General features: G+C 38.8%; 2 protein-coding genes across 2 annotated transcripts in view; one reads left to right on the top strand and one right to left on the bottom strand.

Moving 5' to 3' along the window:
• LOC311591721 (vomeronasal type-2 receptor 116-like) overlaps nt 1-14,905 on the top strand; it is a 39,578-nt gene extending 24,673 nt beyond the window's left edge. Inside the window, exons 5-6 of the mRNA XM_084771639.1 lie at nt 4,565-4,688; nt 13,154-14,905. Of these exons, the coding sequence (XP_084627765.1) occupies nt 4,565-4,688; nt 13,154-14,085 (1,056 nt within the window). The 3' untranslated portion in view covers nt 14,086-14,905. The remainder of the gene's footprint in view (nt 1-4,564; nt 4,689-13,153) is intronic.
• A 10,758-nt stretch (nt 14,906-25,663) lies between these two features.
• Nucleotides 25,664-59,779, bottom strand: LOC311590868 (uncharacterized protein; the record flags this gene model as incomplete). The annotated part of the gene is given in 14 exon segments (XM_084770161.1): nt 25,664-28,898; nt 31,922-32,045; nt 33,842-34,069; nt 34,626-35,429; nt 35,798-36,089; nt 39,381-39,590; nt 44,972-45,080; nt 46,287-47,213; nt 52,238-52,297; nt 52,300-52,360; nt 54,195-54,422; nt 54,990-55,796; nt 56,168-56,459; nt 59,571-59,779. Coding segments are annotated over 14 exon segments (5,283 nt in total). The 3' UTR covers nt 25,664-27,966.
• Between the last annotated feature and the right edge of the window lie 12,310 nt (nt 59,780-72,089).

Here is a 72,089-nt window from a genome sequence, read left to right as displayed (position 1 = left end):
TCTTCTAACAGATTTAGTGTGTTTGGTTTTATGTTGAGGTCTTTAATCCATTTGGACTTTGGTTTTGTGCAGGGTGATAAATATGGCTCTAGTTGCATTTCCCTACATGTAGATGTCTAGTTAGACCAGCATCATTTGTTGAAGATGCTATCTTTTTTCCATCTTAAAGATTTGACTTCTATGAAAAAAATCAAGTGTCCATAGCTATGTTGGTTTAGTTGTAGGACTTCAGTTTGATTCCACTGATCAACCAGACTATTTTTATGCCAGTACCATGCTGTTTTTATTACTGTTGCTGTATAGTACGGGTTCAGATCTAGGATGTAGATTCATCTGGTAGATCTTTCATTGTACAGGATTGTTTCAGTTATTCTGGGTTTTTGGTTTTTTTATATAAAGTTGAGAATTGATCTTTCAAGGTCTAGAAAGAACCATGTAAGGATTTTGATGAGAACTGCATTCAATCTGTAAATTACTTTCGGTAAAATGGCCATTTTTACTATGTTGATTCTTCAGATCCATGAGCAATCTTTCCATCTTGTGATAACTTCTTCAATTTCTTTCTTCAGAGAATTGATGGTTTTTTTTCATACAACTCTTTCACTTGCTTGATCAGAGTTACACCAAGATACTTTATATTATTTGTGGCTATTGTGAAAGGTGTAGTCCCTAATTTCTTTCTCAACCCCTTTGTCATTTGTATACAGCAGGGCTACTGATATTTTTAGTTGATTTTGTATCCAATCACTTTGATGAAGGTGTTTATCAGCTGATGGATATACTTGTTAGAATTTTTTGGGTCATTGATATATACTATCATATCATTGGCAACGAGTGACTGTTTGACTTCTTCCTTTCCACTTTGCAACCCTTTGATCTCCTTTAGTTTTCTTATTGCTCTATTTAGGACTTAACATACTATATGGAAGAGCTATGGAAAGAGTGGACAGTTGTGTCCTGTCCTTGATTTCAGTAGAATTGATTTAAGTTTCTCTCCATTTAGTTTGATGTTGGCAATTGGCTTGCTGTATTTTGCCTTTATTATATTTAGGTATGTGCCTGTATCCATGATTTATTCAAGACTTAAAACATGAATGATTGTTGGATTTTGTCAAATGTTGTTTCAGAGTCCAAAGAGATGATCATGTGTTTTTTCTTTCAATTTGTTTATATGATGGATTACGTCTATGGATTTCCATATGTTGAACCACCCCTGTATACCTGGTATGAAGCCTACTTGGTCATGGTGAATGATATATTTGGTATTTTCTTGGATTCACTTTGTAAATATTTTATTGAGTATTTTTTCATCTATATTCATTTGAGAAATTGGTCTGAAATTCTCTTTCTTTATTGAGTCTTTGTGTGACTTAGGTATCAAGATGACTATGGCTTCATAGAATGAGTTTGGTAATGTTCCTTTTGATTCTATTTTGTGGAATAGTTTGGAAATAACTGGCATTAGGTCTTCTTTGATGGTCTGGTAGAATTTCACTCTCAATTCATCTAGCCTTGGGCTCTTTTTGGATAGGAGACTTTTGATGACGCCTTCTATTTTCTTAGGAGATGTAGCACTACTTAATTTGCTTACCTGATCTTGATTCAATTTTGGTAGTTGGTATCTATCAAAAATTCTCCATTTCATTTAGATTTTCCAATTTTATGGCATATAGGCCTTTGAAGTAAGACCTAATGATTCTTTTGATTTCCTCAGTGTCTGTCATTAGATCTCCCTTTTCATTTCTGATTTTGTTGATTTAAATATTCTCCCTATGCCTTTTAGTTAACTTGGCTAATGATTTGTCTAACTTGTTAAAACCAAGAACCGGCCCTTGGTTTCATTAATTCTTTGAAATGAACTTTTTGTTACTAATGTATTGTTTTCAGCCCTGAGTTTGATTATCTCCAGCCATCTACTCCTCTTTGATGTATCTGCTTCTTTTTGTTCTAGAGATTTCAGGTGTTCTGTTAAGTTGCTAGTATGGGAACTCTCCAATTTTTTTTATAAAGGAACTTAGTGCTATGAACTTTCCTCATAGCACTGCTTTCATTGTGTCCCATTGGTTTGGGTATGTTTTGCCTTCATTACCATTGGATTCTAGGATGTTTTTAATTTCTTTTTTTTAAATTTTGGCCCTTGCCCAGAGGTCGCTGAGTAGGGAGTTGTTCAGTTTCTATGAGCTTGTAGACTTCCTGTTATTTCTGTTGTTGTTGAGTCCCAGCTTTAATCCATGGTGGTCTGATAAGATGCAAGGGATTATTTCAATCTTCTTGTATCTTTTGAGTTTTCCTTTCTCACCAAATATATGATGATCAATTTTGCAGAAAGTTCCATGAGGTTCTGAGAAGGTATATTGTTTTTTGTTTGGGTGAAATGTTCTGTAGATGTCAGTTAATTCTATTTGATTCATGATGTCTATTAGTTTCATTATTTCTCCATTTAGTTTCTGTCTTGAAGATCTGTATATTAAGGAGAGTGGGGAATTTGAGTCTCCCGCTATTAATATGTGGGGTTTGATATTTGACTTAAGCTTTAGTAATATCTCTTTTATGAATGTGGGTGCTCCTGTATTTGGAGTATAGATGTTGAAAATTGAGATGTCTTCTTGGTGTATTTATCCTCTGATGAGCATGATTTCCCCATTTGTTTTGATTAGTTTTGGTTGAAAGTCTGTTTTACTACACACTAAAACAACTACTCCAGCTTGCTTCTTGGCTGTGTTTGCTTGGAATACCATTTTCCAGCCTTTTATTCTATAGTAATGTTTATCTTTATTGCTGAAGTTTGTTTCTTGTATGCAGCAGAATGGTGGCTCCTGTTTTTGCATCCACTCTCTTAGCCTGTTTCTATTTATTGGGGAGTTGAGGCCAGTGATTTGGAGAGATATTAATGACCAGTGGTTGTTGGTTCCTATTTTTTTAATGTTTGTAATAGTAATGTGCGTGTATGCTTCCTTTATTTTGGTTTTGTGGATATGAGGTTATTTATTTCCTTTGTTTTCCTGGGTAAAGTTACTCTCCTTTGGTTGACGTTTTCCTTCTAGTATCTTCTGTAAGGCTGGATTTGTGGCTAGGTACTGTTTAAACTTGGTTTTGTCATGGAATATCTTGTTTCCTCCATCTATGGGGATTGAAAATTTTTCTGTGTATAGTAGTCTAGGTTGGCCTCTGTAGTCTCTTAGTGTCTGTATGACATCTGTCCAGGCTCCTCTGGATTTCATGGTCTCTGTTGAGAAGTCAGGTTATCTTTCTGCCTGCTCACCAGCAGCCAGACCCTCCTAGGGCAGAAACAGTGAACAAGCTGAAAAGAAGTCTAGAGGTTGGGACTTGGGTGAGAGAACAAAGTCCCATTGTCCTCCACCCCAGAGAAGCCTGCTGGGCACATATCTCTGCCCAAATAGCTTTCTTCCTGCTCCTCAGCACCCAGACCCTCCTAAGTAAGAAACATCAAGCAGAGACTGGACACAGAGGAGGTGGCCTGGGTGCATTGTCTATAACTACCCCTAAAATCACAGATCATCAGAGACCACCAAACCTGTTAACACCAGAGACATCACAATGCACAGAATTCAGTCAAAGAACTGTGGCCTGGTGGCCGCTTTGGGATAGAGGCAATGAGATTTTGGTCCTTCACCTTAGTCCCCTTCTCTGTGTTTGCTCTCTGCTTGCTAGCTGTTTGACACACTTCTTATATGGTGCTTGTTAAATTTCTGACACTGCCTCAAAACAGTGATACGAGTTCTATTTTGTATCATAGCCTAAGAAATTTCAATGAGAAGTAAGAGGATATTTTTGCTTTGTCAGTCTCTGAAAGTGTGGAATAGCATGACAGAGGTGTGTGTGTGTGTTTGTGTGTGTGTGTGTGTGTGTGTGTGTGTGTGTGTGTGTATTATACTTGCTTAGATATTTCAGATAAACAGTCAACACAAGCAAGTGATGTGAAGACAGTTTTGTTTGGAATGATGACACTGTGAGCATGCAGTACACTATAGTTGGACAAGAATGATTTAAGAACTAGAGGAGGTGATGGCATCATGTTCATATAACAACAGCAGGAATCAAGAATCTGAATTCTCACCTTCTGTCTCCTTTTCCTTCTGTCTGTAACAGTACCCAATAAAATACTCACCCCCAATTTGCATTGACTCTTTCCGTGTCAGGTAAATTTCTCCATAAAACTCCTCATAGAAATGTCTGAAGATTTGTTTCCATGATGTAGCCAAATGTATAGTTGTCAATCAACATTCAAAAACACATTTGATATAAAAGCTCCCCCTAGTGGCCAGTGAGTATAGAGATGGATGGAATCTGATAGCACACCATGGCCTTCTAGAACATTACTTTAATGACCTAATATTAACAACACCTTGCTGGTATTAGACAAAAATTTAAACGTGTGAACCGTGTAGCTCAAAAGGTGGCAAAATTAGTAATACTAAAATCCCTAATCTACAACTGTATGAGTAAGCATTTGCAAATTAAGTGTCCAATTATACTCAGAAATATTATACTTGAATTTTTCACAAAAGTCTGATATATTGCTAATAACTTTCCCTTCTTTCAGATTCCTCGGTCTGTGTGCAGTGAGAACTGTAGGCCTGGATTCAGGAAAGCTGCCCAGGAAGGCAAGGCTGTCTGCTGCTTTGATTGTATTCCTTGTGCAGACAATGAGATTTCCAATGAGACAGGTAAATACAGGCTTACAGAGAACTTTCTGACCTGTTATAGGAGTCAGCAATACTTAAGAAAATGGGAAATGACTGAAGAGAAATAAGAGATAAATTCTGTATCTGGTTTAGAGATTTAAGCATTGCTGTTAATTTTATCACCCCTTTAAAGGACACACTCTAGATAATGAAATCATCCTAGACATTTATGGTTGCTCCATTGCAGAAATTAATTTCTGAAGAGAGCCTCCTTTCCCACAAGTTAACAGTCTTTTTCATTTCACCATAGATGCAGTGTTTTGAGCAACATTTCTTTATTCTCTCAAAGCATACTCAGTCACACATAGGATTTACTTAAAGCTTGGGTTTTTCACAGCCTTTTCATGATTGTTCCCAGTACAAGTTGATTTTTTTTCAGAGCAAGTGATTGGTGTGTTGGGTTTGAGTTTTACAGTACATATAGTTTATCTATATCATAACTACATTTCTTTTATTTTACCTAAAAGAGATTGTTTAATATAATTTGTTTTTGTGCTCTTTGTCTCCCTTTTATTAAGCATGAGTCTTTTCTCACACAGTATAATCTGAATATATTTCCTGTTCCCTCCACCTCTCCCAGTTCCTCTCCAACTCTTATCTCATGCTGTTCTACTTCTTATTTGGCTCTTATTAGAAAAGAACAGGCTTCTAAGAGATAACAGCAACACATAACAATATAAAACAAACACCGTTGTATTGAAGCTATAGAAGACAAGGCAGCAGAAAAAATAATAGCGCCAGGAGAGTGCACAATAATTAGAAACTTACTTGTTTACACATTCAAGAATCCCATAAAAGTACTATACTGGAAGCTGTAGTATATAAGCAGATCATCCAGTGCCAACCTGTGTAGGCCCTGTGAGTCCTTCTCTGTACGTTCATATAAATATTGCTTAGTTGGTACAGAAAGCCTTGTTCTTCTGGCGTCTTCTGTCCCATCTGTCTCTACTGCTTCTGACTTATCTTCTATGAGGTTCTGTAAGCTCAGAGACATGGGAATAGTTAAAGGCATCTCAGAGATGTGTGTGTCAAGGTCTCTATCTGTCTCTGTGTCTGTGTCTGTCTGTCTTTCGGTCAGTCTGTCTGTCGGTCCCTCTCTCTCTCTCTCTCTCTCTCTCTCTCTCTCTCTCTCTCTCTCATTCTCTCTGTATAATGTCTGGGTATAGGTCTCTCTCTTTGTTCCTTTTGTGCAAGAGGAAATTAGAAAAACTCTCTGCTGGTGTGTGAAGAAGGCATTGATCTATGATTATTGACAAAATGCAATTAGGAGTCATACTTTGAGACCAGTGGTATTGGTTTTACCCAAGGTCTCTTGGTTATCTATTTTCTGGATGTTGGTTGCTCAGGTAGCCGTCAGGAATAGGTTCCACCTCACTGAATGGGTCTTGAGCAAATAAGACATCGGATGGTTACTCTAGCAAGGTTTGTGCCACAATTATTCTAGCATCTTTGGTGGGCAGGATTAAATGTAGATTTTTTTAAAACTTGGTGGTTGGATTCATCTTTTCACTTGTCTTTTGTCAGTATAAAGAGTGACTTTCCATGTCATAGACAGTGTAATATGGAGTTGATGGTTACATTTAGCACCTTTTTGACTTCTCCGTGTTCAATGAGTTGCTGTGTTCTGTTGTCTTCAGAAGTGGGACTTTACTGTCAGTTTTTGCAGAGCAACCTATTGTTTTGGCAACAGTTTGGATTATTTGGGGATTTACCCTTTTATCCAACAACTCAAGTTCATTTAACCCAGACCTACAGGACTAGAAACTTTGTTATCAAGAGACAACCAATCGGGTTTCCATCTTCCTCTTTATTTGGAGACTTCATTAGTATCACCTTCATATTACAGAAAGTTTCCACAGTGCTAGGTTTTCATACTGCCATCTAAATGCCCTTTATTTCTAACTGTGCTTCTCCTTATTCCTTCATTCAATTCTTTCTCATTTCTCTTTTCATAGGCGTTTTTCCTATATCCACCCCACCAGCTAACGTCCACCCATAAAATCTCTTCTATTTCCACATTTCATCAAGATCTATGCAAACCTCCCCCCCCCCAGTTCTTTTCTCTAACTACTCTGTCTCTATAGAGCATAGATTTGTTTTCAATTGTGTAACACCTAACATACACATATAAGTGTATACATGTCATATTTATCTTTCGGGATCTGACATACCTCACTCAGGGTGAACTTTTCATTTCCACCCATTTGTTCACACAATTTATGATGTAATTTTTAAATATCTGAGTAAGTTCCAGGGGCCTCCCACGTCTGTTTGATGGCAGAGTTCCATCCCCAGAGAAGGGAAGAAAGAGTAGGGCATTGTTGTCAGGGGAATACTGAATCTCAGACTGAGTAGCAATCAGGTAACTTTTTATTTATTCATGGTTCACAGAACAAAGTCGGAGTAATGATTATCCAAGAATTACAGATTATGTTTGATTTTTCATTATATGTTCAGAATATAAACTTCAGTCACAATAAGAGAGTCCAAATAGAACAGACTTTACTTTTATTAACATCCTTATAACAGCATTTCTTCCTTCCTTCCTTCCTTCCTTTCTTTCTTTCTTTCTTTTTGTTTGTTTCTCTGTGTAATTGTCATTGTTGTAGACCAGGCTGGCCTAGAACTCATAGCAATTCACTTGTCTCTTCCTCCCTGAGTGCTGAAATTAAAGATGTGCCACAACACACTCAGTTTATAACTCCAATTTAAAGAATCTAAAGAATGTCTTCTCAAAAGCAAACATTTATTATATAACAGCCTGCTTTTATTTTCACAGTGTTTGCAGTTTTAAAGCTCTCCAGATAAACAGAAAGTATCTGAAAATGTCTTTTGGTGAACATCAAATAATTATTTCTAACTCATTTTATTATATTGTTTTATCATTTACACTATAAAGTGGTAAAAGGTAATTTTACTTAACCTATTTTATTTACTGAGTTCTATCCCTCCAGAGGATGTGTGTTGAATTATCCCCTGTCTTTAAACTACATTTTCAGGGGGCTCTAAGAATATTGTAAAAGGAAGTCTTGAATCAGTAACCAGTTCTCTTAGCCAATCAGAGATTGTAAATTTTCTCTGTTTACCCTGTACCAAGTATACTGTTTGTGTTTGCTTAGAAATGGCTGTCATCAATTGTTTTTTCATGCTATCCCCAATGCCTCTGGATTTGGGATGTTTATATGTCTAGAAGCTGATTTCTGGATATTTTTCTTTGCAGTGTGGGTGTTTTTCCTTTGATTTCTTTTTTTCTTTATTTGATTTTTTGGAGCGTGATGGCTGTGTGTATTCTCTTTTACTTGCTGCTCTGCTGGTGTGTTCACAAGGAATATCTGCTGCTGTTGTAGGTTCATACACTGGAATGAATTTCAAGAAGAAAAATTGAAGACAAAGGTCTTTGTGATATGTTGTGGATGGGGTCATAGAGGAAACAGAAACAAAACCTTTTATCCTATAGAGCTCGAATTGAAACTGAGGAGATGGGATCTTAGGAGCAGTAGGATTGCTATGGGTTCTACTTTAGTTTGCTTGGTGCCCTGAGAAGAGCATCACTTGAGTCAGCAGTTGGTTCCTGCTGGAGTTTGGATCTGAGACAAAGCAACAGGTGGGGGCAGGAGGGTTAGAGGGAGACGATCTGTGAAATCCACAAGAGCAAGGAAGGCTGCCAAGCCCGTTCTGCTGCTGAGCTGGGAAAGAAATGGAAGGATTCAGTCTAGAGAAACAGTGAGAGGGAGAGAAAGTCTTTGGGCAGCCTACCTGGTTTTCTGGCAGGCATGGTCTGTGGTTTACCAGGGTTTGCCTTCTGGAGTAGGAATCTGGGCTACGGTGAAGAGTAGAGGTCAGTAAAGTAGGAGAGAATGATCTTTGTGATCCACAGAAGATGTTGGCAGAGTGGAAGGGAGGCTGCAGCTGGTGTTCTGTTGCAGTACTAAGGACCAGACTGGGGGATTGGGTCTGAGAGAAATACACACACACACACACACACACACACACAGAGAGAGAGAGAGAGAGAGAGAGAGAGAGAGAGAGAGAGAGAGAAGGTCTGCAGTCAACCTGCATGGTTTTCTGGCAGGCATGTCCTCCACTTGGTTCATTTTTTGTCAAGTTCGCTCTTCTAAAATTCCCCATATGCATTCAATAGATCCCATGTGTGCTGACCCTACCAACACTTGCCAACTCATCTCATCCTTAAACATCTCTTTAGCAGCTACATGTATTTAAAAGTTTTTGCATGTGATCTATTTGATTTAATCATGGTCATCTTCATGTCTTTAGCAATATTACATTTTTAGCTATATTGCATAGAGAAAGAGAACTTCAATAGTCAATACAAAATCCTACTCTGTTTTCTGTTAGCGACTATATTTTGAAACCATGTGATCAAATTTGGGTAAACATATACTTGATAAAATTAAAAATTAACAATATCGCTAATTCAATATTGTGGAATAAGCACACCTATTTTAAAGAGAGGAGTTATGCCTAAGTAAATTAGGTAATGAAGCATATATCATATATTTTACTTAAGTCAGACATGGAATTCTGTACTTGAATCCCACATTGTACAATAGAAAATCCACAACAAAACACTAATATTATAAGCAAAGGAGTAACTTATAAGTGTTGAGAAATAAGTTCAGAAACTATCTTGTGGAAAAATTAATTAGAGTGCCATGATCACTAATGGAAAAAAAACCAGGATATCAAAAAAAAAAGAGATTTGATTCTTTTGAAAATAAACATGATAAATGTTTAGCTCAAAATACAGAACAGAGAAAATATATTAGTGAGGGAATAGTTTTCAAAGTAAACAAAGGTTTAATGTAATAGAAACTTGGCACTATAAACTGGGGTGTATATGTTTTTAAATCAAGATAAAACGTTCCAAAATTTAGGAGCAGAATATTCAAATCTTCCCATTTTGAATATCTAGAAATATTTCAAAAGCTCTCCCCCTTATGTTAAAAATTAATGCTATAGCTAAATGTAACAACATATTACTAGCGGGGGATGAAAGCTCCATTTCTTTCCAGTCACTCCCTCTCATCTCCACTCCCACCCATCCTTCAGTCTGCCCTTTCTCTCCAGAAAAAAGGAGGCCTTCCATAGATATCAACTTGACTTGCCTTATCTAGCTGTAGGATGAGGCATATCTTCTATTGTGGATAGACAACATAGCCCAGTTTGAGAAAAGGGATCCAAAAGCAGGCAATGTAGTCAGAGTCATCCCCTGATCCCCCTCTAGGAGTCCTATATGAAGACCATGCTGCACACCTCTTACATATGTGCAGAGGCCTAGGTCCATCCCATACATTCTTTCCGTTTGGCATTTCATTCTTTGTGGGTCCCTATGTGCCAGGTTAGTTGATTCTATAGGGTTCCTTTGTAGTCTGCTTTACCTTTCTGGCTCCTAATATCTTTCCTACCCTCTTCTCACAGGATTATCCAAGCTCCACCTAAGGTTGATCTTAGTGCCTGAACTGTTGCTGTGCTGTTCAGGAAGTTGTCTGCTGTGCCTATGCACTCAAGGCTATTTCGCACTTTTTCTTCTATAAGATTTGTTTTATCCAGTTTTATGTTCAGGTCCTTGATCCACTTCAACTTGAGTTTCAAGTAGTATGTCAGATATGGCTCTATTAGCATTTGCCTACATGCAAACACCCAGCTAGACAACCAGCATTTTTTGAAGATGCTTATTTTTCATTGTATAGTTTTGGCATTTTTTGTAAAAAAAAAAAATTCAATTTTCCGTAGGTGTGGTATTAATCCTGGGTCTTTGATTTGAGTCCATTGATCAACCTGTCTACTTTTATGCCAATACCATCTGGGTTTTACTACTATTTCTCTGTAGTACAGCTTGAAATGAGAGAGCAATTCTTTTATTATACAGAATTTTTTGGCTATTCTGGGTTCTTGTTTTTCCATATAGAGTTGAATATTGTTCTTTCAAGGTCTGTAAAGAATTGTGTTGAATGTTTGATGGGAATTAGGCTGAATTAGTAGATTTCTTTTGGTTAGATGACCATTTTTTACTATGTTTTCCTACTAACCCATGAGCATGGGAAGTATTCCTATCTTCTGATTATCTTCATCAATTTAATTCTTCAAAGACTTGAAATTCTTGTCATAGAGGCCTTTCAATTCCTTGGTTGTAGCTATCCCAAGATAGCTGACATTATTTGAAGCTATTAGGAAGGGTCTTGTTTCCCTAATTTCTTTTTCAGTCTGTGTATCATTTGTATATAAAAGGGCCATTACTTTTTTAAGTTAATTTTGTATTGAGCCACTTAGCTTAAAGTGTTTATCAAATGTTGGAGTTTCACAGTAGAATTTTGGGGTCACTTATTTATACTCTCAAATCATCTGAAAATATCAATACTTTGGTTTCTTTCTTTCCAACTTGTATCCTCTTGATCTACTTTAGTATTTTTCCTATAGATCTAATTTAGATCTTATTAGATCTAATTTAGTATTTATTGCTCATCTAAGTACTATATTGAATGGAAATAGAGGCTTTCTGTCATTTTTTGTTGCTGAAGTCCAGCTTTAATTCGTGGTTGACTGATAAGATAAAAGGAGTTATGTGACTGTTCTTTTATCTGTAGAGACTTGCTTTGTGACCAAGTATGTGGTCAATCTTGGAGATGGTTCCATGGCATGCTGAGAAGGTTTATTCTTTGGTTGTTGGGTAAAATGTTCTGTAGATATATGTTAAATCCATTTGATTAATAATATCTATGAGTTTCATTATTTCTCTGTTTAGATTCTGTCTGGATGACCTGCCCATTGGTAACACCGGGGATGTTGAACTTTCCCACTATTAATGTGTGGGTTTCAATATGTGATTTAAATTTTAGTATTTTTTTTACACATTTGGGTGCATTTGCATTTGGGATATATATATATATATATATATATATATATATATATATATATATATTCAGAATTTTGATATTATCTTGGTGGATTTTTCCTTTGATGTGTACAGAGTGTCCTTCCCCATCAATTTGATTAATTTTTGTTAGAAGTCTATTTTATTAGATATTAGAATGGATATTCCAGCTTGCTATTTGGATCCGTTTGTTTAGAAAATCTTTTTGTAACTTTTTCCCTGAGAAAACATATGTCTTTGGTGCTGAAATGTATTTCATGTATGCAGCAGAATGATGGATCCTGTTTTCCCAACATTCCTGTTAGCCTGTGTTTTTTTATTAAGGGATTGAGTCCTTTCATGTTGAGATAATTTAATGACCAATGATTTTTAATTCCTGTTATTTTGTTGCTTTTGTTTGGGGTGTGTGTGTGTATTCTTTCCTTTGGTTTTGTTGGAATGAAGTTTTTTATTTCCCTTGTTTTCTAGGGTGTAGTTAACCTTTAGTTGAAGTTTTTCCCCTAGCATGTTCTGTAGGGATGGATTTGTGGACACATATTGCTTTTTTTCTTGGAAAATTTTGTTTTCTCTGTCTATGTTTCTTGACATTTTTGATAGGTTCTATGTTCTCTTAGAGAAAACAAGGAATCCCTCCAGGCACTTCTGGATTTTAGAATCTCGGTTGAAAAATCCAGTATAATTCTGATAGATCTGACATTATATTTTACTTGGTCATTTTCCATGCAGCTTTTAATATTTTTTCTTTATTCTGTACATTTAGATTTTAGATTATTTTGTGGTATGCATATTTCCTTTCTGGTCCAATATATTTGGAGATTTGTAAGCTTATTTTATGTTTATAATCATCTCTTTGTCTAGGTTAGGGAAATTTTCTTTTATGATTTTGTTAAAAATATTTCTGGATCTTTGGACCTCTGGGGTTCCTAATATCAGTGTATACTTGGTTCTGTGAGACCTCCAAGAAACAGATGGAACATAGATTTCAGGGAGTGGTTTAAGGCTATTAGGTCTCTTTTAAGTGGATATGGCAGGCAAATGCTTGGGGTTCGGTTTTAACAGTTGTCAGTAGTTTTAACAAGACAGCAGTAGAGTTGTGGGGCAGAAATTGGAGGACAAAGTTTGGGGAACAATTTACCACTCTTTGGTGTGATTTCAGTCAAGTTTGTGGTCAGGGGATTGGAAAGGGAAAGACTTATCTCACATCCTTGTTTCCCCAAAAGGAAGAAAGGTTGAGGAGTGAGATATGGTGCACAGGGTATGTTGTGTAGTTTGTCCTAATTCTGAAGTCTTATGACTTATAAATTAGATGTAATAAGGTCACAAATTCAGAGAAATAATGCAAAAACTGAGGAAAGCACTGGGAATCTTGGATCTTGGCATCACAGGCAAAGAATACTGTGTAGATGTGAGTGATTCATGGAGTACTTAAGTATTTGTTTCTGAAACAATAAAGGAAGGTGATTTAGAAAGCATTTCAATGGGCTGAGGCTGACTAACAGCTTGGAGGGGGAGGGAAAACATGGGAATTGATTTACAGTCACTCATTTCTCAACAGATATGGATCAGTGTATGAGATGTCCAGAAAGTCACTATGCAAACTTGGAGAAAAACCACTGCCTCCAGAAATCTGTGAGCTTTTTGGACTTTGATGACCCCTTAGGTATGGCTCTCATCACCACAACACTGTGTTTCTCTGTTCTCACAGCTGTGGTCCTTGCACTCTTTGTAAAGCACAGAGACACACCCATTGTCAAGGCCAATAATCGGGCTCTCAGCTACACCCTGCTATTGACACTCATCATCTGTTTCCTCAGTTCCTTCCTCTTCATTGGAAAGCCCAACACAGTGACTTGCATCTTTCAGCAGTCAGCAATTGGAATTTTGTTCACTGTGGCTCTCTCCACAGTGTTGGCCAAAGCTATTACAGTATTTATTGCATTCAAGGTCACTGTTCCAACTAGATTGGTGAGGTGGCTAATGGTATCAAGGGCCCCTAATTTCATCATCCCCATCTGCACACTAATCCAACTGGTTTTCTGTGCAATCTGGCTATTTACAAATCCACCCTTCATTGATCAAGATGCTCATGCTGAACATGGTCACATCATCATTGTGTGCAACAAAGGTTCAGCAGTCGCCTTCCACTCTGTCCTTGGGTACCTGTGCTTCTTGGCACTTGGGAGCTACACCATGGCCTTCCTGTCCAGAAATCTACCTGATACATTCAATGAAGCCAAGTTTCTGTCATTCAGTATGCAGGTGTTCTTCTGTGTCTGGGTCACTTTCCTCCCTGTCTACCATAGCACGAAGGGAAGGGTCATGGTGGCTATGGAAGTTTTCTCTATCTTGGCTTCTAGTTCAGCACTTCTTGGCTTGATCTTTGCCCCTAAATGCTACATCATTTTGATAAGGCCAGATAAAAACTCTTGTCTTGATATCAGGCAAAAAACCCATTCAAGAAGGAAAACTCATTTAAATTTTACTTAATTAAAAAAAATACCACAACAAAACTCCAGATACACTAAATCTATTAGAAGAGAAAGTGTGGTAAAGTCTCAAAATCATTGGCACAGGAGACAACTTCCTGAACAGAACACCAACAGCTCAGGCTCTAAGATCAACAATTAACAAATTGGACCTCTTAAAATTGAAATGCTTCTATAAGGCAAAGGACACTGTTAAATGAAAAAGATGACAGTCCAATGATTGGGAAAGATCATTAACAATCCTATATCTGACAAATGGCTGACACCCAAAATATATAAAGAATGCAATAAATTAAGCACCAACAAATAAAATAACCTGATTAAAAAATGGGGCACAGAATTCTAAACAGGAATATCATATGACTGAGAAGCACTTAAAGAAATGCTGAGCATCTTTAGTCATCAGAGAAATGCAAATCAAAACATCTCTGAGGTTCCATTTTCCTCCTGCCATAATGCCTAAGATAAAATTCTCGAGTGACAGCACATGCTGGTGAGGTTGTGGAGAAAGGGGAACACTCCTCCATTGCTCCTGGGAGCACAGACTTGCACAACCACTTTGGAAATCAATCCTTTACTTTCTCAAAACTGGGAACAGCTCTACTTCAAGATCTAGTCATACCACTCCTGGGTATATTCCCAAAAGATGATCCCACATGCAACAAAGACACTTGCTCAACTCTGTTCATAGCCATCTTATGCATAATACTCAGAACCTGGCAATAATCTGAATGGCCATCAACTGAAGAATGGATAAAAGAAATGGGCACATTTACACAATGAACTATTATTCAGTTATTAAAAACAAAGAAATAAGGAAAATGTCAGGCAAATGGAATAGAACTAGAAAAGATCATCCTGAGTGAGGTATCCCAAACCCAGAAAGACACACATGGTATGTACTCACTTATAAGTGGACTTTGGCCATATAGTGTAGGATAAAGATACTTCAATGCAGAGACCCAAAGAACATAAGGAACAAAGAAGACCGAAGGCAGGAAGCTGTAACCTCTCCCAAAAAGGGAAACAGAATAGACAGAAGTCATGGTTGAAGAGAGGGAGCAAAGCGCTAGGGGGAATGCAGAGAGATATGAGGGTAGAGATCAGACTTGGGGAAAGTGGATGAGGGAAGGCAGATGACCTATGGAAGAAAGAGAAACTATGGGCTGGAGTATCTCTGTGACAAGAGGCAGACTTATGTCAGGGTAGGTTCCTGAAAGGATATGAGTCTCCTAGAAGAGGGAGGATAACATCAACTTACCAACAAAAACTTTGACCCAAAACAATATGTTCAGCCACATGGACAGAACAGACATAGCAGAGACTGAGGGAATGTCCAACCAATGTCTGGCACAATGCAAGGCACACCTCCATGGAAGAGAGCCAACCCCCTGGCACTACTCATAGTACCCTGCTATGCTTGCAGACAGAAGCCTAGCAAAGTTGTCCTCTGAGGGGCTCCACACCAAAGGGCTTCGAAACAGATGCTGAGACTCACACGCAAACATTTTGTGATGTGTGGGGAGTGTAAGGACATAGAGAAGACAGTAGATACAAAAGAAGACAAACAGAGCCAAATAACCAGGCCCCAGAGGGGCTTCCCAAAACTGGAGCATCACCCAAGGATCATGCATGGACGCTACCTAGGCCCCCTACAAAGATGTATCCAACGGGCTGCTCAGGCTTCATGGAGGTCCTCTAGGAAGGGTAGAAGGGTCTTTCTCTGACATGTTCTCTGTTGTCAGCTTTCTGATCACTTCCCCCTGGGTGGGACTGCCTTGCCAGGCCACAGGGGAAGAGAACAGTTTCAGTCGTGATGCAACTTGGGTGGATTGTAAGTGAGGCTCCACTTCTCTGAGGAACAGGGAGTGTGATATGGGAGGGAGAGTGGAATTGGAAGGCAAGGAGGGATGGTGCTATGAGCAGGATGTAAAGTGAACAAATAAATTAATTAATAAAAAAAATAGTTAAAAATTAAAAATAATCTATGTTAGTAAATTAAGTACAATGTTTGAAACCAGTTCCACACCACACTAAACCTCTTATACAGGTGTTATATTGAAAGACGCCCAAGGGGGTCACTCAAGCTTCAGGATGGCGTGCACCCAAAGACACACAAATGACCATCTTGCTGTAAACACATGAGGCAGTTTATTGGTGAAGCTCTGGGTCAACACGTATCTCACACAGGAGACAGAGGGGTCGACCCAGAAGCCCAGGGGCTTGGGGTTTATATGGGCAAAGGTCAGGGGGAGCGGGAAGTTTCGGAGCGGCCACACACGATTGGTTGTTTCGAACATCAGCAAATTGTGTAAGCAGATTTGGAGTAAGGTCAGACTTAATCTCACGGGAACAGTCCTTGGTTCCTGTTTCTCTCGGAACCCGAGGGTAGATATTTATCTGAGCTAACAAAACGTCTGGCTAAACTCAAACCAGGAACATTGTGTGCAGGCCTCAAAGGGGAATTAGGCAAACACCATAAGATCGGATGAGGGGTCTTGGCTCATTACTCACTCGATCATGTCTCATACCTGTTTCTCTCAGGAATTTGTCCTTGTGTATCCTCTCTATCTTTTATGGCCAGCCGGTCCCTGGAACACTCAATAGGCCTTTGTCTCCTAGCTCTGCATTCTTTGTGACTTATCACCTGGGGCCTTGGGCTAGCAAACCTGCTGACCTGCACTCTTAATGAGTCAGAGAGCTGAGAGCTCTGCTGTTCTGGCTGCTTTAATGCCAATTAAAATTTTTCTCTTTTAGACTTGATACCCTATGATCATATAGAGGGGGAGGTAATCCCCCTCAGGAACAGTCATAGGGGAGGGGAATAAGGGGAAATTGGGAGGGAGGGAAGAATGGGAGGATACAAGGGGTGGGATAACCATTGAGATGTAACAAGAATAAATTAATAAAGGAGGAAAAAATAAAATAAAATTTTTCTCTTTTATTCCCCTCTTCTTCTACTGGATAATTCTAATCTTAGAATATCTCTTCTAATTTTTAAGTATTATTTTATTCTATACTAAAAGATTCATACTTTGCCCTGTCGAGGTTTCTTATTGATCGGTATTGTTGTCTTAGTACCATCAGCTGAACAGCACTAATTTTATCTCTAATAAGAGTAAGTAATCTATTAGCCACACACGGGCCAAAAATTAAAATCAAACAAATCACCAACATTGGCCCAGCTAAAGCAGAAAATAGGGTAGTCATCCAGGGGGACTGGGTGAGCCAGGACTCAAACCAACCTTGTTGAACTTTTCTGTCCCTCTGTCTTTTATCTAACCTTTCTTTGGTCCCCTCTTCATTGATCACCTCCTAAGTTTGTTGCATCAGGGCATGAGGGTTATTGTCCTGACTCAGAGCGCATCTGCGATGCAGGCTCAGTTTAAGAAGATTATTAGTCTTTTCCAGGACCCATTCATCTTGACTAGTCTCAGGAGGAGCCATTTTCACATGAGAAGCATGGACCCAGGTGGGGATTCCCTCTACCTTAACGGCAGTTGGAGCCGTTAACACTACCAGGTAGGGTCCTTTTTACCATGGTTCGAGATTCCCAGCTTGGTGTCTCCGTACCAAGACGGCGTCTCCAATCTTGAACTGATGAGGAACTGTAGGGTCTCTAGCGGTGTATGTGTCTTTCAGCTGTTCCCAAATCTCTCACCTGATCATTTCGAGAGCCTTTAGACAGGCTAAAAGATGGGTGGAAGGCACAAAACTGTCATCAGGGCATGCCACACTCTCTAGGGTTTTAAACAGAGGTTATGGTGCACCAAACAGTATCTCAAAGGGTATCAGTTCCAACGGTCCAGGCTTGTTCCATACCCGGAACAAGGCAAGGGAGAGAAGGGCTGTCCAATCACCCCCGCTGGTCTCTAAGGTCAATTTTGTTAAGGTCTCTTTTATAGTTCTATTCGTTCTTTCTACCTGTCCTGAGCTCTGGGGTCTATAAGGACAATGTAATTTCCAATTTATCCCCAATTGTCTGGCCAGTCCCTGACTTACCTGGACGATGAAGGCAGGTTCGTTGTCCGACCCAATTACCTTGAGTATCCCAAACCGGGGAAGGATTTCTTCAAGTATCGTCTTGGCCACTACACTCACCGTTTCTTTTTTTGTGGGGAATGCCTCGACCCACCCCGAGAACTTGTCTATGAAAACTAGAAGGTATTTATTACCATATCGGGCTGGTTCGACTTCAGTGAAATCGACCTCCCAATAAGTTCCAGGTCGATCTCCCCATAAGCGGTTTCCTGCACAGTGGATGCTGGACCCAGCATTAGGGAGGGCGCAAGCCTTGTAGTTTTTTTTTTACCACATCCTCTGCTGTCTTTTGTAGTCTGGGGATGTGATAGGGAGACTTATTGACCAGTTCCGTCATCTTCTTGGGCCCAAGGTGGGTAAGGCGGTGTATACTAGCCAGGTATTCTAGCCCCTCTTCCTCTGTGAGGATCCTTCTCTTGGGAATCCCCTCAGCCTGTTGGGGCATAACCTTAGCTATTAGAATCATCGGTCCTTGTGCCACCTCTTTGGCCATCTGGTCAGCCTTTTGGTTCCCCCTTTCTATGGGGCCAGTCCCTTTTTGATGTCCTTGGCAATGGATGATCGCCACCTTGCAGGGCAAATGGACAGCCTCTAACAAACTAAGAATTTCTTCTTTATTTTTAATGTCCTTGCCAGCTGAAGTCAGCAGCCCTCATTGTCTCTAAATCACTGCGTGGACATGAGCTGTTGCAAAAGCATACTGGCTATCAGTGTAGATATTGATAGCCTTTCCCTCCGCCAGTCTTAGAGCTTGGGTCAAAGCAATAAGTTCTGCTCTTTGGGCCGACGTTCCTTCTGGCAAACTGCTGGCTCAGATGGCAGACTTCCCATCCACTACCACTGCCCCAGCCCTCTGCTTACCTTCTACCACAAAGCTACTTCCTCGGTGAACCAAGTTTTTACTCCAGGCCATGGCCAGTCAGTGAGGTCTGACCAAGTCCCTGTTTCTTCAGCTAGTATCTCTTCTAATTGATGTACTGGGGTCTTGCCAGCTTTGGGTAGCAAGGTGGCGGGGTTAAGGATGGCGGCCAGAGCCCACCCGCTCTGTCAGCAACAAGCTCTGGTAGTGGGTCATCCGGGCGTTGGTCATCTAATGATCTGGTGGTTGTTTGATAATACTTTCAAGGGTGTGGGAGGCCACCACAATCACATTTTGGCCCATGGTTAACTTATCAGTATCTTTTACCAATACAGCCATTGCTGCTATCACCCGCAAACAAGATGGCCACCCACTGGCCACAGGATCCAGTTTTTTGACAAGGTAGGCCACTGGGCGCTTCCAGGGTCCTAGAGTTTGGGTGAGGGCCCCCTGACAACCCCCTTCTGCTCGTCGATGTACAGAGTAAAAGGCTTGTTCAGATCAGACAGTGCTAGGGCAGGGGCTTGTAGCAGTGCCTTCTTGAGGGTCTCAAAAGCCAATTGGTGTTCCTTAGTCCAAGTGAACTCCCCCCTTTCTCTTGTTAGAGGGTATAATGGGGCCGCCAGAGTGGCGAACCTGGGAATCCAAAGCCTGCAGAATCCCACGGTCCCCAGGAATTCTCTTACCTCTTGAGGGGTGGTTGGGGTCGGAATCTGAGTCACTGTATGTTTCCTGGCTTCTGTGAACCGCCATTGTTCATCTTTTAAGGTGTTGTATCCCAGATATGTCACTTCAGTCTGACACAGTTGTGCCTTCTTGGCAGAAGCCCGATACCCCAACCCCCCGAACTCAGCCAGGATTTTCTGAGTCCCAAGCTCTCATTCTTCACGGGTCTCTGCAGCCAATAGGAGGTCATCTACATACTATAGAAGAGTCACCTGTGGATTATTAGCACAGAAAGCGGCAAAGTCCCAATGTAGGGCTTCATCAAATAGGGTGGGGGAGTTTTTAAACCCCTGGGGCAATCTTGTCCACCTAAGCTGTCCAGTTCTTCCGTTTTTGGGGTCTCGCCACTCACAGGCAAACAGAGATTGGCTGTTAGAGTGTAATCTCAGACAAAAGAAGGCATCTTTGAGATCTAGGACTGTATACCAAGTTTGTTCAGGTGGCAGCGTACTGAGCAAGTTGTAGGGGTTGTCTTGTACCCTTTCATTAACCTCCCTAAGGCCTTGGACTGGTCTAGAGGTGGTTGATCTTCTCTGGGTCTCCTTGGCCCCTGCCTTCTGTTGTCCCCCAGGTTCCCTGTCTGCCTAAGCCTCCCTGTTCCCTGACGCCTTCCTTCTCCTACCACTGCAGCCAGTGTTCTCATCAGATTCTTCTCCTGCCTTCTTTTTTTTTCTTTCCTTATCCTCAGCTCTCTCTTTCTTTTCCTTTTCCTCATCCTCAGCTCTCTCTTTCTTTTCTCTTTCCTGTTTCTCTTCCTCTGTCTCCTTTTGATGAAAAACTTTCTCAGCCTCCTTCACCACATCCCTGATGGTATAATCTTGCAATCCCTCAATGTGCTAATGTGCTGCAGTTTCTTCCTAATATCAGGTGCTGACTGTCCAATGAAAGCCATGATTACGGAGGCTTGCTGTCCCTCTGACGTAGGGTCAAAAGGGGTATATCTCCGGTAAGCCTCCATGAGCCTCTCTAGAAACACCAAAGGGGGCTCAGTCGCTCCCTGCGTGACTTCTCTTACCTTCGCCAAATTGGTGGGCTTCCTTGCGGCCCCTCTGAGACCTGCCACCAGAGCCTGGCGGTAAATGGACAGCTGTTCCCTATCTTCTGCCGTGTTGTAGTCCCACTGAGGACAGGTCAGGGGGAATTCTTCATCTATTTCAGCCTGGGTCTGGATGGGGTGTCCAGTGTCATGTCGGATATTCTTTCGAGCCTCGAGGAGAATTCTTTCTCTCTCCTCAGTGGTGAATAAAACCTGTAGAAGCTGCTGACAGTCATCCCATGTGGGTTGGTGGGAGAACATCAGGGACTCTATCAGACTTGTAAGTACTGTAGCATTCTCTGAAAAAGGTGGGTGGTTAGTTTTCCAATTATAGAGATCAGAGGAAGAAAAAGGCCAATACTGTAGGAGTTGTAACTCATTTTTTGGCCTGTCGGGGCTGGCCCAACAGCACTAAGGGGCAGAGCCACGGTGGAATCAGGCCTCTCAGAGGTTGCCCTACAGTGGCTCCTAGTGCCCATTGAGGGTCCATCACCCATGGCCCTGAAAGCTGGGGGCAGGGCTGAGGTCGGGGCTGCCAGCTGGGGAACTCGGGGATATGGTGGGAGCAGGGGCATGGGCCATTCAGGGGGTTCTGCTATGTCAGGATATATTTTAGGGATGAGCTCTGGTGGTGCGCTGGGCTCGCTTCCTCTGCTCTGCTGTGGTTTCGATTTCTCTTCCACAGTGCCTTCTCACACCGCCAAAACTCAGGAGCTTGGTGGGTGAGGTGGGATGAAGGGCTTGACCTACAGGGGTGGGTAATGGGCCAAATCTTCCCACATGGTGATGTAAGGCTGTTGGTCTGGATGTGACACTGATCCTTCCTGAAAAATAACTGCTCTGACAGCTCTAATAGGTAAATCAAAAGTCCCCTCACGTGGCCAGCCCACATGGAAAGTCGGCCATTCTGAGGCACAAAAGGTCTGCCAGGGTCCTTTCTTGACTTTCACTGATAGATTGTGTCCTCTTGCCCTAATGTCCATCCAATAGTCCCAAGTCAAAGATAAAGGGGTCGTCACAGTCTGTCCCATTTCAAAAAACAAGAAGCACAAAAACAATATAAGCACACAAGACACTATCACATCCAAGCACACTCGTCTGCATCTGGACTTGTACAACCAACCGAACGCAAGTTCTGATGGGGTAGGCTTCCACACCTTCCCCTCAAGAAGGAGCACTCCATCTCCTTCATCCTGAAAAGAGGCAGTCAGGCTGTTCTGACTCCCCTTCACCCTTAGGGCATCCCCCAGTATTGCAGCCTGAAGCCCTAGTATGTCTGCCTCCACAGCTGCTGGGTCCTTATGGCCGACAGTAGCAGCTGCCAGAAACTGAAACCAAGACATGAAATCAGCAGCGCCGTACTCAGACACACAAAACCCACACAGACCTACCTCGTTGGGGTTCTTGGGTGGTCGCATAAATCCCGGAGAAGCCCCCAAAATGAAAGACCCCTGAAGGGAGACCCTCACACAAGCTTCGGGATGGCGTGCACCCAAAGACACACAAACGACCATCTTGCTGTAAACACATGAGGGAGTTTATTGGTGGAGCTCCGGGTTGACACGTATATCACGCAGGAGACAGAGGGCTCGACCCAGAAGCCCAGGGGCTTGAGGTTTATGTGGGTAAAGGTCAGGGGGAGCAGGGAGTTTTGGCCTGGCCACACACGATTGGTTGTTTTGAACATCAGCAAATTGTGTAAGCAGATTTGGGGTAAGGTCAGACTTAATCTCACGGGAACAGTCCTTGGTTCCTGTTTCTCTCGGAACCCAATGGCAGATGTTTATCTGAGCTAATGAAACCTCTGGTTAGACTCAAACCAGGAACATTGTGTGTGGGCCTCAAGGGGAAATTAGGCAAACACCACAAGATCGGATGAGGGGTCTTGGCTCATTACTCACTCGATCATGTCTCATACCTGTTTCTCTCAGGAATTTGTCCTTGTGTATCCTCCCTATCTTTTATGGCCAGCCAGTCCCTGGAACACTCAATAGGCCTTTGTCTCCTAGCTCCACATTCTTTGTGACTTATCACCTGGGGCCTTGGGCTAGCAAACCTGCTGACCTGCACTCTTAATGAGTCAGAGAGATGAGAGCTCTGCTGTTCTGGCTGCTTTAATGCTAATTAAAAATTTTTCTCTTTTAATATGATGTGGCTATCTGCGTTCATAATTCTTTATTTAATTGCGGGAGAGTCTATATGTACTAGAACCATTATTTTTATTTCACATTTGACATTCATGTTATACTTTTTCTGCCACGGAACCCAACTATGTATCCTTTGTTGACCAGCACCACTTAAGTAGACTAGTTTGGCATAAATTCATGGATATCCGCCTTCCACTGTGTACAAAGTGCTGATGTTGAAGATGTGTCATTGTGTCCATTCGTGTGGTATTTATTTTGTCCTTTGACTAAAAACAAAGAAAAACATTTCATGTAATTGATTTCATTTGTTTTGACCTTAGAAGGTTCTTTTATATTCTACTATGTAAACAGAACATTATTAGAACATATTGTCTTTCTAGCATTAATTCTGTGGGCTCTTATTTTCAGTGATTTACAGAAGAAATTTCATGGTTTAGAGTGATGGCAGGAACCCTATTTTTATATTTCACTATTTTGTTAAATGAGGGAAATGAAGCTTCTTACAGTGAGAAACTAGTAAAGATTTCTTATATATAATATAGGTGTTTAGAAACATAGAGCTCAGAAACAGGATGAGTGACTGATCGCATGGTTCATAGGCTATTATGATCATAGTGTACTAGAGATGAGCAAACAGGCTGAGCTCAGTTGAACACAAGGCATTATGGAAGTTGGAATCAATAAATCTCTACAGCAGAATAAAATAGATGTTATATGCTTCATTGAAAAAATTAGGGCGGTGGCGGCAGTGCCAGCAGCGGCAGCAGCGGCAGTGGCAGCAACTGAGGTTTGCAGCTTGGAGCCCTCCGGCGGAGGCGACTGGTGTGGTGGCCAGTGGGAGTTCCTGCGGGAGAGGGGACTCTGGGCAAGATTTAGGCCATGCCATGCAGTTTGGGCTCCGTGACCCAAGCTCAACTTGGCTCACGGCTCGTGACCTGAGACCCAAACTGGACTCGGTGCGCAGTCTGGCCCCGGTGATCCAAGCTCAGCTCAAGGCACACTTCCACGGTGGAGACGCTAGCTGAGCATAGCGAGCAGGTCCGTCAGAGACGCTAGCTCAGCTCAGCGCGCAGTTCCACTGCTGAGACACTAGCTGCGCTCAGCTTGATTTTTGGCCCCTTAGATCCAGGCTCAGCTCAACGTGCAGTTCCACTGCTATGATGCAATCTGAGCTCAGCCCGCATTTTGGCCCAGAGTCCCTAGATGGACTTGGCAGGCAGATTGGGCCCAGAGACTCTAGCTGAACTTTGCACGCAATCACAGCACTGAGACTCTGGCTGGACTCTCCACACAGTTTAGGTCCAGAGTCCCAGGCTGAATTCAGTGCACAATTTGGGTACAGAGTCCCTGGCTGAGCTCTGTGCATAATTCTACCCCTGAGATTCTGGCTGAGCTCGGTGTGCAGTTTGGGGCCAGAGTCCCTAACTGTGCTTGGGGGGTAGATACACTAATATCTGGGTCTTTTAGCTGAGAGTAGTCCCTACCATTAGGGACACAAGGAGGTCTGACCTCAGCTAATCCCTGAAAATTTCCTGGGTATTTACAGGTATTCTTGGTCTCAGTGTATAGCCATTTACTTGTGCACTGCTCTCACCTGCCCAGTGAAGGGCAGCAGAAACCACCAGCAATGCAATAGAAAGCCAGATGGTTAAAGACCATCATAAAACAACAATCAGCAAATGTCAAATACTATCACATCTAAAGGAATCAGCATTGTACATTCTAATACATCTGAATCAATGATTCAAAAGAAATGGAGGATGGAAAAACAAAAAATGGTCAAATTTTACATAGGAAGAACAGTTCATTCTTGTAACATTTTGTAGCTTTATAACTTTCAAAACAAAATAAAGGAAAAAACAATATTCTATGGAGATAATTGAAGTTGTAAGCATTTTAACGTTGATATAAACTTTTTAAAGGTAGCACTTAGGCTTTTTAGTTTGCCAACAAAAATTTTCAAAAGTGTTCTTTAAATTGTGTAGGCACTGGAAAAGTACCAGAGACTCAATTTTAGAGATATATACAGATAAGATGCTGATTAAAATATGTGAATTTACAAGTAAGGATTTTGTTTTGTTATGTTTTATGGTTCCAATAAAGAAATTTGGTCTCTAAAATATGTGTTTCAAATGTATAATAAATATACCCTTTTTAGGACAAAAAGGAAAGAAGATGACCTGAAATCTATGCTTATGAAGATGATAACTGAGGAAATGAATAAAATCTGTAAAGAAATATAGGAAGATACACTCAAATAGATTGAGATTGTTATAGAAGCATGTAGAGAGGAACTGAATAAATCATTCAAATAATACAGGAAAGAACAAACAACAAGTGAAGGAATTAAATAAATCATTTAAAGAAATTCAGGAACACTCAAAGAAACAGATGAAGGAAATCTAAATAATAGTTCAAGATCTGAAGATGGAAATGGAAACAGTAAAGAAAGCACAAACTGCATAAATCCTGGAAAGAGGGATTTTAGAGAAAAAAATAGAAACTACAAAAGTAAGCATGACCAACAGAATACAAGAGAGAGGAAAGAATCTCAGGTGGAGAAGGTACAATGGAAGAAATTGATAAATCCATCAAAGAAAATAATAAATCAAAAAATTCCTGACAAAAAAATCCAAGAAATCAACAACACCACAAAAGCCTAAAAATAATAGGAATAGAGGAAAGAGAAAATTCCCAGTTACAAGGCTGAGAAAATATTTTGAAGTAATTCAGTGATGAAAATTCCCCCATCTTAATGAAAGAGATGCTTTTAAACATGCAAGAGGCGTACAGAACACCAAATGGACCAGAAAAGAAAATATTCTCACCGCATAACATTCAAACACTAAGTATACAGAACAAAGAAAAATATTAAAAGCTACAAGGGGGAAAGGCCATGTAACAAAAGTCAAACTAATAAGAATCACAGCTGACTTATCAGCAGAGACTATAAAAGCCAAAAGGGCATGAGAAGGGATCTTGAAATGCTTAAGAAAATACAGATGTCAATTCAGACTACTATACCCAAACTACTATACCCAACACTTTCAATCACTGTAGCTGGAGAAAACGAGAGATTACATGAAAAAACAAATTTAAACAATACCTAACCACAAATCCAGAATTATAGAAGACACTAGAAGGAAAACACCATGCCAGGGAAGCTAACTACTCATAGGAAATATTCATTAGAACAAACAAAAAGTATGTAACGGAACCCAATGTTCTGCTGCATACAAGAAACATACCTCAGCTACAATGGTAGACATCATCTCAGAGTAACGGGCTGGAAGAAGATTTTTCAAGCAGTTGAATAGGAGAAGCAGACTGGAGTAGCCACTCTAATATCTAATAAAATAGACTTTCAAGCAAAATAATTCAAAACAGATGAGGAAGAACACTTTATCAACATCAAAGAAAAAGCAGTGAACATAACACAGCAAATCTCAACATCTATGCCCCAAATATGAGGGCACCCACATTAGTAAAAGAAACATTAATAAAATTTAAACCACACATTAATCACAACACATTAATAGTGGGAGACTGCAACATTCCCCTCTCACAAACAAAACAGAAACTAAAACAAGAAATAATGACACTAACAGATGCCATGAATAAAATGGACCTAACAGATATCTGTAGAACTTTTTAACCAAATACAAAAGGCTACGTTTTCTTCTCGGAGCCTCACAGAACCGTCTCCAAGATTGACAATATAGACAGTCACCAAGCAAGCTTCAATATATACAAAAACATTTAAATAATACTATTTATTCTATCAGACCTCCATGGACTAAAGCTGGACCTCAAAAACACCAGAAATGACAAAAAGCCTGCAAACACATAGAAACTAAACAATGCTCTATTCAATGAACACTGACTCTGGGAAGAAATAAAGAAAGTAAAGACTTCCTGAAATTCAATGAAAATGAAAGTACAAAATACCCAAATTTATGGGACATGATGAAAGCAGTGCTTAGAGGAAAAGTCATAGCACTAAGTCCTTCATAAAGAGGTTAAATATCTCATATAGGAAAGTTAAAGGCACATTTGGAAGCCCTAGGGGAAACACACACACACACACACACACACACACACACACACGGAGTACATGGATGAAAATGTTCAAACTCAGGTCTGAAATCAGTAAAGTAGAAACAAAGAAAACAATTCAAAGAATCAACAAAACTGAGATCTGGTTCTTTGAGAAATTCAACACAAGAGACTAATCCTTATTCAAACTAATTAAAAGACAGAGACACTATCCAAATCAACAAAAATCAGAAATGAAAAGGGAGACATAACAATGGACAGTGAGGAAATCTAAAGAATCATTCTCTTACTTCAAGAGCTTATATGACACAAAATGTGAAAATTCAAAAAAAAGGGGGGGGGGAGATTCCTTTTATCAAAGTTAAATCAAGGCCAGGAAAACAAATTAAATTGTCCTATACCACTAAGCAAATAGAAGCAATCAACATAGTCTCCCAATTAAAAAAATAAAAAATAAACAAAACCCTGGGCTGCAGGGTTTTAGCACAGAATTATACCAGAATTTTAAAGAGCTAATACCAAAGTATTGCACAAAATCACTGAAAATGAAAACTTGTAAATATGATGCTTTACAAAAAATCTGCCCTCACAATTTTCAATTTATACAGTAGAACAGAACAGAATCTTCTGGTGTTCAAAAGGAAATAAAATAAGTTATGTGAAATTTAATGTCTTTTAATCAAAGGATAAAATAAATACAACATGTCTGGACACGATGATACATCTTAAGTACGAGCACTCTATAGGCAGGGAAAAGGAGATATCCACGGCTTGATTCCATACTATTATACTTAAGGGACTAAAAGCTAACAAATTCTATTACAGAGAAAAGTATAACATAGATTTTAAATATGAACACAGTAATGGTTCCAGTGTAAAAGGACTATAGTACAATTGAATGAGGACTTAAGGACCCACATACTCTTATCCTATTATACCAGAATAAGAGATTTACAATGGTGTGGCACTTGTTTCAAAGATTGTCTTTAATTTGTCAACATAGATTAATATTAATTTTTAACTTAATGTTAAATGACTATTTCTTCTTGAATGGATTTTATGCCTGATGTCAACACAGGAGTTCTTATCTGGCCTTAACAAAATGATGTAGCACTTGGGGACAAAAATCAAGCCAAGGAGTGCTGAACTGGAAGCCAAGATAGAGAAAACTTCCATAGCCACCATGACCTTCCCCTTCGTGCTGTGGTAGACAGGGAGGAAGGTGACCCAGACACAGAAGAACACCTGCATACTGAATGACAGAAACTTGGCTTCATTGAATGTATCAGGTAGATTCCTGGACAAGAAGGCCATGGTGTAGCTCCCAAGTGCCAAGAAGCACAGGTACCCCAGGACAGAGTGGAAGGCGACTGCTGAACCTTTGTTGCACAGAAGGATGATGTGGCCATGTTCAGCATGAGCATCTTGATCAATGAAGGGTGGAGAGGTAAGCAGCCAGATCCCACAGAGAACAAGTTCAATCAGAGTGCACACAGGAATGATAAAATTAGGGGCCCTTGATACCATTAGCCACCTCACCATTCTAGCTGGAACAGTGACCCTGAAGGCAATAACCACTGTAATAGCTTTGGCCAACACTGTGGAGAGAGCCACAGTGAACAAAACTCCAAATGCTGTCTCCTGCAGGATGCACGAGGCTGTGTTGGGCTTTCCAATGAAGAGCAAGGAACTGAGGAAACAGACGATGAGTGTCAGTAACAGGGTGTAGCTGAGAGCCCGATTATTGGCCTTGACAATGGGTGTGTCTCTGTGCTTTACAAAGACTGCAAGAACCACAGCTGTGAGAACAGAGAAACACAGCGCTGTAATGGTGAGAGTCATACCTAAGGGGTCATCAAAGGCCAAAAAGCTCACAGATTTCTGGAGGCAGTGGTTCTTCTCCAAGTTTGCATAGTGACTTTCTGGACACTTCACACACTGATCCATATCTGCTCAGAAATGAAGGTGACTGTGAATCAATCCATAGGATTTGTCCTTCGTTATAAGTTGTTACACAGCCTTAGCTTATTGAAATACTTTTTGACTCGCCTTTTTTTATTGTTTCAGAAATTTTTAAATAGTCTGTGAATAATTTCAAATCTATGCAGGCATCATTGTCTATGTTAACAAAAATGGAAGCAACTCAATGTTTTTTTCCTTATCTTTGGATCCTTCCCCTGAATTTGCAGCTATTTTATAAATCATAATGTTAGAGAATAATATTGTATAAACATGATTTCACTCAAACATTACCTAATTAAAATCATGAATTTCTGTACATATATAGTTATTGGTGTATGTATTACAATATAGACAATAATATTTGAAATTCATTTCTTATATGGTGTTCTATGCATAGGGTCACATATTTACTTCTTTACATATAATTCTTTGTGTACACTACTTTGGTTCATACTATGAATGATTTTGAAATAAATGCCATTACATCCTTGAATTTTAAGTCATTCACTAGTAGTTTGTTGATACATATACATATAGCATGTTTTAACTTATAGGGAGAGAATTCTTGAAATATTTCTAGATATTAAAAAAGAATACCCAAATATTCTACTTTTAACATTTGCGTCTTGGCCCTGTTTTCCTGTTATTTTCTAATGAGAAATAGTTAAGGAGTAGATATGGGTCATAGAGGATGTGGGGAGGATTAGGGAGACTGAGGGAGGGGGAAATTGATTCAGATTATATAGTGTGAAAAAAGTCTGTGTTCAAAAAAAAGGAGAGACAAGGTCTTTAGTCATCAGAGAAATGCAAATCAAAATGATTCTGAGATTCCATCTTACACCCATCAGAAGGGCTAAGATCACAAATTCAAGTGACACCACATGCTGGCGAGGATGTGGAGAAAGAGGAACACTCCTTCATGGCTGGTGGGAATGCAAACTAGTACAACCACTTTGGAAATCTATCTGATGATATCTCAGAAAACAGGAAATAAAGTATCCTCAAGACCCAGCTATTCCACTCCTTGGAATATACCCAGAAGATGCTCCAGCACACAACAAGGACATATGTTCATAGTGGCCTTATTCATAATCGCCAGAACATGGAAACAACCTATGTGTCCCTCAGTAGAAGAATGGATAAAGAAACTGTGGTACATTTACAGTATGGAATACTACTCAGCTATTAGAAACAAGGAATTCCCAAAATTTGTGGACAAATGGATTGAACTAGGAATGATCATAGTGAGTGAGTCAACCCAGAAACAGAAAGAGTCAAATGGTATATACTCACTTATAAGTGGACACTTTCCCAAGGGGAATGTCTCATGAAAGTCTTCAATTACAAGGAAAATGGGATAGAGGTGAAGACATCCTCTTGGGACTCTAAGTGAGAGAAATATAGGAGATAGGGAAATAGATGGAACCTGAGGGTCCTAGAAACCTACAAGAAGAACACTATGATGGGTGGACCTGGGCCCAGGGATTCTGCTCAATCTATGGCACCAACCAAGAACAATACATACAGTCATCATCAACCCCTACCCCAATCTAACCAATGGATAGGACATTCTCCACAGTTAAGTAGAGACTGGGGGCTGACTTTCACATGATCTCAGGTGCCCCATATTTGCCCATGTCCCCTTGATGGGGAGGCCTGATGGCACTCAAGAGAAGGATAGCTGACTACCAAGAAGAGACTTGATACCCTAGCATCATATTCAGGGGGATGAGGTCCTCCTCAGTCACAGCCATAAGGAAGGGGAATGGGGTGAAAGCGAGAGGGAGAGAGGAATGGGAGGATGCATGGAATGGCATAGCAAATGAGATGTAACATGAATGATTTTATTTTTCAAAAAAATGAATAAAAAACAAGGAATTCCCAAAAATTGTGGACAAATGGATTGAACTAGAAATGACAATAATGAGTGAGTTAACCCACAAACTGAAAGACTCAAATGATATATACTCACTTATAACTAGACACTAGCCCCAGGGACATGTCCCATGAAAGTCTGAACCTACTAGGAAAGTGGGATAGATGTGAGGACATACATTTGGGACTCTGGGTGAGAGAAGTATGGGAGAATGGAGAAATAGAAGAACCAGGGGGTCTTAGAAACCTACAGGTAGATCGTTATGATGGGCAGATCTGCACCCAGGGGATCGGTACAGACTATGGCACCAACCAAGGACAATACATGCAGTAAACATTGAACCTCTACCCAAATCTAGCCAAAGGACAGGTCATTCTCTAAAATGAGTGAAGAGTTGGGAATGACTTTCACACGAACCCTTTTGCCCCATAATTGACCAGGTCCCCTTGATGGGGAAGACCGATGGCACTCAGGAGACTGATAGCAGACTACCAAGAAAAGACTTTATACTCTAGGAGCATATACAGAGGGAGAAGGTCCCCCTCAGTCACAGTCATAGGGGAGGGGAATAGGGTGAAAGCAGGAGGGAGGGAGGAATGAGAGGATAAAAGAGAAGGGATAACAATTGAGATCTAATATGAATGAATAAATAAATAAATAACTTTTAGAAAAACAAAAACAAAAAAGGGAGAGAAAGATAATTAATTATATTAATTAATATATTTTCTGGTAAACAAAAGAAACTTAATCAGTAAAGATATAATATACATGTACTGAAGGTATCAAACAAACTCTCCAGTCAAATGCTGTATTAAACAAAGAAAGAAAGAAAAAAAGAAAATCTTTTATCGGGAGTAATCATGAACAAGATGTGAGAATTCCAAACTTTAAGTGAATCCTACATGTGACTGAGCATGCCTTGAAAATACAAAAAAAAAAAAGTGCTCAACATACTGCGCTTATGGTGAAATGAAACAGTCTGTCCATTCATGGACAAGGTGGATCTCTTGAGGGATCAATGGCTGCAATGCAACAACACTGTAAATCCTACTTCTCTCCAGTCTCATTCCATTTTCTTAGGTATCGCTGACTCCTGTAGATGGGTTAGAAAGTTGTCAGTACTCCTGTAATTACCTGTCTCATTGGAAATCTCGTTTTCTGCACAAGGAATGCAATCAAAGCAGCAGGCAGCCTTGCCTTCCTGGGCAGCTTTCTGGAAGCCAAGTCTACAGCTCTCACTGCACACAGACTGAGGAATCTATGAGACATGGAAGCTGTTAGCAAGTGTTTGAACTATTGTGAAAAATCTGAGTAAATGGAGTATTTCTGAGTACAATTGAATGTTGGTTTGGATATGCTTACACTTTCAATTAATATAATATGTTTTGGTATTGCTAATTTTGGCAGCTTTGGGGCTTACATTACACACATGTTTAACTACTAGTTAAACTACTCCTAGTCCAATACATGAAGCCACTGTTAAGAATAGGTGGTTAAAGTAGTGTTCTAGAAGGCCATGGTATGACTTCAGATTCAATCTACCTCTATACTTGCTGGCTACTAGGCAGAGCTTTTATATTAATAAAGTTGAAAATGTTGATTGACAACTTCACAGGTCTTGGATTCATTATGGAAACAAATCTCTGGGCATTTCTATACAGAATTTTATAGAAACATTTATAAGAAGGGGGGAAAACGCATCCAATGGAGTCAGTATTTCATTGTATATTGTCACAGAAATAATGGAAAATAGATAGAAGGTAAACAAACACACTCTTTGATCTCTGTTTCTGGTCTGGGAACATGATGTCATCATTTCTTTTGGCCTCTGAAACATTTTTTCAACCATGATATACAGCATGGTCACAATATTACTCAAAGAAGAAAAGCAAGTATACACACACACACACACACACACACACACACACACACACACACACATACACATGCACACACACACACACACACACACACATACACACACACACACACACACACACACACACACACACACACACACACACACGTCATGCTATTCTACCTTTTCAGAGGCTGACAAAATAGAAAATCTCACCTTACGTTTCTCTGACTTTCTTAGGATGGGTAAGAAAAAAATAAACATATCATTGTTTTGCATCAGTGAGAAAAACCTAACAGACACTCGATTCATAAGAAATATATGTTCAAGGTAATTCCTAGCCCACCTAAGAAAGACAGTCCATGACACTATTGATGATGTTCTCCTATGATTGCCTACAAAAACCTACCATGACTGTTTCTGAGAAGATCTGACTAGCAATAGATTGAAACACAAACTAAGAGTCACAAGGAAACATTGTACAGAGCTAAGGGAGCCTTGTCAAAGAGTGAGGTGAGATAAAACAGATAGGAGGGGAAAAGAACTCTACAAGAAGACCAACAGCCCCAAATAATCTGGGCCCAGAAAGGCTACAGGAGACTGATGCACCAACAAAGGACCAGGAATGGATGAGACCTAAACTTTCTATACTTATATAAACAATAGGAACCTCAGACTCCATGTGGGTCCCCCACAAATGAGATGGGGGCTGTCTCTGATATGGTCCCAGTTGGATACCTTTCAGTCCCTTCACTGTGATGAGGCTTTCTTGATAGGACACTGTTTAAGAGGATCTACACAGTTCTGCTGAGACTTAAAAACGTTGTACCAGATCTGTAGGGTGAGGTTTTCCCTTTTCAGAGGGGGAGGGGGAACAGGGAGATGATGGAAGGACAAGGGGAGGGACTTAAAGGAGAGAAACGAGCGGCTACAACTGAGATGTAAAGTGAATAACTAAATAAAATTTAAAGACAAAAGAAAAGAAATGTGTGAGCACCAATAAAATGTGAAAATAAGCTTTTCCATTGATCAATCAGAGGATAAGAACATAGTCTGTGTTGGCTGATTTTATGTGAAGATCCCTATCAGTAGCTGAATATTGGCTGGTACAGAATGAGTGTCCAAGGATCATTACATCTTGAAAATTGTTTGTGTTTTTATGAACTGTCAAAGTATAGAGATAAGTCTCTACTCACCTCTGTAAACCTTGTAGGCCATTGAATCATCTGCTCAGATAAAGAGAGCTGTTGTCCAAAGGGAGCAGAGGGAGAAAAGGTTCCTACTTTCACATTTAATCCAAGACCCTTTGGAAAATTCCAAAAGTTGAAAATGTCATACTGTGAATCTAAGTTTTTTCTCCCATCCATAGCTATGTGACCTCTAACATGAGTGTTCAGTAGGGTGTTCTTGAGGAAAGGAAGGAACTGAAAGAGATGTAGGAACAGAGTACAACTAGAATAAGAAAAAGAAACGGTTTTTAGTAATAAAAAGACTCAGTGTTTTTAACCCATCATAATGAATACCCTCTCTAAAAGAGGCATCAATGTGGCTGGGTAAATAAAGACTCTTAGATTAAAATGAACTAAAATTTCAAAATCACATTCTATTCAAGAGAAATCATTGACCTAAACACAGCTAAGTCAGCAAGACAAGTTATGTGGATTCCGCTGACTCAAATTTCTTTGAAAATCTACCCAGTCCTAGAACATTTGGATTATATATGAGACTTCCATTCTTAATATGAGAGCCCTGAAGTGTCATGTAAACTTTAAAGTGATCCCTCATAACCCTGCAGTACGGCGCAGAAACATTCTAACCCTTAAGTATCTACTGTTCCTTCCTCTGCTTTGAAAAGTGTATCTTTGCTTATTGGCAAGAGATTCTTAGACCTATGATGTTCAATTTGAATATCTTGGAAAAATAAGATATAAAATGATATATCACATTGCTGAAATTAAAACACATAAGAAAGGCTATTACCTGCCAGGGATGAAATTCCACTCCTCCTTTACCATTTGGTTGTATCTCTACCTGTTGTAGATTCATCTTGTGGAGACTGTAGGCCACAGCATAAACAGCATTGTATATACTGTAACCTTCTTCACTCATTGATGGGTCAAAAAGGTGTCTGGGCAGTAACTCCAAAGAAGCATTGGGTTGGCAGTTCTCCAAAAGTTGGCAATCAACCTCAGAAAATGAGCACTTGAAAAACAAATACCAAAACTTGGGAAGATAAGTGTCTTCCGGGTGCTTGTAGGGATTAACTGTTTGGATAAAATTTGTAAAGTCAACCATCTCTTTATGGTGCTGTGAAAACATGAGACTCCCATGAAATGACTCTACCATGAAATAATCAGAATTGTTATCAACATCCCACCGAGAGTTCAAGATCCACACTTTCCATGTCACTAATAGTTGCAGAATGTGTCTCATTAAACCTTGTAAAGAAGCAACATCGCCATAAATAACTATTACATTTGCTGATGATTCCTGAATATTCACCAGATTTTTCCATACTGCACTGGAAAATGAATTCCAGGTGCCGGGGATCATTTTTAAAAAGGCTATGCAGATGTTCTTACTCTCTATAGCTTCTCTCAACCCTGAGAGAAACTGAATCCCTCTGTGGTCGTCTGGGAGGATCACACCAACCCAGGACCAGTTAAAATGAAACATCAAAGAAACTATAGCAAGTGGCAGAGATGTGTCTTTGGGGGCCATCTGGTAGAGGAATTTAAACTGATCTGGGTTGTTTAAGGCAGGATCAAATGGCCCAAAAGTGAGCTGTAGGGGGGGAAATAGAAACAAGAGGAAGAACATTGGCAGCACTTGCATGAAACACAATATCACTCCTGAATAAACAAATATCAACAGTCAGGATGAAGATAGTTTTGTCATATTTAAAAAATCAAACACAATATAGAATTTTCCAAAATAAAATTACTGACATGCATCCAGTTTCAGTGACCTAGCTGGCCTCATCTACCTCTCCTTCCTTTCTATTTCAAATATTTTAAATATGGATCTATCAAGTACTGTCATGCTTTCCTTTGGTAGATGATTTCTCCAGTTGTCCCTATATAACATTTTATGACATCCAATAATGTCAAAAAAGGATAATTGACTCCTATTTTCCAAACCTGAGTCCTCACCTGAGGTACTTTGTAAAGTTGTAACAGATTCCCTATTTGGGCAGATACTGTCATTGATGTTCCTGTGAGTGCAGCAGGTGACATTCTCTTCCTTACACAGTTGTAATTAAGTAAGGCTTGCCTCATCCTTGTAAGCCAAAAAATGGGAGGAATAAGGATCGTCAATTCAGAAGATGCAACGTTATAGAGATCAAAGCCCAGAGTTGTGTTGGGTAGAAGATGAGGGTTTCTGTTGACCTCCTCAATGGCAAATACCAAGGCCAGAACAAACTGGTAGTTCTTAAACTTATACCTGCACAGATTTCATAGGTTATACAGGAAGGAAGACAAAGACCATAAACCATCACATTTGGTGAAATAGCTATTATAATTCAAATGCCAATGTTCCTATGAAATAATTATTTCGTCATCTTCTCATGAATGACTTGAATTAGCATGGGTATTTTAACTAGATAGGATTACAGTATCTACAGTATTAATACTAATTAGTTATGGTCTCAGTAATTTAATTTGCTATCATATTACTTTATTTATATTTTATACGTGGAAAAATAAACTGTCCAAAAATAAGGAATTATACTCTGACAAAACATCGGAAAAATTGGTGTCTGTATCTTGGCACGTCAACCTGCACAGTTTTGAAACATCATTATATCTTGATCCAATCAACCAGTTTTCTGTGATAATATCCTGTGTTAAAAACAGCACAAAGTTAATTCAAATCACTTATTGCCACAACTGTAATTTCTATTATATTTTTAGTAAGGTGGCTTCAAAGACACTTTGGAGACCAGGCTTTCCTTCAATTCATCAGGATATTTTTTACTCTCCCTGTCAGTTGCTGAGATTGATTTATATGACTCCATATCCATTTTTTAACATTCTGTGTATTGATGAGCTGTGTACATCATGTATATGGGTATGAGTCTCAGTGCAGGGTTAGGTACATGGATGTCAAAAGCTTGAGTGCAAGACAGTGAAGGATATCTAGGGTCAGTCCAAGATGTACACATTATTTCACACAGTGTCTCCTAATCTTTTGTTTAGTTACTTCTCAATTTTAGTCATGTTCTTTTTATTTTGTTCTTCATTACTTGTTTGCATCTCTGATTCTTTGTGCTTTCCTACACCTTTTTGAAAACTTTTTCCCATTGAGTAAATGGTGGTGTGACATAACTGACATGCATGCTGGCTGAAACAACATTAAAATGTTTCCTTCCCTCCTCTGTACCCCTTTTCCTGGAAGCTACATAGGTTTTAAATTTGCATGCTCTGAGGTTGTGCCTCTTTTAAACTTAATGGATTTGTCTAGAAATCTATGTGAAATAAAACAAAACAAAAGATACTGCATATGACATAATTTAAAGCTAAAAAATAAGGATGCAATTGTACTGGCCAAAGTGAAATCATGAAAACCACAATATTTAGCAACAGTGTGATAGGCTACAAAGACTAAAGTAGGAATGCAGAGACTAGCAATACAAATATTTTAGGTAAAAAAATATTTTATACAGAATTCTCATATCAAAAACACCAGGATCCAAAATTAACCAGACCACAAGCCTGTACATCTTTGTGAACTTGTATCCAATAAGAATAACCATCAGACTCACATTAAGAAAGTCAGATATCATATATATCTTTCCTATTCCATCTCTAGAATATATATCAGGAAGGGACAAGATTGGATCCTGCAGAACTTGGTGGTAAAACTGCATTACTCCGGATTCTAGAAATTTGAATTATTAAACTCGGAGAAATCAAGCCATTACACATCTGGAAGCCTGATATTTCCTGTCTATATTTCATAGTTCTGAAAGGAGGTGCTTGGCATAGTGAGGAAACTTGGGAAGAAAGGGTTTATTTGGTGTCTTTATTAAGGTTAAAATTGTGTCATAAAATACCGTGAAAAAATGAGGATGAAAATGTTTATTAGGCCTATACTTCCACCTCATAGTCCATCACTGAAAGAAGTAAGTACAGAAACTCAAACAGGGCTAAAATATAGAGGTGAGAGGTGATGTATTTTAATTACATAAACAAAAAAAACAATTTTTTGTGTAAACTCAGAAAAATGTTTGTGATTAAGAGATTGTTAATCTCTCATAGTAAAAACATTGTTTTTCTTTTGTGAACTACTTAGATATTATTGCTGGCTTTATAAAATGTTGAATAATACTTAGAGAACACAGGCCTTTCATTCATCAAGAGCAAGAAAGACATTGATAGCTCACAAGGAAATGAAGGTGTGATTTCACATATGGGCATGTTGCTTCATATAGAGAAAATACAGATACACAATGGTGCCTGCACTGCTGAAAGTAAAGACAAAAAAAGAGAGTAACTGACACATCAGCTATGAGGAACTAAGAAGAGCACCACCCAGCATCCAAACTTCCCACTCTGCTAGGCTTATGAGACAAATTTGTGATCTTATTTGAAATGAAATATGATCCTCAAGAGAGTGTATCTGCCTTGAATTACTACCGTGAAGTACAGATTATTGCATCTAGATATAAAATTTTGGATTTTTGGACATCAATACTATGCTAGTTTCAAATGATGACTTAGTGTAAAGATTATTTTAAATGTTTTGTCACCCACAAATACCTGATTTTCTTTTACATCTGAACATATTTCTTCCTCCACTGTTTCTGAATTTTTACTTTACACCTCATTAAGGTATTAACAAATACCCAGTAATGTCACTTAGAGTACACTTCACCTTCATAACTATATTTTCCTACTATCTTTCAACCAAATTTTCCTATGTTAATATATTTCCAGGTCCTGTTACATTGTCTCAGGGACATTCTAATTGATCCACAGAGTTCTATGATGTCTGTACTGGACCAAAACACTTTATTTCCTCTATAAAGACACACACTTGAACATTTGTTATTAATTTGTCTAAGGAAATCAGAATTTGCTGTTGTTATTACTTAACCTTGCATATTTCAGAAAAGCTAAAAACAGCCTTCTGTGTCCACTATCACATAAAAGGCATATTAACATGTGCATCCATATAAATAAGGAAAAACAATGAAGCCTGTAACGTTTATAAAATCTATCTGACAATAAATATAGATTAGCTAGAAATACAAATAAATGAGTTAGAAAAATATATATGTAAAGAAGAAAGTGCCTCCAAAATGTAATGGTGATAGACCTCTTGTGAAATCAGCTGTATGTAACATAGCTACTATTCATCACTATAGCTACATTCTAGGCACTTAGGAGACTTGTGATTCAGGGGCATCCTGTCTTCTGACAAGAGCACATTGGACTTGAAGAAAGCCTCAGAAGTACCACTAACTTATCCATGCTCTGAAATAATAACACTGAAAATATTCAAATTTTCTGGCATTACAAGCATGACAAAAGAAGATCGTAATGTTCCAATAATATGTGGGGAAAGCAAAATGAACAACACGAAAATGATCACGTTTCCTTTGAAAGAAGACACATTTGATAATACTTGACTGTACTTGAGAACAGAAAGTGATTGTGGAAAACAGTTTCAATTCTTATATCATTGAAGTTAGAAGAATTCTGAACCATTACAATGAATAATTCTACTTACTGTATAAGAACATCGTGGAAATACTCTATTCCTGTGGTAACAGGAATATTTTTCCTTGTGTAGTAAATATGAAGGGGGAAAAATGCACCAAGTTTCACATCTCCTTCACGGGAAAATCCATCCTTGATTGTTACATAGCAGTCATTGTCAGTAAAGGCACCAAAAATATAGGGAACATACAGGAGCCCAAAGGTCAAAACCCAGAACATACTATCAACACAAGTATATGCAGAGCCAGGAGAATGGTGTGTTACAGTTATCTTTATAAAACTGTGCTTTTGGGGAGTACATACAGATCTAACAATGCCCAGCAGGGATCTATTCAGCCCAAATGTTTGCAAACATGTGTGCTTCAACTTTGTTAATGAGTGCAGCAGTTACGATAATCACCCCAAGTTCCTTCTGGCACTTCCTCCAATATCATGGAGAGTTCTGAAACTCTTTGTTCCCTTAGGCTCTGCATCTGAGGCCCTGTGTTCTGCTTTAAAAACACGTTGGAAAATATGTTTTGAATCTTCTTCTCTGGGCACAGGCACCATTATTTCGGCAATGAAGATGGACAGCAAGAGCTCAGGGATCAACATTCTGGTTGGGCAATTATGGCCGAGTTTGAAGTAAGAAACTTTTCACAACTTTGGCTGATGAAAATATTCTACTTCAGAGGTGGCCACTGTAGGTGAATTGGGAGAAGGGCTGAAAGTACCCATGCCATGCACACACAGGAAGAATAAGGTGGATTATTCTTTTCCAAACCATGTCAACTCATGGAATCAACTCTTCCTATTGACTCTGAGTGTTTCTGGATTTTTATATGATACATAAGTCTGTATCTGCAACACATTATGATGTCTTCATCCAACAGAATCAGCTTATTTCCCACATTGAAAAAGCCAATATAGTCCTGATGGTTTCCTCAGGACTTAATTTCAGAGCAAATATCACTTCAATGCTTTATAGTCTGAGATCTAAACTTCTCAACATATACTCTTTTCTTTTATCCTGTTTGAGTTTTTGTGTAGACATGCCTTTATGATCTATCCCTGAATCTAGAGCAGTATTCACCTAATATATTGAAAGGAGTTATTCTGAGCAAGGATCTGCTTTCTAGTCACCAGGAGTTTAGGGAAGTGAAGGGACTGTGTATTGCATTATGGTAATGAAAGGAAGCCTTCTAAATTAATACACTCCACTAAGAAAGGATGGGTGAGTAGAGTGAACAAAAATCAGATGAAACAACAACAAAAAGTATCAATGATAAGATGTGTTAAGAGGTCAGACTATAGATTGGTGGGACTTTTTTGTTCAGAATAACAAGATGAAAAGAGATCATCATAGCCAGATCCTGTCTATTATAAGACTGTAGGCAATGAAAAGTCAGAATGAAACCTGCTTCTCAGTAATTCACAGTTCAGTGCAATTGTTAGGAATACAGAAAATCTCCATGTCAATCAATTCAACGCTGCTCCTCCCTTAGACACATAGTATTAAATCTGCAGAAGAGGAAATCAGTTGAAAAATTCCTCCCGAAGATTCTTTGATTCATGTTAACCATAGTATTTAAACATGTGTTATTGGGGAGCGTCCAAGTAAGAGGACTGGGTATTTATTAAATACTGTTGTTCTTGACTTTTTCTGACAAAAAAAAATTGTTACAATGTTGGGAGTGATTCTGAAAATGAAATCTATTTCTGTTCCTGGATATCATAATGCAAGAAAAACATAAGAGACAGAAAATAATGTTCTCAGAAGAATATAAGGATGAACATTAAAGAAAAACAAGTTAGTAAACAGATGGACTGTAATGTGAAAATGGGTTTGTCCATGCTTTTAAGGTGTAATTGAGTAGCCCTGAGTCCCATGGCCTCATCTGTTACTATGACAGCAGACTATGATAAAAACAATATATACTTTCACTGTGTCCGTTTCAGAGTTATGAGAATAAAGTTAAAAATTTAAATCTATTCTTCCTTTCAACCCATATTACTCTGGGTCTCACTCAAAACTTGTGCAACCACAGATCCTGCAGCAATGATAACTGGCAGAACCAAGAGATCTGTAGGCATCACAAATGACCCAAAGGCACATATACCTGCAAGATGACTTACTAACATCCTTTAGTTTCCTTATACACATTGAAAGCCAGCACCACTCCACATTCATTGGGACTTTTTTACCTAACTGCTGGAAACACTCTGCTGTAGCCATAATAAGGCCTGAGTCAAGAGTATATTTTCAAATATTACACAGAGTAAGTCAAGTCATCAGCATTGTTGCTAGAGAGCTGATTTCATCATTTAAAGTCACTGGCTGCTCTTCCAAAAGACTTGTTATATACTCACAGCACTTATAAGTGGCTCACAACTTTTTATAAGTACCATACCATGGAATCCCATGCTATTTCTGGCCTCTTCAGATAACAGGCATTCAGGTTGTGTACAGCCATACATGTGGGAAAACACAAATACACATAAAAATAGTAAAAGCATATTGCCCCATTCTGAACACTGAATATTTCTGGTGAAAGATCAAAGGTGATTTGAAGAAAAATGTTTCCAGCAAACCAGCTGGCAAGGGGAAAGTACCAATGCAGAAATTTTTCTACTAATAAAAAGATAATTTTAAATACATGAAAAACCCAGGTAACATGTCTTCTCCAAAATTTCAAATCCCATGAGAGTGAACCCCTAGTAAATGAAATGCAAGACATTAAAAACAAAGAAGTCAAAACAATGACTATAAATATGGTCAAAGTACTTGAAGAAAACTACTATAAAGAAAATTCAATAGGGAAATCTCTCCAGACCATGAAATGAGAGTTTGAATTTTTTAAGAAAACCCAAACTGTAACAGTAGTGGAAATAAAAATGCAATGAAGCAAATACAACCCTTAGCCTAAGGCCACACTAACAGCATTGACAACTGAGGATAAAAGACTAAGTGGGAAATTTTAGTCTCTCACAAGAAAAGAAATTCTCCATGCACTATTACAGTTAAAATATTAGAGACCAAAAGATTTTAATAGATATTGAAAGTTGCCTTGAGATATATCAAGTAACTTAAAAGACCAAGCCAATTACTATAACAGGAGACTGACAGAAATTTTAAGCTCTCAAGGAAAGACAAAGATGTACTCTAACCTCTGAATCATCATAACTTATTTTAGGCTGTAAGAGTCAGAAAATGTATGTATTAAAACTGAAGGCAGAATGAGCTTTTACAGAACACACATTAAAAGAGTTTATGTGTGCAAAAACAGTTCTACAGAGAAATATAGAATGATTTCAATCTGAAGAGGAGAATAAACACATCTAAGATGCCACAAGGTACTAATAAACGTTGCAAGTACAATGTTTGTTTATCAAGATAGATTCAAGAAAACAGCATGAAAACAAGAAAATGCCAAGAATCAACACGAATCTTTCAATAATCACTACATTACTTGTCTCAATTTCTCAATGGGAACACACAGAGTACCAGATTGAATAAGAAAGATGATTCATATGTTTCCTAACTCTAACAAGTTCCAATCAACATCAAACATAAACACTTGCTTGTGGGATTAGCTTAAAGTGGATTCCAAGAATATAGAAACAGAAAATTACCATGTATATAGGTATTCTGATGTCTAACAAATATACTTCAAGCCAAATCTGTCAGTAGATTGAAGGGGAGACTCTTCCTAATTACCAAGAAAATTCCACCAACAAGGAATTACAAACCTAATAGCACACGTACCAAACAGAACTGCACGCAGTTTCATAAAAGAAACAAAATTAGATATGAAACAACAGATTTACCTCCAACATAGTGATAATCAATAATCCACTTCTGCCAATAAAAAGGTAATCTGGAATTAAACTAACCTGAGGAACCCTGGAGTTAAAAAAAACATCCTAAGTCAAAAGTACCTAACAGATACAAGAAATACATTTAGACATTGGAGAAAAACAGAAGATGGAAAGACTACACACCAAACATTCTTAAGAAAGCCAACATCAAAACTCATGAATCATAACATCACAAAACCACATAATCCCATTAAAATGGGGTACAGAGCTAAAAAGGCAATCCTCAACAACAGGAATATCAAATAGTGGAGAAATAGTTAAGGAAATAATCAATGTCCTTAGTCGTCAAGGAAATGCAAATCCAAACAACTCTGAGAGTCTATCTTACTCCTGTCAGAATGGCTAAGATTAAGACTCAAGTGACAGCATATGCTGGTGAAGATGTGGAGAAAGGGAAACACTCCTCCACTTCAGCTGGGAATGTAACCTGGAAATCAGTCTGGCATCTTCTCAGAACACTGGGAATAGATCTGCTTCAATACCTAGCTGTACCACTCATTGGTATGTATGAAGAAGACACTCTACCATACAAAAAGGACATTGGCTGGACTATGTTCATACCTATTTTATCCATAATAGCCAGCATTTAGAAACAACCAAGATGTCCCTCAACCAAAGGATGATGAAGAAATTATGATAAACTTACACATAACTCTTCCATGATAAAGAAGGAATCTTGAAATTTGCAGGCCAATGCAAAGAACTAGAAAATATCATCCTGAGTGTTGTAACCCCTGAACCAGTAAGACAAATATTTTACATACTTACATATGGACAGATTTTATATATATATGTATATATATAATCTGTAATATATATATATATATATATATATATATATATATATATATATATATATATATATCTGTGATACAATCCAAAGATCTAAAGAAACTAACTAACAAGGATTCCTCCTGGGGAAGTTACTTGATTCACAATTAGAAGGGCAAATAGAGTAGAGACAGTAAGAGGTTGAAGAGCGTGAATAGGATGGTACTCTAACATAGATGTCCTCTGAAAGATTCCACGCAGCAGTGCATCAATGAAGATGCTGACTCACGGCAGATCAATGGGCATTATATGAAAGGGTGGAAGGAACCAAAAAGGGATGGAAGCTTCTTAAGGAGACCAACAAAGACAAAAATTCTGCATTCAAGGTGCCTTCGGAGACTGATGAACCAATAAAAGGAATGCATGGTGAGAATTTTGAACCCACTTCACATGTTGCCAATGGGCAGCTCTATCTCCATGAGGCTTCCCTAGTAACAGGTACAGAGGCTATTTCTGACATGGACCCTGGTATCCGTATTTGATCACTTCCCCAGGCAGGGCAGCCTTCCTAGGCCATAAAGAAAGAGGATACAGGTGTACTAAGGAGACCTGATAGTCTGGAATCAGATGGTAGGGGAACAATGACTTTGAGGAGCCTCCACTTGCCACCTGTTTGATGACCCATAAGATCCAGTACCCACAGGAGTAGGAGGCCATCCATGCCTTGATGACCATCAAAACTTTGTCAAATTGAAGGTGAGTATGAGAGTTGGGCCTGTTCTAATGATACCGGAGCAGGAAAGGCAGTCCTGCTCTGAGAACACAGGAGTGGAAGAGCAGGCCCTGCCATGAGGACACCAGATTGGGAGAGTGGGCCCTGCGCTAAGGACTAGGGAACAGGAGAGCCAGCCCTGCCATGGCAACACCAAGCCCTGCCCTGATGACATAGGAGCAGGTGAGCTGGCCCTGTACTGTGGATGCAGGAGCAGGAGAGCGCGACAAGCCCTGAGGACAAGGGATCGGACTCTGCTCCAGGCTTCTAAGTCATCCTCACCAAAACATCTACCCCATGTATGACCTGCTGGAACACAGAAAGGGGCCGGACTCACAGATTCAAAGATTAAGAATCTCCTTGACAAAACAACAACAGAATATCCCACAGCAGTCTCAGTGATTATCCTGTAATGATAGTGTAGCACCCAAATCAGACCCATGGTTCATAGCAATCAACATTGGAAAGTAAAAATATGTGGACAAAAGGCTATACTGCATGATGAACTACAGCTTCTGTGTCAAGATGTTTGTTGGTTTGTTTGCTTGCTTGCTTGTTTATTTTACTGGAGAGAAGTTGCCAGGGCAGAGGGCTGGTATGAGGGGATGGGGAGGGGAGAGGGATTTTGGAACATGACATGTAAATCGTACACATTCACTAAAATCATGGAAAACAAAAGTAAGTAAATATCACTTATTACAATGATGAATAAAACCTCAATATAATTCTTCAGTAGTATTTTAGTGACTCAGTCTTCCATAACATCTTTTGTTCACACTGTTTGCTTTTACTTCAATGCATTGTGCTCATAACAAGTCGTGAACTACCTGAATAATCACATCCCACTTCTGAGTTCTGTATATATATATATAAAAATACTAGTTACAAATCAGGCATACACTGTAGAACTACAAAATAAGATACTTCATTGTTTTGGGCATGTAACAAAATAATGAAATTTGAAAATAGGAGATCCTACATTCCTTCAGAATCATGAAATTTCTCTTCAAAATCATTGAAAACCAAGTACCTTTAAAACTGATGTGTGAGAAACAATCTGCTACTGTAAATTTCAATTTAAAGAGTAGAACATAACAGAATCTTCTGGTGTTCAAAAATAAAAAAGTAAGTTACATGAAATTTAATGGGTTTTAATCAATGAAGGATCCCACAAATACAACATGAGTAAACATGATGATACTCTTTAAGTACCAGCACTCTGTGGGCAGGGAAAGGCAGATATCCATGAGTTTATTCTACAGTGTTATAATTAAGATGCTGAAGGCGAACAACATATACATAGTGAAATTCTATTACAGAGGAAAGTTTAACATGGATTTTAAATATGAAAATAATAATGATTCCAGTGCAAAGGGACTTTACTACAATTCAATGTGGACTTATGAAACCTCATATTCTTATACAATTATACCTAAATAACAGATATAGAATGATGTGACACTGGGTTCAACCATTGTCTTTAATTTATCAACATAGATTAATATTAATTTTAACTAAAGTGTAAATGATTATTTCTTCTTGAATGGATTTTATGCCTGATGTCAACACAGGAGTTCTTATCTGGCCTTAACAAAATGATGTAGCACTTAGGGGCAAAAATCAAGCCAAGGAGTGCTGAACTGGAAGCCAAGATAGAGAAAACTTCCATAGCCACCATGACCTTCCCCTTCGTGCTGTGGTAGACAGGGAGGAAGGTGACCCAGACACAGAAGAATACCTGCATACTGAATGACAGAAACTTGGCTTCATTGAATGTATCAGGCAGATTCCTGGACAAGAAGGCCATGGTGTAGCTTCCAAGTGCCAAGAAGCACAGGTACCCCAGGACAGAGTGGAAGGCGACTGCTGAACCCTTGTTGCACAGAAGGATGATGTGGCCATGTTCAGCATGAGCATCTTGATCAATGAAGGGTGGAGAGGTAATCAGCCAGATCCCACAGAGAACAAGGTCAATCAGAGTGCATACAGGAATGATCAAGTTAGGGGCCCTTGATACCATTAGCCACCTCACCATTCTAGCTGGAACAGTGACCCTGAATGCAATAACCACTGTAATAGCTTTAGCCAACACTGTGGAGAGAGCCACAGTGAACAAAATTCCAAATGCTGTCTCCTGCAGGATGCACGAGGCTGTGTTGGGCTTTCCAATGAAGAGCAAGGAACAGAGGAAACAGACGATGAGTGTCAGTAACAGGGTGTAGCTGAGAGCCCGATTATTGGCCTTGACAATGGGTGTGTCTCTGTGCTTTACAAAGACTGCAAGAACCACAGCTGTGTGAACAGTGAAACACACCGCTGTAATTGTGAGAGTCATACCTAAGGGGTCATCAAAGGCCAAAAAGCTCACAGATTTCTGGAGACAGTAGTTCTTCTCCAAGTTTGCATAGTGACTTTCTGGACACTTGACACACTGATCCATATCTGTTCAGAAATGAAGGTGATTGTGAGTCAATCCTCAGGACTTGTCTTTCCCAACAAATTCTTACTCCACCTTAACCTATTGAAATACTTTCTGACTCATCTTCTTGTATTGTTTCTGAAAAATTTAAATACTCTGTGAATAATTTAAAATCTATGCATCAACTTTGGCTATGTTGACACAAATGGAAGAAACCTAGGGTTTTTTTCCTAATCTTTGTATCCTTTCCCTGAATTTGTAACTCTGTTGCATCTATTTGGTAAGTCATAAGATTAAAGAACAACATATATAAACATGATTTCACTCAGATACTACCTTATTAAAATCACTAATTTCTATATAGATATTTGTGTGTATTAAAATATAGACAATAATCTTTGAAAATCATTTCTTATATGCTGTTGTAAGCATTGGTCACATATTTCCTTATTTTCATAAACTCCTTTGTGTACATTACTTTGGTTCATTGTATGAATGGTTTCGAAATAATCTATGCCATTACACCTTGAATTTCAAATCATTCACTAGTAGTATGTTGATACAAGTAGTAATAGCATTATATTTTAACATATAGGGAAAGAATTTTTGTAATATTTATATGTATTAAAAAAGAATACTTGAATATTATGCTCTTAACATTTGTTAATTTTATCTTGAATTTTAAAAACCAATACTTCATAGGGCATGGTTGTGCATGCCTTAAATCTGAGCACTTGGGAGTCAGAGGTAGATGAATCAATCTGAGTTCCAGGTCCGCTTGGTCTACAAAGGGAGTCCCAGACAGCAAAAGCTGCACAGAAAAACCCTATCTTGAAGAAAAAACAGAAATGATACAAAGAAAAAACAAAAAGAAACACATACACCATGGTATACAACAAAATGTTTCTGTTGCATTAAATCATTGTGTATCTGAAAACTATCACCTCATCAAAGAATTTTCTCTGTTTTACAATATGCACTGAATGTTTATCAACTTTCCTGTTAGGTGAATCAAGTGTCTATTCTGATAGATTGGTTTGTTTCTCTCTAGTGATTATGGAACCCTAATAATTTTTCTCAAGATATGTTCTCAAGCTAATCACACACAGCTTATTTCATTGCTTCTATTATGAGTGTTTTGTTGTAACTTTTTTGTTGTACAATGTGTGCTTTAAGTGGACAATTCCAACTCTGACTTAATTTAGGTCCGTGATATATGTTTCATTAACTAATTTTTATATGAATAACATTTCTTTATTAAAAATACATTTTACTTACTCCATAATATTGAATCACTGATATTTTCAAATTTTAATTTTGATCACATATATGTGGTCAGCCTATTTTGACTTACATATGGTTTCAAAATATAGTCACTAACACAAAACTGTGTAGGTTATTGTATTCATGACTGTGGTATTCAAACTGGGTATATTGAATGAATTTACGGACTTAGCATATAGCTAAAGTGCAGGGGACTGATATTTATCAAAAGATTATTGCTATGAACACACATGAAATTTTATGGTCTGAGTGGAGCATATCACATAATGAAAAATTTGATGCTCAAATTTAGCTTCATCTGCTTACTCTAAAACCACATTGTAAATGGTTTTATTTTTACATTAAAACTCAAAGAACCCTCTCTTTATGGTGATCTGTGATGATCTATGAATCTGTCGATGATCCTAAGTATAAGTGATGCTTGAATCCCCATCCATAAAGGACTTATAAAACATCTATTTCAACACTCAAGAAATATAATGGAAGCCTGCTACCAAGAAGAGATTTGATACACTATGAGCATATACAGGGGAAGGAGGTCCCCCTCAGTCACAGTCATAGGGGAGGGGAGTAAGGGGGAAATGGGAGGGAGGGAGGAATGGGAGGATACAAGGAAGGGGATAACCATTGAGATGTAATATGAATAAATTAATAAAATAAAATATAAAAAAGAAATATAATGGAAATAAAGGCAAAATGGTCGCAGGGTGAAAGCTTCAAATTGTTTCCTTCTGGAAAACATGTGCATGTCACTGAGGGACTCTCAATAACTGTGCATAAGTTCACTGGTTGGTTCTGATTGAGGATGAGATGAAGAAGAATGAGGGAATTATCTTCTCCTTCCCTGCTAAATTATATTCCGCTTGAATAACAACTGATGAGTATATCCAGCTCCAAGATACAATCCGAGTTCAGCAAACGAGAAAATGTCAGTGATTGAACAAAATATGTCCCCCAGAGAAGTGAAAACAATCAGGAAACTTGTAAAGAGATAGTTAAGGATGAGATGAGTTTTAAAGTTCGCGAAAGAGGGAGCATAGTTCGGATATATATCTAGGATATTTGGAAAAATACAAAACAGTGAACTGGACAAAAATAAACAAAGTAGAGGTCATGTCTGCTAGAAAGCCAGGTGCCTTGCCAGGACACCATCTCCTCTCTCAGTTCTTCCAGATCCTATCCCATAATATCACCCTTAGTCCACAACAGAACATCAAATACAGCCTCCCTGTGTCCCTGCCCAAATTTTTGGATCTCACAGATCATCCTCTCCTTCTCTTACTTTTGCACTCTTCACTGTGTCCTAGGTTCCAACTCAAGCAGACAACCCCTTCTACATCACAGGTCACATCTACCATAAAACCAGGTAGGCTGCCTACAGACACTTTCCTTTCTCTGTTTTCCTTGAATGAATGCCATCTAATTCTTAACTATAGCAAGCAACATATAAAATGTAGGGAAACTTAAAGTAATTTCGTTAAACTTGGGATCAAAACCAGAAACAGAAGGTGGCTAGAAAGCCATAGTCACCCTGACACCGAAACAAAAGAAAATCCCCACAGGGAAGAAAATTTCAGACCCGTTGACCTTATGAACACTGGCACAAACGTAGGCAATAAAATGTCACAAACACAATGGCATTTCAAAAATATCATGCACCATGATCAAGTAGGCTTCATTTTAGGCTTGTAGGCATAATTCAACATACAAAATCCCTTCAATTTGTTCTGTCATAAGCAAACTGAAAGAAAACTATTACATGAACATCCTAATAGATGCTGAAAAGCTTTTGACAAATTCCAGCACTCCTTTGTGTTAAAAGTCTTAGTATGATCATGGATACAAGGTGCATAAATAAGCACAACAAAGGTACTATACAGCAAGCCAATAGCCAACATAAAATGAATGGAGAGAAACAGAAATGAATTTCCCTAAATTCTGAGACAAGACAAAGCAGTCCACTTTCTCAGGATCTACTCAATGTAGTACTTGAAATTTTATCTAAAGCAATAAGACCACTAAAAGATATCAAGGGGATATACAGTGGAAGGAAGGAAGTCAAAGTGTCCCTGTTTGCAGTGAATATGATAGTGTATATAAGTAATCCCCAAAATTATGCAAGAGAACTCCTATGGCATATAAACACCATCAGGAACGTGGCTCACTATAAAATAATTCAAAAATTAGTAATGCCACTTTATACAAATGAGAAAAAAGCTGAGAAACAAATTAGGGATGCAATACCCTTCACAATATCCACAGGTAATATAAAGTGTCTTGGAGTACCTCTAACCTAGTAAATGCATGACATATATGACAAGAACATCAACTTTCTGAAGGAAATTTTAAAGAAAACCTCAGAAGATGGAAAGATATCCCATGCTGGTGCATGAGCAGGATTAACATAATAAAAATTGCCACCTTACCAGCAGCAATCGACAGATTCAATGCAATTATCATCAGCATCAAGCACAATTTTTTACATAACTTTAAAGATAAAATCTCCACTTTCCATTGAAATATGAAAATCTCAGGATAGCTAAAGCAATTCTTTACAACAAAAGTATTTCTGCGATGTCACCATCTCAGAGATGACTCAGTTTTCTTTCAGTAGAGAGTTGCTCAGTTTCAAGGTGTATTTTGGCTTTTTCTTATTTCTGTTATCATTTAAGTCCAGCTTTAGTTCATAGTGATACGATAAGGGATTATTTCAATTGTCTCATATCTGTTTAGGCTTGATATGTGACCATTTATATTGACAATTTTGTAGAAGGTTCCAGGAGATGCTGAGGAGCATAAATAGTCTTTGGTGTTTTGGTGAAAAGTTCTGTAGGTGTCTGTTAGGTCCGTTTGATTCACGATATCTGTTAGTTTCATTATTTCTCCAGAATGTTTTTGTCTCAATGATCTGTCCTTTGTGAAAGTGGAATGTTGAAGTCACCCATACTAATGCATGGACTTCAATGAGTGATTTTAGCTTTAATAATGTTCCTTTTACAAATGTAGGTGCTCTTTTCTTTGGGGTGTCGATGGTCAGAATCCAGATGTCATTCGGTGGGATTTTTCATTGATCAGGATGAAGTTTCCTGTCTCCTCTCTTTTGATTAATTTTAGTTGAATGTCTATTTTATTGTATATTAGAATGGCTACTCTAGCTTGCCTCTTAGATCTGTTTTCCAGTTACTTTTCTAATGAGAAATATGATAGGAGTAAATATGGGTGGGTGGGTATATGGGGGGGATTTGGGATACATAAAGGGAGGGGAAAATTGATTTAGATTATATCATATGATAAAAGAGTCTATATTCAAAAAAAGGGAGAGAAATACTTAAAAAGAAGTAATTATTTTAAATAACATTTCTTTAACATATTTTCAGTTAAACAAAAGAAACATAGTCATGAAAGATATAAATATATATGTACTGAAGATATCAAACACAATCTACCGTCACATGCTGGATTAAACAAACAAAAGACAATCTTGTCTTGGGAATGATCATAAACATGATGTGAGATATCTAAACTTTAAATAAATCCAATATGTGACTGAGCATGGTCTGAAAAAATGAAATGGTGTTCAACACACTGTGTTCATGGTGAAATGAAACAATCTGTTAATTTATGCACAAGGTGGTCTCTTCTGGGATCAATGCCTGCAACAGACCATTGCTGTAATTCTTATCCCTCCAGTCTCATTCCATTTTCTGAGGCATTGCTGACTCCTGTAGATAGGTTAGAAAGTTGGCTGTAATCCTGTTTTTACCTGTCTCGTTGGAAATCTCATTTTCTGCACAAGGAATGCAATCAAAGCAGCAGGTAGCCTGCCTTCCTGGGCAGCTTTCCGGAATCCAAGTCTACAGCTCTCACTGCACACCGACTGAGGAATCTAAGAGACATGGAAGCTGTTAGCAAATGTTTGCATTTTTGTGAAACATCTGAGTAAAGGGAGTATTTCTGAGTATAATTGAATATTGGTTTGGATAGGCTTACACTTACAATTAAAATAATATGTTTTGGTATTGCTACTTTTGGCAGCTTTGGGGCTTATGTAACACATATGTTTAAATACTACGCCATTATATGAAGCCATTGTTAAGAATAGTTCGTTAATATAGTATTCTAGAAGATCAATTTATAACTTCAGATTCAATCTATATCTATACTTATGCGCTGCTACTCTGAGGTTTTATCTTAATGAAGTTAAGAATGGTTATTGACAACTTCACAGGTTTTGAATTCTTTATGGAAACAACTCTTTGAGCATTTCTATGCAGAATTCTATAGAAACATTTATAAGAAGAGGAAAATCACAAAATGGAGTCAGTATTTCATTGTTTGCTGTCACAGAAATAATGGAAAGTAGATAGAAGGTAAACAAACACATTTTTTGATCTCTGTTTCTGCTCTGTGAATATGACATCATCACCTCCTCTGGCTACTGAAAAGTTTTTTTTTTCTACCATCTTATAGAGCATGGTCACAATGTCAGCCAAGACAAACCTGTCCTCCTGTGAGTGGCTTTTGTTGACTATTTACTCAAAGTAGAAAAGCAAGTATAACACACACACACACACACACACACACACACACACAACATACACATGCACATGCACGTGCACACACATACACATACACACACACAAACACAGACACACACACACACACACACACACACACACAAACACATCTGTCATACCATCCTACCTTTTTAGAGGCAGACAAAATAGAAAATCTAACCTTACATTTCTCTGACATTTCTTAGGATTTGTAAACAAAAAAATCATTGTTTTGTTTCAGTGACAATAACATAACAGACACTCAATGCATAAAAAACATGTGTTCAGGATAATGCCTGGACCACCTAAGAACCACTCCATGGTAGAGAGAGAACCCATGATACTACTGAAAATGCTCTTCTGTGATTGCATACAGAACCTAGCATGGCTGACACTGAGAGGATCTGACTAGCAGTAGACAGAAAAAAATAAACTGAGACTCACAGCCAAACATTAGGCAGAGCAAAGGGAGCCTTGTCAAAGAGTGATGTGAAATAGAACAGTCATGATGGGAAAGAACTCTACCAGAAGACCAATAGATCCAAATAATCTGGGCCAAGAGTGGCTAAAGGAGACTGAAGCAACAACAAAGGACCAGGCATGGACGAGGCCTAAACGTTCTTTACTTATATAGGCATAGGAACCTTAGACTCCATGTGAGTCTCCAACAAATGGGACGGGGGCTATATCTAATAAGTTCTCAGTTGGATGCCTTTCAATCACTTCACTGTGATGTGGCTTCCTCACTAGGACACTGCATAAGAGGATGTGTAGAGTCCTGCTAAGTGTTGTAACAGAACCCTAGGGTGTGGTTTTCCCTTTTCTGAAAGGCAGAGGAGAGAGATGGGAAGATGATGGAAGGACAGAGGGGAGGGAAATAAAGAGAGGAATTAGCAGCTACACTAGAGATATAAAGTGAATAATTAAGTAAAATTTTAAGACAAAACAAAAGAAATATGTGATCATCAATAAAATGTGAAAGTAAATTTTTCCATTCAGCAGCCAGAGAATAAGAAAATAGTATGTGTTGTCTGTTGTTATGTGAAGAATTTATCTGTAGCTGAATATTGGCTGGTACTGAATGAGTGTCCAAGGATCACTACATCCTCAAAATTGTTTTTGTTTTTATGAACAGTCAAAGTATAGCGGAAAGCCTCTACATACCTCTGTAAACCTTGTAGGCCATTGAATCATCTGCTCAGATAAAGAGAGCTGTTGTCCAAGGGGAGCACCTGGAGAAAAACTTCCTACTTTCACATTTAATCCAAGACCCTTTGGGAAATCCCAAAAGTTGAGGATGTCATACTGTGAATCTAAGTTTCTCCTCTCGTCCATTACTATGTGACCTCTCATGTGATTGTTCAGTAGGGTGTTCTTGAGGAAAGGAAGGAACTGGAAGAGAAGTAGGAAGAGACGTTGAGGTACAACGGGAATACTAAAAACATTTTTAAATAATACAAAGAATCTAAATGTTTTTAGCCCCTTATACTGAATACCTTCTCTAAGAGAGGAATCAATGAGCCTGATCAAATGAAAGATTCTTGGATTAAAATGCATTAAAGTTTGAACATCACTTTCTGTTCAAGATAAATCATTGAACTAAACACAGCTAAGTCATCAAGGCTGCAAGTTGTCTGGATTCAGCTGTTTCAAAATTCTTGGAAAACTAGCGAATCTCACAAACATTTGGAATTTATTTAGTCCTTCCACTGTCAACATAAGGGTCCTGAAGTGTTATGTTAACTTTCAAGTGATCCTTCTTAACACTCCAGTAGTGCCCAAAAACATGTTTACCCTTAAGTATCCACTGCTCCTGCCTCTGCTCTGAAGAGTACATCATGGCTTATTGGCCAGAGAATCTAAAAGCTATGATGCCCAAAATGAATTACATAGAGAATAAAAAGCTATATAATAAGATATCATATTGCTGATAGTACAATACAAAAGAAAGGATATTACTTGCCAGGGGGAAAATTCCATTCCTTCTCCTTTAGCATTTGGTTGTATCTCTCCTTGTTGAAGATTCATCTCATGGAGACTGTAGGCCACAGCATACACAGCATTATATATATTATAACACTCTTCACTCATGGTTGTGTCAAAAAGGTGTCTGGGCAGTAACTCCAAAGAAGCATTGGGTTGGCAGTTCTCCAAAAGTTGGCATTCATCCTCAGAAAATGAGCACTTGAAGAACAAATGCCAAAGCTTAGGAAGATAAATGTCTTCTGGGTATTTGTAGGGATTAACTGTTTGAACAAAATTTGTAAAGTCAACCATCTCTTTATGGTGGTGTGAAAACATGAGACTTCCATGAAACGAATCTAACATGAAATAATCATGGTTGTTATCAACATCCCACTGAGAGTTCAAGATCCAGACTTTCCATGTAACTAACAGTTGCAAAATGTGTCGCATTAAACCTTGTAAAGAAGCAACGTCCCCATAAATAACTATAACATTGGCTGTTGATTCCTGAATATTCACCAGATTTTTCCATAATGCACTGGAAAATGAATTCCAGGTGGCAGGGATCATTTTCAAAAAGGCTATGCAGATGTCCTTACTCTCCATAGCTTCTCTCAACCCTGAGAGAAACAGAGTCCCTCTGTGGTCATCTGGGAGGATCACACCAACCCAGGACCAGTTGAAATGAAACATCAAAGAAGCTATAGCAAGTGGCAGAGAAGTGTCTTTGGGGGCCATCTGGTAGAGGAATTTAAACTGATCTGGGTTGTTTAAGGCAGGATCAAATGGCCCAAAAGTGAGCTGTAGGAAAAAAATGGAAACCAGAGAAAGAGCATTGGCACCAAAGACAATATCACTTCTGAATAAACATGTGTCAACAGTCAGAATTACGACAATAAAATATTTTGTCATATTTTAAAAATCAAATACAATATAGAATTTTCCAAAATTAAATTACTGACATGTATTCAGTTTCAGTGACTAGATGGTCTCATCTGCTTCTCCTTTCTTTCTCTTTCAAGTACTGTAAATGTGGATCCATTTAGTACCTCAGACTTTCCTTTGATAGTTGATTTCTCCAAATGTCCCTATTTAACATTTTAAGACAGCCAATAATGTAAAAAAAAAAAAAAAGGATACTTGATTCCTATTTTCCACACCCAAGTTCTCACCTGAGGTACTTTGTAAACTTGTAACAGATTCCCTATTCGTGCAGATATGGTCATTGATGTTCCTGTGAGTGCAGCAGGTGACACTCTCTTCCTTACACATTTGTAATTAAATAGGGGGTTCCTCGTCCTGGTAAGCCAAACAAAGGGAGGAATAAGGGTACTCATTTCATAAGGCGTAGCATTGTAGAGATCAAAGCCCAGAGTTGTATTGGGTAGAAGATGAGGGTTTCTGTTGACCTCCTCAATGGCAAACACCAAGGCCAGAACAAAACGGTAGTTCTTCAATTTATACCTGCACAGAATTCATAAAAGGATACAGGAGGAAGACAAAGAACATAAACCTTAATATCTGGGGAAATGGCTATGATAATTCAAATGCCAATGTTCCTGTAATATAATTACTTTAATATCATATCATGAGTGACTTGAATTAGCATGAACATTTTAAGTTGATAGGATCAGGTAAGATATAGAATATTAACACTAATGTATTACGGTCTCGGCCTCTGCACTCAGCTGGTAGACAACTCTTCATCTGTCTAATAATAACATGGTGAGTAAAGAACATGCACTCTGTAGGACGCTAAAAGACACCTACACAAACAATAGCATTTCATTTTAGTGTCAAGTGTGCTGTTCAGAAAACAGTTTCCCTAAAGTTATATGCATTAAATTGTTCTTCAGGTGGATATAAAAATATTTCATACAAAGACTTTTTCAGAATTTTATTGAATCACAATGAAATTATATTTAGGAAAGAGCTATAGAGAAAGAAATTAATTCTATATTAAACATACTTGAAAAGAATAGAAATTTTTTCTTTACATATAGAATTTTTCTGCTGCATTCTGCACTTTTAATCACATTACTTTTTATTTTGGTTTGGGTTGGGGTTTTTTTCCTCATTACTTCTTTGCATCTCTTATTCATTGTGCTTTCATATTCCCTTTTTAAAACTTTTTCCCATAGAGTAACTGGAGGTGTGACATATCTGGCATGCACGATGGCTAAAAGAACATTGCAATGTTTCCTTCCCTCCTCTATACCCCTTTTCCCAAATGCTACTGAAGCTTTCAATTTGCATGCTCTGACGTTGTGCTTCTTTTAACCTTAATAGATTTGTCTAGACTTCACATGAAAGAAAACAAAACAATAGATGCTGCATATGTCATATTTTAAAGCTATTAAGTAAGGATGCAATTGCTCTGAGCAGAGTGAAATCAAGAAAAACACAACATTGAAGAGCAGTGTGACTGGCTTCAAAGACTAAAACAGGAATGCAGAGACTAGCAATAAAAATATTTGAAATTTAAGAAATCTATAACAAAGAATTCTCAAATCAAAAACACCAGGCTCCAAAACTGACCAAACATTGAGTCGAGTCTGTACATCTCTGTGAACTTGTATACATTTAGAATAACCATCTGAGTCACATTAAGAACGTCAAATATCATATATATCATTTATATTCTTTCTCTAGAATATATATCAGAAAGGGACAGGATTGGGTCCTGCAGAACTTGGTGGTAAGAATCTATTACTCTGGTTACTACAAACTTGAATTACAAAACATGGAGACCTCAAGCTGTTACTAGCTGGATGCCTTATATTTCCTGTCTACATCTCATAGTCCTGAAAGGAGGTGTTTGGCATAGTGAGGGAACTTGGGAAGAAAGAGTTTATTTGTTGTTTTTATTATGGTTACAATTGTTGTGATGAAATACCATGGGGGGAAAAAAACAAAATGAGGAGATCCATCACTGAAAGAAGTAAGTACAGGAACTCAAACAGGGCCAAAATATTGAGTAGAGAGGTAACGTATTTTTATTCCAGAAAAAATATAGCACAAATTTGTTTGTGTATGTTTCAGAAAAATGTTTGGGATTAAGAGATTGTTAATCTGTCATAGTAAAAACATTTTTTTCCTTTCATGAACTACTTAGATTTTATTTTTGGCTATATAAAATGTGAAATAATACTTATAGAATACAGTCCTTTCATTCATCAAAGACAAGAAAGACATTCATCGCTCATGGGAAACTGAAAATGTGGTCTTTTCACATATGTGCTTCTTGCTTGATACAGAGAAAATACAGATGTACATCGGTGCCTGAGCTGCTGAGAGTGAAGAGCAAGGAAAAGGAGAGTAACTGAAACATCAGTTATGATGAACTAAAAGGGGCTCCACCCAGCATCCAAAGTCCCCACTCTGCTAGGCCTATGAGACAAGTTTGTGATCTTATTTTAAATAAAATATGATCCTCAAGAAATTGTATCTGCCTTGAATTACTGCACTGAATTACAGGTTATTGCGTTTACATATAAAATTGTGGATTTGGGGGCAATTATACTATGTTAGTTTCAAAATAGTATTTAGTTTAACAATTAGTTTAAATGTGTCATCACCATCAAATATCTGATTTTCTTTTACATCTGAACATATTTCTTCTGCCACAGTTCCTGAATTTCCACTTTACGCCCCACCAAAGTTTTAACAAATACACAGTTATGTCACTCAGAGTACAATTCACCTTCATAACTATATTTTCCTACTATCTTTCTACCAATTTTTCATGTGTTAATATATTTCCAAGTTCTATTGCTTTTTCTCAGGGAGTTTTAAGTTTATCCCCAGAGATATGGGATGTCTGTATTGGGCCAGCACACTTTATTTCCTCTATAAAGAGACACACTTGAACATTTGTTATTAGTTTTCTAAGGAAATCATAATTTTCTGATGTTATTCTTTAACCTTGCATACTTCATAGGAGCTAAAATAAGTCTTAATGGTCCATTCTCCTATAAAAGGCATATTAATGTGTGCATCCATATAAATAGGTAAAAACAATGAAACCTATAAACATTTTTAAAATCTATCTGACAATACACAAGAATTAGCAAAGAAATACTGAGATGCAAATAAATGAGATAGATAGAAATTTATATGTGTAAAGAAGAACGTGTCCCCAAAATTTAGTTGTGATAAATCTCTTGTGAAATCAGCTGTATGTAACATAGCTACTATTAATCACTACAGCAACACTCTAGGCACTTAGGACACTTTTGATTCAGTGGCATCCTGTGTTCTCACAAGATCACACTGGACTTAAACAAAGCCCCAGAAGTACAACTAACTTATCCATGCTCTGGAATAATAACACTGAAAATATTCAAATTATCTGGCATAAGAAGCATGACAAATGAAGATCATGATGTTCCGATAACATGTATGGAAAACAGGATGAATAACATCAAAATGATCACGTTTCGTTTGAAGAGGACACTCTTGATAAGATGGGTGAATACATTTGAGAATGGAAAGTGACTCTGGAAAACAATTTAAATTCTTATATCATTGAAGTTAGAAGAATTCTAAACCATTACAATGAATAACTGTACTTACTGTGTAAAAACATCCTGGTAATACTGTGTTTCTTTTATAACAGGAATGTTTTTGCTTGTGTAGTAAGTATGAAGAGGGAAAAATGCACCAACTGTCACATCTCCTTCATGGGAAAATCCATCCTTGATTGTTACATAGCAGTCATTGTCAGTAAAGGCACCAACAAAATTGGAAATATACAGCAGCCCAAAGGTCAAAATCCAGAACATGCTATCAACACAAGTACATGCCCAGCCATGAGAATGGTGTGTTACAGTTATCTTTATAAAACTGTGTCTGTTTTGGTAGATACAGATCTAACAATGCCCACCAGGGATCTATTCAGCCCAAGTGCTGGTGAACATGTGTGCCTCAACTTTGTTAATGAGTGCCGCAGTTACGATAATCACCCCAAGTTCTTCCTGGCACTTCATCCACTTCCATGGAGAGTTCTGAAACTCTTTGTTCCCTTAGGCTCTGCATCTGAGGCCCTGTGTTCTGCTTAAAAACAAGTTGGAAAATATGTTTTGAATCTTCTTCTCTGAGCGCAGGCACCATTATTTCAGCAAAGAGGATGGACAGCAAGAGCTCAGAGATCAACATTCTGGTTGGGCAATTATGGCCGAGTTTGAAGTAAGAAACTTTTCACAACTTTGGCTGATGAAAACATTCTACTTCAGTGGTGGCCACTGTAGGTGAATTGGGAGAAGAGCTGAAAGTCCCCATGCCGTGCACACACTGGAAAAATAAGGTGGACTATTCTTTTCCAAACCACGTCAACTGATGAGATCAACTCTTCATACTGACTCTGAGTGTTTCTGAATTTTTATATGATACAGAAATCTGTATTTGCAAAACATTATGATGTCTTCACCCAATAGATTCCGCTTATTTCCCAATTTGAAAAAGCCAATAGTCCAAGGAGTGGAATAGCTGGGTCTTGAGGAAGCCCTATTCCCATTTTTCTGAGAAAGCACCAGATAGTTTTCCAAAGTGGTTGTACTAGTTTGAATTCCCACCAGCAATGCAGGAGTGTTCCTCTTTCTCCACACCCTCACCAGCATGAGGTGTCAGTTGAGTTATTGATCTCAGCCATTCTGATGGGTGTAAGATGGAATCTTAGTGTCGTTTTGATTTGCATTTCTCTGATGACTAAGGAGGTTGAGCATTTCCTTAAGTGTTTCTCGGCCATTTGATATTCCTCTGTTGAGAATTCTCTGTTTAGTTCTGCACCCCATTTCTCTATGGGGTTATTTGGTTTGGTGGTGTTTAATTTCTTGAGTTCTTTATATATTTTGGATATTAGACCTTTGTCAGATGAAGAGTTGGTGAAGATCATTCCCAGTCTGTAGGCTATCGCTTTGTTCTCTTGACAGTGTCTCCTGCCTTACAGAAGCTTCTCAGCCTCATGAGGTCCCATTTATTAATTGTTGATGTTAAGGCCTGGGCTGTTGGTTTTCTGTTCAGGAAGTTGTCTCCTGTCCCTATGAGTTCCAGACTCTTCCCCATTTTTTCCTCTAACTGGGTTAATGTCTGTGGTTTTAGGTTGAGGACTTTAATCCACTTTGACTTGAGTTTTGTGCATGGTGACAAATAGGGGTCTAATTGCATTTTTCTACATGTAGACATCCAGTTAGACCAGCACCATTTGTTGAAGATGCTGTCGTTTTTCCATTGAATGGATTTGGCTTCTTTGTCGAAAATCAAGTGAGCAAATGTGTGTGGATTCATCTCTGGGACCTCAGTTCGATTCCATTGATCCACTAGCCTATTGCTGTGCCAGTACCATGCTGTTTTAATTACTATTGCTCTATAGTACAGGGACATATGTTCAACCATGTTCACAGCTGCCTTATTCATAATAGCCAGAACTTGGAAACAATCTACATGTCCCTCAATAGAAGAATGGATAAAGAAACTGTGGTACATTTACACTATGGAATACTACTCAGCTATTAAAAACAAGGAATTTCCAAAATTTGTGGACAAATGGATTGAACTAGAAATTGTCATAATGAGTGAGTTCACACAGAAGCAAAAAGAGCTAAATGGTATATACTCACTTATATTGAGACACTAGTCCAAGGTGTATGTCCCCATGAAAACCTGTACCTACCAGGATAGCGGGTAAGAGGGGAGGACATCCTATTGAGACTTTAGGTGTGAGAAGCCTGGGAGAAAGAGGAAAAGAAGGATCCAGCAGGTCCTGGACAACTACAGGCGAGTCCGGGCCCTGGGGTCCTCCGCAAACTATGGCAACAGCCAAGGAAAAAATAGGCAGTAAACCTCGAACCCCTACCTAGACTAGCCGATGGACAGGACATTCTCCACTGGTGAGTGGAGAAGGAGATCTAACTTTCACACAATCTCTGGTGCCCCATATTTGAACATGTCCCTTGGATGGAGATGCCTGGTGGCACTCAGAGGAAAGATAATAGGTCACCAAGGAGAGACTTGATACCCTATGAGCATATACAGGGGGAGGAGGTCCCCCTCAGACACAGACATAGGGGAGGGGAAGGGAGTAGGGGGGTAGTGGGAGGAAGGGAGAAATGGGAGGATACATGGGATGCGCTAACAACTGAGATGTAATATGAATAAATTAATTTAAAAAATAAAAATTTTTAAAAAAGAAAGAAAAAGCCAATAGACCTGATGCTTTCCTCATGACTTAAATCAGAACAAATATCACTTCCCTGCTTTATAGTCTGAGATTTAAACTTCTCAACGTCTACTCTTTTCTTTTATCCTGTGTGAGTCTTTGTGTAGACATGCCTTTATGATCCATCCCTGAATCTAGAGCAGTTTTCACCTAATATACTGAAAGGAGTTATTCTGAGCAAGGATCTGCTTCCTAGGCACCAGGAGTTTAGGGAAATGAAGGTACTGTGTATAGTGATATGGTAATGAAAGAATGCTCCCTAAATTAATAGACACTAAGAAAGGATGGGTGATGAGTGAACAAAAATCAGCTGAGACAACAATAAAAAGTATCAATGATAAGATGTGTTGAGAGGTCAGACTATAGATTGGTGGGACTTATTTTTTGTTCAAATTAACAATATGAAAAGAGCTCATCATAGCCAAATCCTGTCTATTATAACACTGTAGGTAATGAAAAGTCAGAGTCAAACCTGCTTCTCAGTAACTCAGTTTAGTGCAATTGTTGGGAATATGGAAAATCTCCATGTCAATCAAATAAACGCTGCTCCTCCCTTAGACACATAGTATTAAATCTGCAGAAGAGGAAATCAGTTGAAAAATTCCTCCCGAAGACTTTTTTATTCAGATTAACCATGAGATTTAAACACTTGTAATAGGGGAATGTCCACATCAGAGGACTGAGAATTTCTTAAATATTGTTGTTCTTGACTTATTCTGACAAAAAAAATTATTGTTGCAATGTCTGAAGTGAGTGATTCTGAAACATGAAATCTATTTCTATTCCTGGATATCATAATGCAAGAAAAACATAAGAGACAGAAACCAAGGTTCTCAGAAGAATATAAGGATGAGCATTGAAGAAAAGTAAGTTAGTTCATAAACAGATGGACAGTAATGTGAAAATAGGTTTGGCCCTGCTTTTAAGGTGTAACTGAGTACCTATGAGTCCTCTGGCCTCATCTGTTACTAGGACAGCAGACTATATTAAAACTCTAATTACTTTCACTCTCACAGTTTCAGAGTTATGAAAGTAAAGTTAAAATTTTAAATCTACCCTTCCTTTCAACCTGTATTGCTCTGGGTCGCACTCAAAACTTGTGCAACCACAGACCCTGCAGCAATGATAACTGGCAGAACCGAGAGATCTGCAGGCATCACAAATGACCCAAGGTCACATACACCTGCAAGATGCCTTACTAACATCCTTAAGTTTCCTTATACATATTGAAAGGCAGCACCACTCCACACGGCCATAAGTCACCAAATATGTGGTAACCCACTGTGGCGACAGCAGGGAAATTGTACAGAAGATTAAATTAAATCATATATTAAAATAAGTTGTTTTGGCATGCCTATATAATGCAATGTTATACAGGCTATAATTATTCTTATGGATGATATCAAATTGTTGAAGAATAATTGTTTACTTAAGTCAAAAAAAAAAAAGAAACTCATTGGGAATTATTTTACCTAACTGTTAGAAGCCCTCTGTGGTAGCCATAATAAGGCCTGAGTCAAAGGTGTATTTTCAAATATTACACAGAGTAAGTCAAGGCACCAACATTATTGCTGGAGAGCTGACTTCATCATTTAAAGTCACTGGCTGCTCTTCCAAAAGACTTGGGATATATTCACAGCACTTGCAAGTGGCTCACAACTTATTATAAGTACAATTCCATGGAATCCCATGCTATTTCTGGCCTCTTCAGATAACAGGCATTCATGTTGTGTACAGCGATACATGTGTGAAAACACAAATACACATAAAAATAGTAAAAGCATATTGCCCCATTCTGAACACTGAATATTTCTGGTGAAATTTCAAAGGTGATTTGAGGAAAAATGTTTCCAGCAAACCAGCTGGCAATGGGAAAGTACCAACGCAGAAATCTTTCAACTAATTAAAACATAATTTTAAATACATGAAAAACCCAGGTAATATGTCTTCTCCAAAACGTCAAATCCCATGGGAGTGAACCCCTAGGAAATGACATGCAAGACATTAAAAACAAAGAAGTCAAAACAATGACTATAAATTTGGTCAAAGTACTTGAAGAAAACAACTATAAAGAAAATTCAATAGGAAAATCTCTCCAGGACATGAAAATAGAGTTTGAATTTTTTAAGAAAACCCAAACTGTAACAATAGTGGAAAGGAAAATGCAATAAAGCAAATACAACCCTTAGCCTAAGGCCACACTAACAGCATTGACAACTGAGGATAAAAGACTAAGTGGGAAATTTTAGTCTCTCACAAGAAAAGAAATTTTCCATGCACTATTACAGTTAAAATATTTGAGACTCAAAGATTTTAAAATATATTGAAAGTTGGCTTGAGAAATATCAAGTAACTTAAAAGACCAAGCCAATTACTATAACAGGTGACTGTTTGATAGAAACTTTAAGCTCTCAAGGAAAGACAAATATGTACTCTAACCTCTGAATCATCATAACTTATTTTAGGCTGTAAGGGTCAGAAAAGGTATGTGTTAAAACTGAAGGCAGAATAAAATTTTATCAAAAAAATATATTAAAAGAGTTTATGTGTGCAAAAATAGTTCTACAGAGAAAAATAGAATTACTTCAATCTGAAGAGGAGAATAAACACATCTAAGATGCCACAGGTACTAATAAACATTGCAAGTACAGTGTTTGTATATCAATATATATTCAAGAAAACAGCATGAAATCAGGAAAATGGCAGGAATCAATATAAATCTTTCAATAATCACTACATTACTTGTCTCAATTTCTCAATGGGAACACACAGAGAACCACATTGAATAAGAAAGATGATTCATGTGTTTCCTAACTCTAACAATCTCCCATCAACATCAAACATAGACACTTGCTTGTGGGATTAGCTTCAAGTGGATTCCAAGAATATAGAACCAGATATTTACCATGTGCATAGGTATTCTGATGGCTAACAAAATATACTTCAAGCCAAAAGTTGTCAGTAGATTGAAGGGGAGACTCTTCCTAATTACCAAGTAAATTCCACCAACAAGAAATTGCAAACCTAAGAGTACATGTACCAAACAGAACTGCACGCAGCTTCATAAAAGAAACAAAATTAGATATGAAACAACAGATTTACCTCCAACATAGTGATAATCAATAATCCACTTATGCCAATAAAAAGGTTATCTGGAAATAAACTCACCTGAGGAACCTTGCAGTTAAAAAACACCATAAGACAAAAGTACCTAACAGATACAAGCAATATATTTAGACTTTGGAGAAAAACAGAAGACAGAAGGACTACATATGCTAAGGGATTGACAAGAACAACCATATGAAAATGGACTTTAGTACAAGTGAACGATGACTTTTGAATGCTCATATTCTTATCTTATTATACCTGAATAAGACATATAGACTGTGGGATCCAAGATGGCGGCGAGCAGTGTGGACTGTGTTTGGAAGCCCCAGTGAACAATTCAGGGAATTGCACAGATTTCTGTGCCAGGAAGACCAAGGTCCCCACACCACAGCAGCAGAAGTGCTCCATGGTTCGGAGGGACCAGGGTGCAGAGGACCTGCTTGCCCCTGCACATGGGAGGAGCATGCACTTTCTCGGATCAGAGCAGTAGCGGCAAAGACAGCAGTGTCACCAGCAGCACCAGCGGCACCAGCAGCACCAGCGGCACCAGAGGCACCAGCGGCGGTGGCTGAGGTTTGCAGCTCAGAGCCTTCCAGTGGAGGCGATTGGTGTGGTGGATGGTGGGAGTTGCTGCGGGAGAGGGGAGTCTGGACAGGATTTGGGTCGTGTGGTGCCTTGAGACCCAAACTGGACTCGGCAGACAGTTCAGCCCCAGAGTCCTGGGTTTGCTCAGTGAGCTGTGCCATGGAGACACTGGCTCAGCTCAGCAAGCAATTCTGCCTGAGGCTCAGCTCCCCTGCTGTGACACAGGCTGAGCTGAGTGCTCACTTCCACCCTAGGCACCAGCTCAGCGCAGCCAAAGTTTTCCTGCTGTGACACAAGCTGGGCAGAGTGCTCAGTTCCACCCTAGGTGCTTCCTCAGCACAGCTGCAGTTCTCCTGCTGTGACGCAGGCTGGGTGGAGCACTCACTTCCACCCTAGGTACTTGCTCAGCGCAGCCAAAATTTTCCTGCTGTGACACAAGCTGGGCGGAGCGCTCAGTTCCAACTTAGGCACTTGCTCAGCGCAGTTGCAGTTCTCCTGCTGTGACACGAGCTGGGCTGAGTGCTCAGGTCCAACCTAGGTGCTTGCTCAGCAGAGCCGCAGCACTCCTGCTGTGACGCAGGCTGGGTTGAGCGCTCACTTCCACCCTAGGCACCAGCTTAGTGCAGCCGCAGTTTTCCTGCTGTGACACAGGCTGGGCAGAGCGCTCATTTCGACCCTAGGCGCTTGCTCAGTGTAGTTGCAGTTCTCCTGCTGTGGCAGACGGTTCAGGCCCTGAGAATCTAGCTGAGCTCGACTCGTGGTTCGGGCCCAGTATCCCTGGCTGGACTTGGCAGGGGACCCAAAAGTCTGTGGATATCTTGGCCTGATCCAACGCTCATTCAGAGACCCAGAATGATTGCAGGACCCACAGCAAAGGGGAGCTGAGGATCACTGGCTGTGACAGTCCAAAACGACAAAGCTAACCTCCTGCCATCCACACCAGTGAAGTATCAGGGCTTCCAGCCTACGGAAATCGTGAGAAAACAAGTGAATCTATCATCAGACTCCCTCCACCCAACTCTGGAAGTTACCCAACAAAAACAGAGACATCAAGATGTCTAAAGGACAGCGTAAAAGCATACGCCAAAAAAAAAACCAAAACAACATGGCATCTCCAGTTTCCAGCTATCCCAAAGAAAACAACCCAGAGAACTCAAATACAATGGAAACACAAGAAAATGAACTCAAATCCTTGGTAATGAGGATGATAATGGAGGAAACAAATAAAATTCATAATCAGATGCAAGAAGACACAGCCAAGCAGGTGCGAGACATTAAAGAAGCACATAGAGTGGAACTGGGAAATTTTCAGGAAAATGTAAACAACCAGAGGAAAGAAATAAATAAAACGGTTCAAGATCTGAAGACCTATAAAGCGACAATGGAAGAAGCTCAGGAATATACAAAAAATCAGATGAAAGAAATCAAAAAATCTGTTCAAGATATGAAGATGAAAATGGATTCAATGATAAACACACAGACAGAAGAAAAACAAGAACGTGAGACCTCAGAGAAGAAGGCAAATGACACAGTGCTGAGCTTTTCTAACAGAATCCAAGAGATGGAAGAACGAATCTCAGGTCTAGAAGATAAATCACAGATCTTGAAGCAACCATTAAAGAAAATGCCAAATCTGGAAAACTTCTGACACAAAACATCCAAGAAATTAAGGACATCATGAAAAGAAGAAACCTCAGGATAATAGGCATTGAAGAAAGAGAAGATATCAGACTCCAAGGCCCAGAAACTATTCTCAACACAATCATAGAAGAAAATTTCCCCAATCTAAAGAAAGAGATGCCTATAAACATACAAGAGGCCTACAGAACACCAAATAGAATTGACCAGAAAAGAAAAACTGCCCGTCACATAATAATCAAAACACAAAACATACAGAACAAAGAAAAAATATTAAAAGCTGCAAGGGAAAAGGGCCAAATAACATTTAATGGCAAACCTATCAGAATTACACCCAACTTCTCAGCAGAGACCATAAAAGCCAGAAGGGCCTGGACAGAGATCTTGCAAACCCTAAGAGACCACAGATGCCAGGCTAGAATACTTTTCTCAGCAAAACTATCAATAACCATTGATAGAGAAAACAAAATATTCCATGACAAAACCAAATTCAAACAGTACCTATCCACAAATCCAGCTTTACAGAAGGTACTAGAAGGAAAACTCTATCCCAAAGGGTCAAGCTACAACCAAAACTACTCAGGAAATAGATAACTATACCATGGCAAAAACAAAACTACACAAACGCTCGACTGGAACCAACATCAAAATTAAGACTCTTAACAGTCACTGGTCATTAATATCTCTCAACATGTGCTTACTTTCACTCTGTCAGTTTCAGAGTTAGGAAAGCAAAGTTAACATTTTAAATCTATATTTCCCTTCAACCTGTGTTACTCTGGGTCTCACTCAAAACCTTATGCAAAAGCAGATGCTGCAGCTGTGATAACTAATTCCCTAATTTTTTTCTTTATTGCTTTCCTGATGATGATGATGTGCAGCTTTAGTCCACGGGGACCTGACAGGATACAATGTATTATTTCAATCCTCTTGTGTCTGTTGAGGGTTGCTTTGTGACCTACTACATGATCAATTTTGAGGAAGGTTCCATGAGCTGCTAAGAAGAAGGTATAATCTTTTGTGTGTATTAATAGTTCTGTAGATATCTCTGAGATCCCTTTGATTTGTGACATAGGTTAGGGTCATAATTTCTCATTTTAGCTTCTGTCTCATAAACCTATTCTTTGGTGTAAGGGGATATTGAAGCCTCCCACTAATAATGTGTGTGTAATGAAGTGTGGTTTAAGATCTATGAATACTTCTTTTACAAATGTGGTGGCCCTTGCATTTGGGACATAGATGCTCAGAATGATGATGTTATCTTGGTTGAATTTTCCTTTGATGTATAAGAAGTGTCCTTCCTCATCTCTTCTGATTAATTTTGGTTGAGAGTCGATTTTATTTCATATAAGAATGGCTATAGCAGCTTACTTCTTGTGTCTGTTTGCTTAGAGGAACTTTTCCACTCTTCTACGCTGAGGTGATGTTTTATCGTAGTGGCTGATATGTGTTTCTTGAATGCATCAGAATGTTGGGTTTGTTTATTCATCCAATCAGTCAGTATCTGTATTTTATTGGAGAGTTGAGGCAATTGATGTTGAGAGAGATTAATGACCAGTGACTATTAATGTCCCTTGATTTTTATATTGCTTGTAGTAGTGTGTTTGTGTGTTTGTATGGTTTTAGTTTTACTGTGCTATCCTTGTTGTAGTTAGCCACGTTGGGTTGGAGCTTTCCTTCAAGTAACTTCTCTAGGGATGGATTTGTGGATAGGTACTGTTTGAACTTGTTCCTATCATGGAATATCTTGTTTTCTCCATCAATGCTTACTGGACAGTTTGCTGGGTATAATAAGCTGGTCTCTTAGGCTTTGCAAGATGTCTGCCTAGGCTATTCTAGATTTAATGGTGTCTTCTGAAAAGTCATGTGTCGCTTTTATATGCTACATGGTCTTTTTCCCTTTCTGGTTTTAATATTTTTTCTTTGTTCTGTACAGTTTTTTGTTTTATTATGTGTCAGGAGGATGTTTTCTAGTCTATTCTGTTCGATATTATGTAGGCCTCTTGTATGGCTTCCCTAAGATCCTCAGTCTGTTTGGATGCATCTTCCTGTGTTTGTTTTGTTTCCACAATTACCATCTTCATTATTAAATGTATGAGGTCATGTTCCTGTGCTTCAGTTCTGTATGAATTTCCAGGGTTGACTGCTTTGGGATAACTGGGACCTGGAGATGCCATAGTATTTTCACTGTTGTGTGTGTTTTTTATGCTGGCCTTTAATAATCTTGCTGCTTCTAACTTTGGATGGTAGTGTCTGGTGTCCTTCACTAGACATTGAAAGCCCTCATTCATCAGGGAAATGAAAATCTAAACAACTCTGAGACTCTATCTTACTTTTATCAGAATGGCTAAGATTAAAACTCAAGTGGCAGCATATACTGGTGAGGATGCGGAGAAAGAGGAACACACATCCATTACAAATGGGAATGCAACCTTGCACAACAACAGTGGAAATCAATCTGGGATCTTCTCATAACAATGGGAATAGCTCTACCTCAATACTTAGCTGTACCACTACTTGGCATATATGCAGAAGACACTCTACCATACAACAAGGACATTTGCTGAACTATGCTCATACCTACTTTATCCATAATAGCTAGCATTTAAAAACGAGCAAGACATCCCTCAACCAAAGGATGGATAATGAAACTATGGTAAATTTACACATTACTCCTCCCCTATAAAGAGGGAAATCTTGAAATTTGCAGGTGAATGCATAGAACTAGAAAAGATCATCCTCGGTGAGATAACCCTGATCCAGGCACACACAGAATGTATAGACTTCCATATAGGCAGTTAATATATATGTCACAGAATATCTGTGATACAATCCAAAGATCTAAAGAAACTAAATAACAAGGATGCCCCTGGGGATGTTGCTTGATTCACATTTAGAGGGGCAAATAGGGTAGAGACACGAACAGGTTGAGGATAGTGAACAGGGTAGGGGTCTAACATAGATATTCTCTGAAAGATTCCACCAGGCAGTGCATCAATGCAGATGGTAAGACTCACATCAGAGCAATGGGCATTATATGAAAGTGAGGGGAGAGGAAACAGGAAGTAACAGGAACTTCACCAGGAGACCTACAAGAGAAAATCTGCACTCAGGGCACCTTCAGAGGCTGATGCACCAACCAAGGACAACCCATGGTGAAAACTTTGAACCCTGCTCAGATGTAGCCAATGAGCAGCTCTGTCTCCATGAGGCTTGCCTACTAAGGGGTACAGAGGCTTTTTCTGACATGGGCTCTGGGGCTCAAATTTTGATCACATCCCCTGGTAGGGCAGCCTTACCAGGCCACAGAGTAAGAGAATAAAGGTTGTCCTAAGGAGACCTGATATGCTAGGGCCATACAGTAATGGAACAAAGGCTTTGAGGCGCCTCTACTTGCCACCTATTTGATGGTCCTCAAGATGAAGTATGTACAGGAGTAGGAAGCCATCCATGCCTTGAAAGCCAGCAAACATCTGTCAAATAGAAAGGGACCAGGAGAGCTGTCCCAGCCTTGAGCACATGGGAGCAAGAGAGCCAGCCTTGACCTGAGGACACAGGAACTGGAGAGCCAACCCTGCAATGATGACATGGGATTGGGAGAGAGCACCCTACACTGAGGACACGGGAGCAGGAGAGCCAGCCATGCCATGATAACAGGTGTTCCTTCCATAATGTCATGGGAGATGCAGGTCTGGCCCAGCCCTGAGGATGGAGGAATGGGAGAATGGGCATTGCCCTGATGAAATAGAAGCAGGTAGGCCAGCCCTGCCCTGAGGACACGGGAGCAGGAGAGTGGTCCTTGCCCTGAAGAGAAGGGACTGAGAGAGCAGGCCCTGCCATGATGACACAGGAGTATGTGTAGGCTCTGCCCTGAGGACAAGGAAACGGACTCTGCTCCCGGCCTCTGAGTTGTCCTCACTCCAGCATCTACCCCACGAATGACCTGCTGGAACACATGAAGGAGATGGACTTGCATATTCAAAGATTAATAATCTCCTTGACACACAGCAACAATGAGATTTCTCACAGAAATCCCACTGAGGATCCAGTAACAGTGGTGTAGGCCTGAAATCAGACCCATGACTCATAGCAATGAACATTTGAAAGTAAACATGTGGACAAATGTCTATACTGCATGATACACTACAGCTTCTGACACAAGATGTTTGTCTGTTTGTTTGTTTCTTCTACTGGAAAGAGGTAGCAAGGGCAGAGTGTGGACATGAGTGGATGGGGAAAGGAGAGGGATTTTGGTGCATGGTAGAAAATTATAGACATTCAATAAAAGTTAAAAAAAGAAAAATAAATAAATTTAGTTTATTACAGTGATGATTCAAACCTCAATATAACTCTTCTGTAGCATTTGAGTAACTCCATCTTCCATAATGCCTTTTGCTCACACTGCTTATCTTGTTCCAATACATTGTTCTCATAACAAAGCATGAACTACCTGAACTCACATCCCATTTCTGATCTCTATATATCTAAAAAACTACTAGTTACAAGTCAGGCATCCACTGGGGAACTGCAAAATAAGAGAATTCATT

This window comes from Acomys minous (genome assembly GCF_964271855.1).
Source record: "Acomys minous genome assembly, chromosome: 20".
Classification (NCBI taxonomy): Eukaryota; Metazoa; Chordata; class Mammalia; order Rodentia; family Muridae; genus Acomys; species Acomys minous.
The sequence above is the reverse complement of the archived record's forward strand: the minus strand, read 5'-3'. Positions and strand labels throughout refer to the sequence as shown.